The following is a 72089-nucleotide window of genomic DNA, read 5'->3' on the forward strand; positions in this document are numbered from 1 at the left end:
TGGAAACATACACCAACTCTCAACCAGATTTACACACATAGTACACGCATGACCTATATACTTTCATTATCATTGTGCCTAGCATATTTAACCTTAGCAAAGAAGCTCAAAATATGCCAAAAATGTCTTCATAGTGAAAGCAAATATAACATCCTACAAGATATTGTAGAAGTGTTGGAACAATGTGACTGAAATTAAATGACTATTGCCTCTAGTGAAAAGAGTATAATAAGGGTTCAAAATAAGTACAAAGTAACTGTAGAGGTAGAAATCCTAAGGAAGGTCAGAGAGACTATTAACTTCATAAAGAATGACTGAGGTTAAGGCTATTTGACAGGATGTTATAGTTTCTTTGGGGGGGGGGCAGGGATACATAAACAAATGTTCACTTACCACATAAAATACACTGATGGCAGGCCAAAAGAAAAATGCCTTCTAAGTCCAAGTTCTGCATTGCAAAATAGTTCCACTTCAGGAGAGGGGATTGGTCTTCCAAAGCAGCTTGGATGGAATTTTCCCGTCAATGAACCTTTTTACTTTCTATAGAGCAACTTCCAAGGCCTGGAAGCTGGAGAAGAATTACATGCATCACATATGTGGGATGTGGAGGTCCACTTTCTGAAGAAAAATGAATTGAGATTGCACTGCCACAGGCTTCTGCAACTCCTCAAAGAGTACTGATCATTTGTACACTGGCATTAGATCAAAGATGGCTCCTGTAACCAAGGCCAGGGAGGTGGCTGCTTCCCTCACCTTGGAGTTGCAACAGGTGATGATGTCCATTCCTCCTCTCCTTTTGAGTATCCTCATCAGGCAGGGCTTTAATTGGGGCACTGTGACAGTGTGGCAAGATACAAATGGCCAAGGATTTAGAGGCTTGGGATTGGCCCACAAACTGTATTTAAGTTCTGTTGAACAACAAACACAGATCTGCTCCCTGATTCTGGTCTCTGAGTCTGATTTTCCTATAACTACTGTTACCATCATTTTCTAGAAAGACTCTCAGGACTTATCATATAGTTAGGCTGTAGTTATTTTATACAACACTATAAAAGCATGACATTTATACAGAAAAAAATGTGCAAGAGATGGCCACAGGAAGAAACAATTTACAATCTTCTGCGAGCCTTCCCTATGAAATCATGAGAAATGCATTGAATTCCCCAAATACTGACATTATAGAATCTGTGCTTAGGTTGTTTAAATTAAATTTGTTTAAAGACTCTACACTAAAGTCTTTAATTGACAGGTTATAGTGTAAAACACCTGACTTAACACATCCCCAAGTATCCCAAAGGAAAGCATGTATAAATGACCCTCCTTGTATGACAAGTCTATAGACAGCTACAGTCCTTTTGTTATGGAATGGGGAGAACTCAGTTGTCCCAGATCTCATCTAAGGTTCAGTCAGTTATTATGAACTGCAATATACAGCCCGTGTGACATTAACTTCCCAGTGACATAATTCTCTCTACATAACAGACTTTAATGTCAACATTAAGGTGTGTTCTCAAAGGCACAGATCCATACATAATTAATCATACCCCTCCTACAAGTTGGAGCCAACCTTTAAGCAAAAGTTAATTTTTCATGGAAACTATGGCTACATTAAAATTTGAAATTGTTGTCTTATACATCAAATTTAGAAAAAAAACCTCTATTAGTTAGCAGAGGTATAAATAAATACTTTCCATCTCAGGATACCATTTATTCTCTTTCAGGTGTAAGGATACTCACAGACTTACCAAGAAGGAAGCTGAAGTGTTACACTCAATATTTCACATTTGGCATGATATTTACACTAAAATGTAATCACTTCTTATTATTATCTTCACACTATCTCTCTATATATAATTATCAAACTGTTGCACAGAAGATAAGTGTGAACTCAAAGTTTAAGAAATAGGTCTCCTATTGCTCAGTTAAATAGTCCCTGACCAGAAATGGATTGTAAAAGTATAATCCAGTAAGCACAGTGGATTCTAACCTCTCACTTTAATTTCTGAAAACCTCTAGACCTTGTTCTGCAAATAAAATAGTATTTGCCCATACAGATTGCCCTTTGGTTCCCGTTCCAGGAAGAGTCTCATTGAGGTGAGGATCAAAGAGAACTTTCATGTGATGGCTGAGGTTATGGGTTTGCCTCACCCACACAAATTCACCATATGCAGTACATATCCAACTCAGGACACTTGTCTAATTAGCCCTTCTATTTTATATTTTCTGGCATGTGTACTTTTTAAGAGTTTTTATCCTTCATAGAATTGCCATTGTTTGCATGGTTACCTTGAGCGAAGATTAGGTTGAAAATTAAAACTTGGTGTCAGAATTTCACTGAACTTTTCTGGTTAATTTTAACTGTTAACTTGGTGCTAACTAGAATTGCCTGGAAAGAGAACCTTAATGAGGAGGTATCTAGACTCGGTAGCTTGTAGGCATGTCAGAAGGGAAATTGTCAACTTGATAACTGAAATAAAAATATCCACTGAATGTGGGTAGCACCATTTTATGAGTTTGGACAGGAATAGAAAGCAATAAGGTTAAGAAACTTAGCTGAGTATTAGCATAAAAAATAGGCAGCACATGAAAAAAAAATTTTTCCCTGCTTGGACCTGTTGATTAATATGAATATCTGTTAGGGTTTCTGTCTTGGCTGCCCTTCTTGAGAGACTGATAAGTGGGATTGTAAGATAGAAAAATTCCTGTTCTCCCTCAGTTGATTTTGATCACCATATTTATCACAGCAGCAGCAATGGAATCAGAAAATGAATGTTAGCTGCATCCCCATGTAAATGACATATCCCTTTCTTCACGGATAAGATGAGACAGCAGAACTAGGTGATTTAACCCTTCATATTAGTTGTACTTTACTTTGTATTTTCTTGCACACATGTTTTTCAACAGTCAGCTATTCAACCACTTTGCATTTATCTTACGTCAAGTATCTTTTCGCCTCCTGCCTCTATAGAGAGTTAAATGTCTTTTCATCTAAAATAGGTATTTTTCTTTAACAATAATAAACATTTTAAGTTAAATAAAATAACTTTGGCCCTTGCAGAGACTCCACATAAACCTCATTTGCATAGGCTATTGTTCTAATATTAGAAATATTTCCCTGGCACATCAAGCCCAGTAATGTTAGTATGTTCTTGTATAGTTCTCTTATATCAACACTGGTATCTCTCAGGCTTTAGAGGTTTACAGATGCTCCTTGGCTATAGGAGTAGGATGCATTGTTTTCTGAACAGTTACTGTCTTTTCTGTCATCTCTGAATTTCTTAACTCTCCTGGAAACTCACCTCATCTTTACCACACCACGTCACACAATTTAAAGATAATTTCCAATTTTGTGAACAGAGCTTTCATATTTAATCTTAGATCAGGAACACACAATCCACTCTGGAAAATTCAGCAGGAAAATTGGACTGCCAGCCAGGGAAATATCAAAACATGAAAACTAATTTTTCCATGTTCAAATTCAAGCAGCCTAGCATTCACAAAACAGTGTGGACACTCAAACATTTTATCAATCCTTTAATTCTTTTGTATTCTGGAAACTCACCTTCTGACATGTTTGCTGAAATATCTTCTTATAAACTGTTTGTCTTTTTTATTAAATATTATCATGCTAAAGAATTCCTTTTCCACATGTTCAAACTCTCCCTGTCTCTCTCTCTCATTCTCTCTCTCTCTCTCTCTCTCTCTCTCTCTCTCTCTCTCTCTCTCTTTTGGTTGTTAATTGTTGCTAATGTTTCCTTTGTGGAACACATCAACACTCTGTTCCAATATCCAGTCTTTGTCTTTCCTTTCCAGTTCTGTGTTTTTCTTCAAGAGTTAATCAAAATATAGCCACTGTTTCAAAATAGACATTACAATATTCCATCTACCAGGTCATGTCTGTTCTCATTCTGATTTACTACATAAAGATTTATTTATTGGTTGTTTTATTTACATTTCTTTTTTTACTTTTCTTTTATTAGATATTTTCTTTATTTACATTTCAAATGCTATTCTGAAAGTTCCCTATACCCTCACCCTACCCTGCTCCCCTACCCACCTACTTTCACTTCTTGGCCCCATCGTTCCCCTGTACTGGGGCATATAAAGTTTGCAATACCATGGGGTCTCGCTTCCCAATGATGGCCGACTAGGCCATCTTCTGCTACATATGCAGCTAGAGTCAAGAGCTCTGGAGTACTGGTTAGTTTATATCGTTGTTCCACCTACAGGGTTGCAGACCCCTTCAGCTTTGGGTGCTTTCTCTAGCTTCTCCATTTGGGGCCATGTGTTCCATCCTATAGATGACTGTGAGCATCCACTTCAGTATTTGCCAGTCACTGCATAACCTCAAACAAGACAGCTATATCAGGGAAATGCAAATCAAAACAACCTTGAGATTCCACCTCACATCAGTCAGAATGGCTAAGATCAAAAGTTCAGGTGACAGCAGATGCTGGCAAGGATGTGGATAAAGAGCAACACTCCTCCATTGCTGGTGGGATAACAAGCTTGTACAACCACTCTGGAAGTCAGTCTGGTGATTCCTCAGAAAATTGGACATAGTACTAATGGAAGATCCAATAATAGCTCTCCTGGGCATATACCCAGAAGATGTTCCAACTGGTAATAAGAACACATGCTCCACTATGTTCATAGCAGCCTTTTATTATAATAGCCAGAAGCTGGAAAGAACCCAGATGTCCCTCAACAGAGGAATGGATACAGAAAATGTGGTACATTTACACAATGGAGTACTACTCAGCTATTAAAAACAATGGATTTATGAAATTCTTGGGCAAATGGATGTATCTGTAGGATATCATCCTAAGTGAGGTAACCCACATACAAAAGAAGTCATTAGATATGCACTCACTGATAAGTGGATATTAGCCCAGAAACTTAGAATACCCAAGATACAATTTGCAAAACACAAGAAAATCAAGAAGAAAGAAGACCAATGTGTGGATACTTCATTCCTCCTTAGAATAGGGAACAAAGTACCCATGAAATAAGTTACAGAGACAAAGTTCGGAGCTAAGATGAAAGGATGGACTATCCAGAGACTACCTGACCTGTGGATCCGTCCCATAATCAGCCACCAAACCCAGACATTGTTTACATTTTAAATGCTATCCTCCTTGCTTTCTCCTCTACAAACCACTATCCCACCCCCTCATCCCTGTTTCTATGAGGATGCTCCACCATCCATCAACCCACTCCCTCCTCACTGCTTTGGTATTCCCATATGCTGGGGCATCAAGACTTCACAGGACCAAGGAGCTTCACTCTCATTAATGCCAGATAAAGCCATCCTCTGCCACATATGCAGCTGGAGCCATGGGTCCCTCCATGCATATTCTTTGGTTGGTGGTTTAGTCACTGGGAGCTCAGAAGAGGGTGGGGATTTGGTGTGTTTATATTGTTATTCTACCTATGGTGTTGCAAACCCTTTCAGCTCCTTCTGTCCTCTTGCAATCATCCACATTTGTATTTGTCAGGCTCTGGCAGAGTCTCTTAGGAGAAATCTCTATCAGGCTCTTTTCAGTAAGCACTTGTTTGCAATTGTGTCTGGGTTTGGTGCCTACATACAATATGGATCCTCAGGTGGGACAGTCTCTGGATGGCCATTCCTTCAGTCTCTGCTCCATTTGTATTAGCTTTAGACAAGAGCAATTCTGGGTTAAAAATCTGAGAATAGTGGGTGGCCCTACCCCTCAACTCTGGTCAGTGACTAAACTCTCTATATGGTCTCTACAAGATCTCTCTCTACTTTTTGGGTTTCTCAGCTAATGTCATCTCCATTGGGTCTTGCGAGCCTCTTGTTTTCCTTGCATCTGGGACTTTCTGTTGGCTAATTCCAGCTCCGCATCCCCCATTGCTATACACCTCTGTTCAATTCCCTGATCCATTATACATCTCCTCCATCTCCCACACCTGATCCTGCCCTTCTTTTTCCTCCCCCTTCTTTCTTCCTTCCAAGTCCCTGCTACCCTCTATCTTCCATGATTATACTTTGGGGTTCCTTCTTCTCGAGTTTCATAACGTCTATAAGTTGTACCATGCGTATTCTGAATTTTTTGCCCAATATCCACTTACCCGTAAGGACATACCATGTATATTCTTTTGTGACTTAGTTACCTCACTCAGGATGATATTTTCTAGTTCCATCCATTTGGGTACAAATTTCATGAAGTCACTGTTTTTAATAGCTGAGTAGTACTTTATTGGGAAAATGTACCACATTTTCTGTATCCATTCCTCTGTTGAGGGCAATCTGGTTTCTTTCCAGGTTCTGGCTATTATGAGCAAGGCTGCTATGAACATAGTGGAACATGTGTCCTTGTTATATATTTTTTCTTTTTTTTCCCATTTTTATTAGGTATTTAGCTCATTTACATTTCTAATGCTATACCAAAAGTCCCCATACCCCCCCCCCACTCCCCTACCCACCCACTCCCCCTTTTTGGCCCTGGCATTCCCCTGCACTGGGGCATATAAAGTTTGCAAGTCCAATGGGCCTCTCTTTGCAGTGATGGCCGACTAGGCCATCTTTTGATACATATGCAGCTAGAGAAAAGAGCTCCGGGGTACTGCTTAGTTCATATTGTTGTTCCACCTATAGGGTTGCAGTTCCCTTTAGTTCCTTGGGTGCTTTCTCTAGTTCCTCCATTGGGGGCCCTGTGGTACATTCAATAGATGACTGTGAGCATCCACTTCTGTGTTTGCTAGGCCCTGGCATACTCTCACAAGAGACAGCTATATCTGGGTCCTTACAGCAAAATCTTGCTAGTGTATGCAATGGTGTCAGCGGTTGGAAGCTGATCATGGGATAGATCTCTGGATATGGCAATCACTAGATGGTCCATCCTTTCGTCACACTTCCAAATTTTGTCTCTGTAACTCCTTCCATGGGTGTTTTGTTTCCTATTCTAAGAAGGGGCAAAGTGTCCACACTTTGATCTTCGTTCTCTTGAGTTTAATGTTTTTAGCAAATTATATCTTATATCTTGGGTATCCTAAGTTTCTGGGCTAATATCCACTTATCAGTGAGTATATTGTGTGAGTTCCTTTGTGATTGGGTTACCTCACTCAGGATGATGCCCTCCAGGTCCATCCATTTGGCTAGGAATTTCATATATTCATTCTTTTTAATAGCTGAGTAGTATTCCATTGTGTAAATGTACCACATTTTTTTGTATCCATTCCTCTGTTGAGGGGCATCTGGGTTCTTTCCAGCTTCTGGCTATTATAAATAAGGCTGATATGAACATAGTGGAGCATGTGTCCTTCTTATCGTTTGGGGCATCTTCTGGATATATGCCCAGAAGAGGTATTGCTGGATCTTCCGGTATTACTATGTCCAATTGTCTGAGGAACTGCCAGACTGATTTCCAGAGTGGTTGTACAAGCTTGCAATCCCACCAACAATGGAGGAGTGTTCCTCTTTCTCCACATCCTCGCCAGCATCTGCTTTCACCTGAATTTTTCATCTTAGCCATTCTGACTGGTGTAAGGTGGAATCTCAGGGTTGTTTTGATTTGCATTTCCGTGATGATTAAAGATGTTGAACATTTTTTCAGGTGCTTCTCTGCCATTCGGTATTCCTCGGGTGAGAAATCTTTGTTCAGTTCTGAGCCCCATTTTTTAATGGGGTTATTTGATTTTATGGAGTCTACCTTCTTGAGTTCTTTATATATATTGGATATTAGTCCCCTGTCTGATTTGGGATAGGTAAAGATCCTTTCCCAATCTGTTGGTGGTCTTTTTGTCTTATTGACAGTGTCTTTTGCCTTGCAGAAGCTTTGCAATTTTATGAGGTCCCATTTATCGATTCTCGATCTTATAGCACAAGCCATTGCTGTTCTATTCAGGAATTTTTCCCCTGTACCCATATCTTCGAGGCTTTTCCCTACTTTCTCCTCTATAAGTTTCAGTGTCTCTGGTTTTATGTGGAGATCCTTAATCCACTTAGATTTGACCTTAGTACAAGGAGATAGGAATGGATCGATTCGAAATCTTCTACATGATAACAGCCAGTTGTGCCAGCACCATTTGTTGAAAATGCTGTCTTTTTTCCACTGGATGGTTTTAGCTCCCTTGTCAAAGATCAAGTGACGACAGGTGTGTGGGTTCATCTCTGGGTCTTCAATTCTGTTCCATTGGTCTACTTGTCTGTTACTATACCAGTACCATGCAGTTTTTATCACAATTGCTCTGTAGTACATCTTTAGGTCGGGCATGGTGATTCCACCACAGGTTCCTTTATCCTTGAGAAGAGTTTTTGCTATCCTAGTTTTTTTGTTATTCCAGATGAATCTGCCGATTGTCCTTCCTAATTCATTGAAGAATTGAGTTGGAATTTTGATGGGGATTGCATTGAATCTGTAGATTGTTTTTGGCAAGATAGCAATTTTTACTATGTTGATCCTGCCGATCCATGAGCATGGGAGATATTTCCATCTTCTGAGATCTTCTTTAATTTCTTTCTTCAGAGACTTGAAGTTCTTGTCATAGAGATCTTTCACTTCCTTAGTTAGAGTCACGCCAAGGTATTTTATATTATTTGTGGCTATTGAGAAGGGTGTTGTTTCCCTAATTTCTTTCTCAGCCTGTTTGTCCTTTGTGTAGAGAAAGGCCATTGACTTGTTTGAGTTAATTTTATATCCAGCTACTTCACTGAAGCTGTTTATCAGGCTTAGGAGTTCTCTGGTGGAATTTTTAGGGTCACTTATATATACTATCATATCATCTGCAAAAAGTGATAATTTGACTTCTTCCTTTCCAATTTGTGTCCCCTTGATCTCCTTTTGTTGTCTAATTGCTCTGGCTAGGACTTCAAGTACAATGTTGAATAGGTAGGGAGAGAGTGGACAGCCTTGTCTAGTCCCTGAATTTAGTGGGATTGCTTCAAGCTTCTCACCATTTACTTTGATGCTGGCTACTGGTTTGCTGTAGATTGCTTTTATCATGTTTAGGTATGGGCCTTGAATTCCTGATCTTTCCAAGACTTTTATCATGAATGGGTGTTGGATTTTGTCAAATGCTTTCTCTGCATCTAACGAGATGATCATGTGGTTTTTGTCTTTGAGTTTGTTTATATACTGGATTACGTTGATGGATTTGTAACATCTTTTGGGTATGTGTTCAAGAGTGATACAGCTGGGTCCTCAGGTAGTACTATGTCCTATTTTCTGAGGAACCTCCAGACTGATTTTCAGAGTGGTTGTACCAGCTTGCAATCCCACCAGCAATGGAGGAGTGTTCCTCATTCTTCACATCCTCCCTAGCATCTGCTATAACCTGAGTTTTTTATCTTAGCCATTCTGATTAGTGTGAGGTGGGATCTCAGTGTTATTTTGATTTGCCTTTCTCTTATGACTAAATATATTGAACATTTCCTTAGGTGTTTATCAGCCATTTGAGATTCCTAAGTTAAGAATTCTTTCTTTAGCTCTTTACTCAAATTTTAATAGGATTGTTTGGTTCTCTGGAGACTAACTCTTGAGTTCTTTATACATTTTTGGTATTGGCACTTATTTTTAATAGCCAGAAGCTGAGAAGAATTTAGATGTCCTTCAGCAGAGGAATGGATATAGAAAATGTGTTACATTTACACAATGAAGTATTACTCCGCTAGTAAAAACAATCAATTAATGAAATTCAGAGGAAAATGGATGGAGCTAGAAAATGCCATGCTAAGTGAGGAAACTCAGTAACAAAAGAACACATATGGTGTGCACTCACTGATAAGCAGATATTAACCCAAAAGATCAGTATACAGAGGATAAAATTCACAGATCACATGAAGCTTTATTAGAAGGGAGAACAAAGTATGGGTGCTCCAGTCCTTCTTTGAAGGGGCAAGAAAATACTCATGGGAGGAAATATGGAGACAAAGTGTAGAGGAGAGACTAAAGAAAAGGCCATCCAGAGACTGCCCCATGTAGGAATCCACCCCACATACTGTCACCAAAACCAGACACTATTGTGGATGCCAAGAAGTGCATGCTGACAGGAGTGTGATATAGCTGTTTCTTGAGATGCTCTGTCAGAGCCTGACAAATACAGTGGTGGGTGCTTGAAGCCAACCATTGGACTGAGCACTGGGTCCCCAATGGAAGAGTTAGAGAAAAGACTGAAGGAGCTGAAGGGGTTTGCAACCTCATAGGAAAAACAACAATATCAAACAACCAGCTCTCCCAGAGATTCCAGGGACTAAACCACCAACCAAGAAGTACAGGTGGAGAAACCCATGTCTCTAGATTCATATGTAGCAAAGGATTTCTTTGTTGGGCATAAATAGTAGGAGAGGCACTTGTCCTGTGAAGGCTCAATGCCGCAATGTAAGGGAATGTGAGGGTAGGGAGGCAGGAGTGGGTGGGAACTTGGGGAAACACTCTCATAGCAGCAGGGGAAGGGGGATGATATAGAGGGTTTCTAGGGTGGGGAGACTGGGAAAGGGGATAACACTTGAAGTGCAAACAAAGAAAATGTCCATTAAAAAAAGAAGAAAATATACCCACGGGGAATAGATGGAAGGAAATAATCTAACAGAGCTGAAATCAACCAAGTAGAAACAAAAAGAACTATACAAAGAATCAACAAAACCAGGAGCTGGTTCCTTGGGAAAATCGACAGGATAGATAAATCCTTAGCCAGATGAATATAAGGACACAGAGGCAATATCCAAATTAACAAAATCAGGAGTGAAAAGACAGACATATCAACAGAAACTGAGGAAATTAAAAAAAAAATCAGATCTTATTACAAAAGCCTATACTCAACAAAACTGGAAAATCTGGATAACCTAGAAAATTTTCTAGACAGATACCAAATATTAAATAAAATCATGACCAGATAAACCATTTAAACAGTCCCATATCCCCTAAAGAAACATAAGCAGTTGTTAAAAGTCTTCCAACCAAAAAGAGCTCAGGACAAGATGAGTTTAGTTCAGAATTCTATCAGACTTTCAAAGAAGACCTAATACCAATACTCTTCAAACTATTCCACAAAGTAGAAACAGAAGGAACACTACCCAATTCATTCTATCAATCCACAATTAAGCTTTTTACCAAAACCACACAAAGACATATCACAAAAGAGATCTTCAGACTAATTTCCTTTATCAATATTGATGTAAAAATACTCATTAAAATACTCATAAACCACATCCAAGAACATATCAAAATGATCATTCACCATGATTAAGTAGCTTTCATCTCAGGGATGCAGGGATGGTTCAATATTCAGAAAACTAATAATGTAACCCACTAAACTAAGAAACTCAAACTAAAAAAAACATGATTATTTCATTAGATGCTGAAAAAACATTTGAAAAAAAAATCTGTTTCTTCATGTTAAAAGTCTTAGAAAGATCAAAAAATCAAGGCTCATAGGTTAGCATAGTGAAAGCAATAAACCACAAACCAGTAGCCAACATCAAACTAAATGGAGAAAAGCTTGAAGCAATCCAACTAAAATCAGGGAGTAGAGAAAGCTGCCTACTCTCTACCTATCTATTCAACATAGTTCTAGCTATAGCAGTTAGAAAACAAAAGGTTGTCAAAGGAAAACAAAATGGAAAGGAAGGAGTCAAAATATCACTATCTGAAGATGATATGATAGCATATTTAAGTGACCCCAAAAATTCCACCAGAGAACTTCTACAGCTGATTAACAACTTCAGCAAAGTAGCCGGATATAAAAGTAACTCAAATAAATCAGTAGCTTTCCTATACTCAAAGGATAAGCAAGATGAGAATGAAATTTGGGAAACAACACCCTTCACAATATTCACAAACAATATAAAATTTGTGACACAAACCAAACAAGTGAAAGATCTGTATGACAAGAATTTCAAGTCTCTGAAGAAAGAAATTGAAGAAGACCTCAGAAGATGGCAAGATCTCCAATGCTCATGGACTGGCAGGATTAATATAGTAAAAATGTCCATCTCATCAAAAAGAATTCTCAAGGTTTAATACAATCCCCATCAAAATTCCAACTCAATTTTTCACTGAGTTTGAAAGACCAATTCTCAAATCAATTTGGAATAACAAAAAACCTGAGTAGTGAAAACTATTCTCAACAATAAAATAACTTCTTTGGGAATCACCATCACTGACTTCAAGCTGTAGTACAGAGCAATGCTGATAAAAACTACATAGTATTGGTACATTGACAGCCAGGTATATCGATGGAATAATATTGAAGACCCAGAAATGAACTCACACACCTATGGTCACTTGATTTTTGACAAAGGAGCTAAAACTATCCAGTGGGAAAATGACAGGATTTTCAACAAATGGTTCTGGTTCAACTGGCAGTCAACATGTAGAAGAATGCCAATTGATTCAGTCTTATCTCCCTGTACAAAGCTCAAATCTAAGTGGATCAAGAACGCCCACATAAAACCAGGTACACTGAATCTAATAGAAGAGAAATTGGAGAAGATTCTTGAACACATGGGCACAGGGGGAAAGTTTCTTAACAGAATACCAATGGCTTACACACTAAGATCAACAATCTACAAATGGGACTTCATTAAACTTTCAAAGCTTCTCTAAGGCAAAGAACTCTGTCAATAGGAGAAAACAGCAACCAACATATTGGGGAAAGATCTGTACCAATCCCACATCAGATAGAGGGCTAATATCCAATGCATACAAAGAACTCAGGAAGTTAGAATCCAGAAAACCAAATAACCCCATTTAAAAATGGGGAACAGAACTAATCAGAGAATTCTAAACTGAGAAAACTCAAATGGCTAAGAAACACCTAAAGAAATATTTAACATCTTTAGTCGTCAGGGAAATGCAAATCAAAATAATCCTGAGATTCCACCTTTCCTCAGTCAGAATGTCTAAGATCAAAAATTCAGGTGACAGCAGATGCTGGGGAGGATGTGGAGAAAGAAGAGCACTCCTCCATTGCTGGTGAGATTGCAAGCTGGTACAACCACTCTGAAAATCAGGCTGGCAGTTCCTCAGAAAACTGTATATAGGACTACCTGAGGATCCAGCTATACCACTCCTGGGCATATACCCAGAAGATGCTCCAATATGTAATAAAGAAACATCCTCCACTATGTTCATAGCAACCATATTTATAATATCCAAAAGCTAGAAACAACCCAGATGTCCCTCAACAGACAAATTGATTCAGAAAATGTGGTACATTTACACAATGGAATACTACTCAGCTATTAAAAACAATGACTTCATGTAAAAACCCAGGAAAGTGGATGGTACTTGAAAAATCATCCTGAGTGAGATAACTAAGTCACAAAAGAACACACATGATATGCACTCACTGATAATGGATATTAGCCCAAAAGTCTGGAATACACAAGATTCAATTCATAGACCATATGAAGCTCATGAAGAAGGAAGATAAAAATTTTGATATTTCAGTGCTTCCTGTAAGGGGTAACAAAATATTCACAGGAGGAAATACGGAGACAAAGTATGGAACAGAGACTGCCTCACCTGGAGATCCATCCCCTTTGCAGTCACTAAACCTGGATGTTATTGTGGAGGTCAGGAAGTACTTGCTGATGAGAGCCTGATATGTATGTTTCCTGAGAGGCTATGCCAGAGCCTGACAAATACAGAGGCAGATGCAGCCAACCACTGGCCTGAGCAGGGGTTTGGGGGACCCAACTGAGGGGTTGGAGAAGGGACTGAAGGAGCTGAGGTGGTTTGCACCCTCATGGAGGGAATCAATATTGTGAAATGGCCAGACCCCCAGAGCTTCTGAAGACTGGTCCACCAAACAAAGAGTATACATGAAAGGACTCATGGCTCTGGCCACATATGTGGGAGAGGATGGCCTTGTTGGATATCTGTGTGTGTTCAATGCCCCAGTGTAGGGGAATGCCAGGGCTGGAAGACAGGTGTGGGTGGATGGGTGGAAACACCACCGTAGAGGAAGGGATAGGGGGTTTCCAAAGGAGATTCCTGGTAAGGAAAAACATTTGAAAGGCAAAAAGAGAAAATAGCCAATAAAAAATAAATGTAAAAAAATTAATAATAAATAAAAATACTTATAAATACTATCTTTAAAAAAGACATTAAAAGAAAGTAGTCTGCACAGGTAGGAGTGTGGAGTACAGAAGCTAACTGCTTCTGGGAGAGGCAAGAGCCACAGAGCTTCTGAGGCAGCGCCATTATCGGGCTCAAGACATCCGGCCACCTTCCCGGCCAGAGGACAGGTGTCCACCTGGCCCAAGTGGCTTTTGCCTCAGGATCTCCGGGAGCCATCTTGGTTCTGGGACTCCGCAGAAAGTAGTCTGCACAGGTGAGAATCAGGACTACAGAAGCTATCAGCTTCTGTGACAGGCCAAAGCAACACAGCTTCTGGGAAAGGTCCTGTTTTGGGCCTTCATCTTTGGCTATGAGGAGGTCCAAACGCCAGATATCTGTGCACCTTCCCTGTAAGAGGAGAGCTTGACAGCAGAGACTGCTCTGACCACTGAAACTCAGAGGAGAGAGCTAGTCTCCCAGGTCTGCTGATAGAAGGTAAGAGAATCACCAGAAGAAAAATCTCTAAACATAGACAACTATAACAACTAACTCCAGAGATTACCAGATGGCGAAAGGTAAACGTAAGAATCTGACTAACAGAAACCAAGACCACTCACCATCATCAGAACGCAACACTCCCACTTCACGAAGTCCAGGGCCCCCCAACACACCCGAAAAGCTAGACCCAGATTTAAAAGCATATCTCATGATGATGGTAAAGGACTTCAAGAAGGACTTAAAGAAATACAGGAGCACACTGCTAAACAGGTAGAAGATATTAAAGGGAAAACACAAAAATACCTTAAAGAATTGCAGGAAAACACAACCAAACAGGTGATGGAATTGAATAAAACCATCCAACACCTAAAAAGGGAAGTAGACACAATAAAGAAAACACAAAGTGAGGCAACGCTGGAGATAGAAACCCTAGGAAAGAAATCTGGAACCATATTTGAGCATCAACAACAGAATACAAGAGATGGAAGAGAGAATCTCAGTGCAGAAGATTCCAGAGAGAACATTGGCACAACAATCAAAGAAAATGGAAAATGCAAAAAGATCCCAACTCAAAACAACCAGGAAATTCAGGACACAATGAGAAGACCAAACCTACGGATAATAGGAGTAGATGAGAATGAAGATTTTTCAACTCAAAGGGCGGGCAAATATCTTCAACAAAATTATAGAAGAAAACTTCCCAAATCTAAAGAAAGAGATGCCCATGAACATACAAGAAGCCTACAGAACTCCAAATAGACTGGACCAGAAAAGAAATTCCTCCCGACACATCATAATCAGAACAACAAATGCACTAAATAAAGATAAAATACTAAAAGCAGTAAAAGAAAAAGGTCAAGTAACATATAATGGCAAGCCTATCAGATTTAAACCAGATTTTTCACCAGAGACTATGAAAGCCAGAAGAGCCTGGACAGATGTTATACAGACACTAAGAGAACACAAATGCCAGCCCAGGCTACTATACCCAGCCAAACTCTCAATTACCATAGATGGAGAAACCAAAGTATTTCACGACAAAACCAAATTCACACATTATCTTTCCATGAATTCAGCCCTTCAAATGATAATTAAAAAAAAAAAAAAACAATACAAGGATACAAGGACAGAAACCATGCCCTAGAAAAAGCAAGAAGGTAATCTATCAACAAACCTAAAAGAAGACATCCACAAGAACAGAATGCCAACTTTAACAACAAAAATAACAGGAAGCAACAATTACTTTTCCTTAATATCTCTTAATATCAATGGATTCAACACCCAATAAAAAGACATAGACTAACAAACTGGCTACACAAACAAGATCCAACATTTTGCTGCTTACAGGAAACTCATCTCAGAGAAAAAGATAGACACTACCTCAGAATAAAAGGCTGGAAAACAATTGTCCAAGCAAATCTATGAAGAAACAAGCTGGAGTAGCCATTCTAATATCTAATAAAATCTACTTCCAACCCAAAGTCATCAAAAAAGACAAGGAGGGGCACTACATACTCATCAAAGGTAAAATCCTTCAATAAGAACTATCAATTCTGAATATCTATGCTCCAAATACAAGGGCAGCCACATTCATTAAAGAAACTTTAGTAAAGCTCAAAACACACATTGCACATCACACAATAATAGTGGGAGACATCAACACACCACTTTCACCAATGGACAGATCATGGGAACAGAAACTAAACAGGGACACAGTGAAACTAACAGAAGTGATGAAACAAATGGATCTGACAGATATCTACAGAACATTTTATCCTAAAACAAAAGGATATACCTTCTTCTCAGCACCTCATGGTACCTTCTCCAAAACTGACTACATAATTGGTCACAAAACAAGCCTCAACATATACAAAAATATTGAAATTGTCCCATGCATCCTATCAGATCACCATGGACTAAGGCTGATCTTCAATAACAAAATAAATAATAGAAAGCCAAAATTCACGTGGAAACTGAACAACACTCTTCTCAATGAACCTTGATCAAGGAAGAAATAAAGAAAGAAATTAAAGACTTTTTGGAGTTTAATGATAATGAAGCCACAACATACCCAAACTTATGGGACACAATGAAAGCATTTCTAAGAGGAAAACTCATAGCTCTGAGTGCCTCCAAAAGGAAACTAGAGGGAGTACACATTAGCAGTTTGACAACACACCTAAAATCTCTAGAACAAATGGAAGCAAAATCATCCAAGAGGAGTAGACAGCAGGAAATAATCAAACTCAGGGGTGAAATCAACCAAGTGGAAACAAGAAGAACATTCAAAGAATCAACCAATCAAGGAGCTGGTTCTTTGAGAAAATCAACAAGATAGATAAACCCTTAGCCAGACTCACTAGAGGGCGCAGGGAAAGCATCCTAATTGACAAAATCAGAAATGAAAAGGGAGACATAACAAGAGATCCTGAAGAAATCCAAAACACCATCAGATCCTTCTACAAAAGGCTATGCTCAACAAAACTGGAGAACCTGAATGAAATGGACAAGTTTCTAGACAGATACCAGGTACCAAATTTAAATCAAGATCAGGTTAATGATCTAAACAGTCCTATATCCCCTAAAGAAATAGAAGCAGTCATTAATATTCTCCCAACCAAAAAAGCCCCGGAACAGATGGGTTTAGTCCAGAGTCTATCAGACCTTCAAAGATTTCTAATCCCAGTTCTTCACAAACTATTCCACAAAATAGAAACAAAAGGTACTCTACCCAACTCATTCTATGAAGCCACAATTACTCTGATACCTAAACCACAAAAAGACCCAACAAAGATAGAGAACTTCAGACCAATCTCCCTTATGAATATCGATGCAAAAATCCTCAATAAAATTCTCCCTAACCGAATCCAAGAACACATCAAAACAATCATCCATCCGGACCAAGTAGGTTTCATCCCAGGGATGCAGGGAAGGTTCACTATATGGAAATCCAACAACGTAATCCAGTATATAAACAAACTCAAAGACAATAACCACATGATCATCTTGTTAGATGAGGAGAAAGCATTTGACAAAATCCAACACCCATTCATGATAAAAGTCTTGGAAAGATCAGGAATTCAAGGCCCATACCTAAACACGATAAAAGCAATCTACAGCAAACCAGTATCCAACATCAAAGTAAATGGTGAGAAGCTGGAAGCAATCCCACTAAAATCAGGGACTAGACAAGGCTGTCTACTCTCTCCCTACCTATTCAACATTATACTTGAAGTCCTAGCCAGAGCAATTAGACAACAAAAGGAGATCAAGGGGACACAAATTGGAAAGGAAGAAGTCAAAATATCACTTTTTGCAGATGATATGATAGTATGTACAAGTGACCCTAAAACTTCCACCAGAGAACTCCTAAGCCTGATAAACAACTTCAGTGAAATAGCTGGATATAAAATTTAACTCAAAGAAGTCAATGGCCTTTCTCTACACAAAGGATAAACAGGCTGAAAAAGAAATTAGGGAAACAACACCCTTCTCAATAGCCACAAATAATATAAAATACCTTGGCGTGACTCTAACTAAGGAAGTGAAAGATCTGTATGATAAGAACTTCAAGTCTCTGAAAAAAGAAAATAAAGAAGATCTCAGAAGATGGAAAGATCTCCCAAGCTCATGGATTGGCAGGATCAATATAGTAAAAATGGCTATCTTGCCAAAAGCAATCTACAGATTCAATGCAATCCCCATCAAAATTCCAACTCAATTCTTCAACGAATTAGAAAGGGCAATTGGCAGATTCATCTGGAATAACAAAAAACCTAGGATAGCAAATCCTCTTCTCCAGGATAAAAGAACCTCTGATGGAATCACCATGCCCAACCTAAAGCTGTACTACAGAGCAATTGCGATGAAAAACTGCATGGTATTGGTATAGTGACAGACAAGTAGACCAATGGAACAGAATTGATGACCCAGAGATGAACCCACATACCTATGGTCACTTGATCTTTGACAAGGGAGCTAAAACCATACAGTGGAAAAAAGACAGCATTTTTAACAAATGGTGCTGGCATAACTGGCGGTTATCATATAGAAGAATGCGAATTGATCCATTCCCATCTCCTTGTACTAAGGTCAAGTCTAAGTGGATCAAGGAACTCCACATAAAACCAGAGACACTGAAACTTATAGAGGAGAAAGTAGGGAAAAGCCTTGACGATCTGGGTACAGGGGAAAAATTCCTGAATAGAACAGCAATGGCTTGTGCTGTAAGATTGAGAATTGATAAATTGGACCTCATACAGTTTCAAAGCTTCTGCAAGGCAAAAGACACTGTCAATAAGACAAAAAGACCACCAAGAGATTGGGAAAGGATCTTTACCTATCCCAAATCGGATAGGGGACTAATATCAAATATATATAAAGAACTCAAGAAGGTGGACTCCAGAAAATCAAATAACCCCATTAAAATATGGGGCTTAGAGCTGAACAAAAATTCTCACCTGAGGAATATCGAATGGCAGAGAAGCACCTGAAAAAATGTTCAACATCTTTAATCATCAGGGAAATGCAAATCAAAACAACCCTGAGATTCCACCTCACACCAGTCAGAATGGCTAAGATCAAAAATTCAGGTGAAAGCAGATGCTGGCGAGGATGTGGAGAAAGAGGAACACTCCTCCATTGTTGGTGGGATTGCAAGATAGTACAACCACTCTGGAAATCAGTCTGGCAGTTCCTCAGAAAATTGGACATAATACTACCGGAGAATCCCGCAATACCTCTCCTGGGCATATATCCAGAAGATGTCCCAACCAGTAAAAAGCACACATGCTCCACTATGTTCATAGCAGCCTTATTTATAATATCCAGAAGCTGGAAAGAACCTAGATGCCCCTCAACAGAGGAATGGATACAGAAAATGTGGTACTTTTACACAATGGAGTAGTACTCAGCTATTAAAAAGAATGAATTTATGAAATTCCTAGGCAAATGGATGGACCTAGAGGGCATCATCCTGAATGAGGTAACCCAATCACAAAAGAACTTGCACAATATGTACTCACTGATAAGTGGATATTAACCCAGAAACTTAGGATACCCAAGATATAAGATACAATTTGCTAAACGCATGAAACTCAAGAAGAACGAAGATCAAAGTGTGGACACTTTGCCCCTTCTTAGAATTGGGAACAAAACACCCATGGAAGGAGTTACAGAGACAAAATTTGGTGCTGTGACGAAAGCATGGACCATCTAGTGATTGCCATATGCGGGGATGCATCCCATTATCAGCTTCCAAATGCTGACACCATTGCATACACTAGCAAGATTTTGCTGAAAGGACCCTGATATAGCTGTCTCTTGTGAGACTATGCCAGGGCCTAGCAAACACAGAAGTGGATGCTCACAGTCAGCTATTTGATGGCACAGAGCGCCCCCAATGGAGGAGCTAGAGAAAGTACCCAAGGAGCTAAAGGGATCTGCAACCCTATAGGTTGAACAACAATATGAACTAACCAGTACCCCGGAGCTCTTTACTCTAGCTGCATATGTATCAAAAGATGGCCTAGTCAGCCATCACTGGAAAGAGAGGCCCATTGGATTTGCAAACTTTATATGCCCCAGTACAGGGGAATGCCAGGGCCAAATAGGGGGAGTGGGTGGGTAAGGGAGTGGTGGGGTGGGTATGCGGGACTTTTGGGATAGCATTTGAAATGTAAATGAGGAAATACCTAATAAAATTTTTTTAAAATAATAAATAAATAAATAAAGACATTAAAGAGTTTAAATAAGGGTCTTTATTTATGAACAATGTATCGCTCTTCCTGGGCACATTCTGATCTCTAAAACCGATGCACCTCCTAAGAAGAGACATGCTTGGCATGCATCTCCCAAATTTCCCTTCTTCAGAATCTTCATGTGTTTTGAAGTTTGGTTTCCCGTAAACTGTCAACCCTCTCTCAAGGATACTTCAGTCTGAGTTCCTGGAGAAACATTAGTACTCAAGGTTTCCTTTTGCGTGTTTGGGACACTTTCTAGACTATACAAGATATGATTTCTAATTCTTGAAATACCAGAGAAAAAACTATTAATGCCCCAGTACAGGGGAACGCCAGGGCCAAAATGGGGGAGTGGGTGGGTAGGGAAGTGGGGGGGGGGGGCGGTAAGGGGGACTTTTGGTATAGCATTGGAAATGTAAATGAGCTAAATATCTAATAAAAATGGAAAAGAAAAATACCTAATTAAAAAATAAATTAAAAAAACTATTAATAAATACTTGCTAATACTGCTTCCCAGAGAATGATAATTATCTTCACCATTATATCAGATATGTTAGTAAAATGTCTTTTATTAGTTCAATCACTACACACATATTTCTAGGTAAATCCTTCCAGGATGCAAATGGATCAGGATAAATTAAAATACATAAATAATATAAGCTGGCAAACATAAATGCTAAAGAAAAATGATTCTTTTATTTCTTAGAAAGGGGGAAATATATATAGTTTTTGCTTTCTTGCTTAAGATTATAGACTCAGCAGAGCCAGAATTGCTCAGAAGTTAGGATGAGGGTGATATGCAATCATCACATTTTGAGAGTATCCTTTCTATACAGTCTTCCCATGTAGTGACTTCTGGCACAAGGCATGACAGGGACCTCCATGTTAGTATTCATCCAAAAATGGAAAATCAGGATGGTCCTCAGAACTAGAAAGATAAGTAAATCATATTTGTTTTGAGTTACTACCTTGAAATTTTTATTAGTGTGAAAATAAACAAAATTATTTTCTGGTAATGCAGACCATATACCTTAAACATTATTGTATAAACAGTTGAACAAAAACTAAATTCTTATCATGCACCTTTTCATGGGTCTTACACAGAAAATAGACACTCAAATACACATCTATCCAAAAAAGGTAGTCAGGTCTCTTAATTACAATTTCTTAATAAAAATAGAAACTAATCATCTTGTTTTGAAAAGAAGCCAATATACATAGTCATTACTGAGACACACTTCAGGGAGATACAGACGGATAGTATCATTTTCATTTCCTTTTACTAATTTATCAATTACTTGCTAACTGTTTTCTATATCCACTATACTATTTGTGATTCAGACATAGGAATAAATGGACTGGTGACATGTTTGAGTGGAAAAAATGCTTTTGTTATAAATATGTGATATGATTTTGGATCCTCGTTACCTACATAAAGTTGGGCATGGTAGCCTTTGAATAAGATCTCCATGGTGGAATGGGAAATGGAGACAAGCATTTTATTGAAAACCCACAGGCAGCATGAAATATACAATGGAAACAAAATGTTCTGCCCTAAACAAGATGGAAGATGAAGACAACCAATGTTGACCCCTGATCATCAGATGTATACAATGTTTCACTCATATGATCTCATTCACTCATACACATACATACATGAAATATCATATAAGGCAATACACAGAAAATAACTGGATGATGAGTATATAATATGAAAGTGTGTATCCAAGGAGATAACTATAGAAGATCAACATTGACTTATAATCATTCAAGATAAAAAGCAATACAATTTTGATAATTTTTCACAATTATTATATCAGCGAGTACTTGATGCTTGTTCTGAATATTAACATGTTTTATCACTTTCTTCATAATAATAAAAGTATTAATAATGGTATCATTTGACAGAATTTTTTTTTGTTTTTTTCAAGACAGGATTTCTCTATATAGCCTTGGCTGTCCTGGAACTCACTTTGTAGACCAGGCTGGCCATGAACTCAGAAATCCATCTGCCTCTGTCTCCCAAGTGCTGGGATTAAAGGTGTGCGCCACCACCGTCTGGTTTAGAAATTTATAATATATATTATTATTTATTAAGCTTGTCAACAGATATAAATTCTCATATTTATATACTTTTAGAAGTAGTTTTCCAATAGAACAAGAAAAATATATTACGTTCTTTCTTCATTGATATTACATATATATATATATATACATATATACATACATACATATATATGTATAATATTATATAGAAAGTGTTATACATATAACTATAACATACATATAATTTTTCTACCTCAAATTTATAAAATATATGGAGTGTCAAGGAAGAGTAAAATTTCTTGTTGTCTACAAGTTCTTCATCATGTGGGTTTGGCTTCCACATGATATAGTGATGGCTATAATCTTATTCTCTATAACTTCTGAATATTCAACATTGAGGTATTGATATTCTAGAAAAACAATACCAAATGAGCTATAGAATTCATTAAGCCAGTTATTGGTGTCATAAGCACAATGTTTAGTCCTGGGGGTGCAATATAAACAAACTAGAACATTCATTCCATTGCAACATTAAATTGTCTGAATTAAATGAACAATTTCATTAAGAGGAAATATCATAGACCACAAGAAGGATGGTCACACATTTGATTAAGCAGGTGGCAGGACACATGACATGATGTTGAATTGAAAATGTTTCAATAGACTTATTGAATTGCCTCAAGTGTAAATCCCAGGACATACCAATTCAGAGCCTAAATGAAGGATACAGATCCTTCACCACTGATGACCCAAAACTTTCCATAAAACAGGAGGAGAACAGTAAGTTCAGGAGGTCTGCCTGAGCCAGGCTCCACACCTCCTGCTCAGGCCACAGGACAGAATTCACAGGAGGCTGGAAATAGTTGTTAAAGCTTTTGTCTTTTTCCTGATTAATGTTGTCTCTGGACTTCTTTTTTGAATTAAGGAAACTACTAATATTTATGTTATACTCAGCTCAGGAAAAAAATTGGAGTAAAATATGTTTATTAAGGGCTAGGAGAATGAATAGGAATATGTAGCTGCTGGAGCTGGGGTTGAGGGGGAACCTCAAGAAAATCCCAGAGCCCTGGCATGGGAAACCCTCCAAGGCTCAATGTACATGACCTTAGCGTAAAATGTCAAACAGTGGGGATATAGAACCTGAAGTGACCACCTCCAGTCATCAGACAGGACACCATTGGAGAGATGGGGATATAAACCTACCTATAAATTTTTTGACCTAAATTTGTTCCATCTAAAAGAAATGCAGGGACAAAAGTGGAGCAGAGATTGGATGAATGGGCTACCAATGACCAGCCCATCTTGAGACCCATCCCATGGACAAACACCAAACCCTAACACTATTACTGATGCTATGTTTTGCTTGAAAATAGGAGACTAACATGGGAGTCCTTTGAGAAGTTCTATCCAGGGGCTGATGGAGATAGATGCAGATACTCCCAGTGAGGTATTGGATTAAGGTTGGGATCCCAGTGCAGGAGTTTGGGGAATGATTGAAGGGACTGAAGGGGTTGTCCACCCCATAGCAAGACCACCAGTGAAAAATAACCTAGACCCCTGGGAAGTCCTGGGGACTACGTTACCAACAAAAGAACATATACTGGCTGATTCAAGCCCCCTGTACTATGTAGCAGAGGACTGCCTCAGTTTGAGAGGATGTGCCTAATTCTCCTATAGAGACTTGATGTCTCAGAGTGGAAGTATGTTGGGGGACTTTCTCAGAGGCTACGAGAGGCAAGTGGGGAGGAAGAACTCCTCAAGCAAGGACCAGTAAGGGGCAACATTTGGGATGTAAATAAATAAAATATTTAATTATTAAAATTAATTTTAAAAGGAAATTACTTACATAGAACTACCTATGTATCGGATATTTTTATTCAGGCCATCAAGAACTTTCATGTCCACCGAAGTCAACTGAAATTCAAAAACCTATCATACAAAAGGAACTTGATTATTATATTTATACTGCATACTTTCCAGTCTGCCCATTACAAATGTACCACACTAAATGTTGCAGATAAACTACTTAATATATTCAAGAAAGAAAGCACATATTCATTAAATCATTAAGTGATGAATATCACATATGAAAGTAGCCTTCCTCTATACAGAGGATAAACAGGTTGAGAAAGAAATTAGGCAAACAACATTCTTCACAATAGTCACAGATACTATAAAATAATTTGGTGTAGCTTTAATCAAGCAAGTGAAATATCTGTATGACAAGAATTTCAAGTCCCTGAATAAAGAAATCAAAGAAGATCTCAGAAGAAGGAAAGATCTTCCATGGTTATGCATCAGTAGGATTAACAGTGAAAATGACCATCTTACCAATGGCAATCTACAGATTCAATGCAATTCCCATCAAAATTCCAACTAAATTCTTTTCTTTCAACTTCATATGGAAAACCAAAACACCCAGTATAGCATAAATAATTCTCAACAATGAAAGAACGTCTGAGGTAATCACCATCCCTAACCTCAAGCTGCACTATAGACCAATAGTGACAATAATCACATCGTTTTTTCACAGCCTGTTGTTCATGAGTCCTGCCAGGAGAGAGCTGGTCTCCCAGGAGTGCTTGCACTCCCGGGCCAAGAAGTGAGATCTCTACTTTCTTTAAAATAACTGTCTGGAGCAGGGCCAGCTGGGGGCACACAGGACATAGGAACAGTGGAACAGCTAGGACAGGATCCTTCCAGTTGCTATCTGCATCCAGAACTTGGGCTGTTCCAGAGCTCTCTGTACACAAGTTCTGCCACAAGAGAGCTGGTCTCCCAGGAGTGCTGACACAGGCTTACAGGCTACAGGATTGACAAGTTCCAGCCAGAAATAGCAAGACAAACTGACACCAGATATAACCAGATGGAGAAAGGCAAGTGTAAGAACATTACCAACAGAAACCCAGGCTACTTGGAATCATCAGAACTCAGTTTTCCTAACACAGCAAGACATGGATACCCCAACTCATTGGAAAAACAAGATTTGGATTTAAAAATCACATCTCATGATGCTGATAGAGGATTTTAAGAAGGAAAGAAATAACTCCCTTAAAGAAAAATAAGAGAACACCGGTAAAGAAAGAACACAAAAATCCCTTAAACAATTGTAGGAAAACACATCCAAACATGTGAAGGAATTGAACAAAATCATCCAGGATGGATGGAAGTAGAAATAATAAAGAAAGCACAAATGGAGACAACTCTGGAGATAGAAAATCTAGGAAAGAGATAGGGGTCATACATGTAAGCATCACCAACAGAACACAAGAAATAGAAGAGAAATATCAGGTGCAGAAGATGCCATAGAAAATATTGACACAATAGTCAAAGAAAATGCAAAACGCAAAATGTTCCTAACACACACACACACACACACACACACACACAATCCAGGAAATCCAGAAGACAATGAAAGACCAAACCAAGGATAGTAGGTATAAAAGAGAGCAAAGATTCACAAATTAAAGGGCCAGTAGATATCTTCAACAAAACTATACAAGAAAACTTCCCTAACGTAAAGAAAGAGATGCACATGAACAAAAAAGAAGCCTACAGAATACCAAATTTATTGGACCAGAAAAGAAATTCCTCCCGTCTCATAACAATCAAAACACCAAATGCACAAAACAAAGAAAGAATATTAAAATCAGTAAGGGAAAATATCAAGTAACATATAAATGTAGACTTATCAGAAGTACACCAGACTTCTTGCCAGAGACTATAAAAGCTAGAAGATCCTGGGCACACATCATAGAGACCCTAAGAGAACAAAAATACCAGCCCAGGCTACTATTCCCAGGAAAACTCTCAATTATCACAGATGAAGAAACTAAGATATTCCATAAACAAAAACAAATTCACAGAATATCTTTCCACACTTACAGCTTTTCAAAGGATAATAAATGGAAAACACCAATACAAGGTGGGAAGTTACACCCTAGAAAAAGCATGAAAATAATCTTTTAACAATCCAAAAGGAAGATAGCCACATAAACATAACTCCACCTCTAAGAACATAAAGAAACATTCATTTGCCCTTAATATCAATGGACTCAATTCCTTAATAAAAAGACATAGACTAACAGACTGGATATGGAAACGGGACCCAACATATGGGAAAATCACCTCAGTTACAAAGACTGACACTACATCAGAGGAAATGGCTGGAAAACAATTCTCCAAGCAAATGGTCCCAGGAAGCAAGGTGGAGTAGCCATTCTAATAATGAATAAAATCAACTTTCAACCAAAAGATATTTAAAAGGAAGGATACTTCATACTCATCAAAGGAAAAATATACCAGGATGAATGATCAATTCTGAACATGTATACTCTAAATGCAAGGGAACCCACAGTCATAAAAGAAACTTTACTAAATTTCAAAGCACACATTGTACCTCACAAAATAATAGTGGGAGACTTCAACACCCTACTCTCATCAATGGACAGATCATGGAAATAGAAACTAAACAGAGACACAGTTGAACTAACAGAAGTTATGAAACAAATGGTTTTAATAGATATCTATAGGCCATTTCATCCTAAAACAAAAGATTATACCTTCTTCTCAGGACCTCATGGTACCTTCTCCAAAATTGACCATATAATCAGTCAAAAAAACAGGTCTCAACAGATACAAAAATATTGAAATAATCCCATGCACCCTATCAGAACAGCACAGACTAAGGCTGGTCTTCATAATAATATAAACAATAGAAAGCCCACACACATGTGGAAGCTGAACAACACTACTCAATGATAACTTGGCCAAGGAAGAAATAAAGAAAGAAATTAAAGACTTTTAAGAGTTTAATGAAAATGAAGCCACAATATATGCAAACTTTTTGGACACAATGAAAGCAGCCCTGAGAGGAAAACTCATAGCTCTGAGTTCCTCCAAAAAGAAACTGGAGAGAGCATACACTAAGAGCTTGACAGCACATCTAACAGCTTTAAAAAGAAATGAAGCAAATTCACCCAAGAGGAGTAGATGTCAGGAAATAATCAAAGTCAGGGCTGAAATCAACCAGAAACAAAAAGAACTATGCAAAGAATCAAACAAACTAGGAATTGGGTCTTTGAGAAAATCAACAACATAGATAAATCCATATCCAGACTAATCAGAGTGCATAGAGTCAGTATCCAAAAAATAATTTCAGAAATGGCAAAGGGGACATAACAACAGAATCTAAGAAAATCTAAAAAATCATCAGATCCTACTACAAAAGCCTATACTCATCAAAACTGGAAAATCTGAATGAAATGGACAATTTTCTAGAAAGAGACAAGGTACCAAAGTTTAATCAGGATCAGATAAATATCTAAAGATCTAAAGAGCCCCATAACCCCTAAATAAATAGAAACAGTCATTAATAGTCTCCCAGCTAAAAAAAAAAAAAAAAAAAAAAAAAAAAAAAAGTCCAGGACCAGATGGGTCGAAGAAGACCTAAGAACAATACTCTTCAAACTATTCCACAAAATAGAAACAGAATGAAGACTATTCAATTCAACCTTAATAAAATTCTTACTGACTGAATCCAATAACACATCAAAATGATCATTTATTATGATCAATTAGACTTTATCTCAGGGATGCAAGGGTGGTTCAATATACAGAAATCCATCAATGAAATCCATTATATAAACAAACACAAAGAAAATAACCATATGGTCCTCTGATTAGATGCTGAGAAAGCATTTGACAAAATCCAAAAACCATTCATGATAAAAGTCATGGAAGGGGGATCAGTTCTGGTCGGGACCAGCCCTTCCATCTTCCGTCTGAACCCAGCGGAGGCCATTAAGGGCTCCAGAGTACTCTCCACATCTCAGAACCTCGGGATCAACTTGGAATCACGGGTGAGTGGAACACAATATCAGCTCCAAAGAATCATGGAGGGCCTTGTGCCAGCAGGAACAGGGACAAAGGAACCCTGCCTGACCAGAGGCTGGGATTCATTCAGGTCGGGCCAGCCTCTCCATCTTCTGTGTGAACCCAGCAGAGGGCATCTAGGGCCCCAGAGGACTCTCCACAACGCAGGACCCCTAGCATACCCAGGACCTCATGATCACCTAAGAGCACTGGGCAACAGAAGCAACAGAGCTTCTTGGACAGGGTCCCCTTGTGCCTTCATCCTCAGCCAAGAGGCAGAGCTGAGACCCAGACCCCTGGGCACCTTCCTTGCCAGAGGAGAGTCTACAGGGAGGGCTCTGACCCTAGGACTCAGGAGGTGGATCAGAGCTCCAGACTTCTGGACACCTACCCTGCAAGAGGAGAGCTAGCCTGCAGAGAGTTCTCTGACCACTAGAACTCAGGTGAGAGTTGGACTCCCAGGAGTGCTGACAGAAGCTAACAGAATCACACGAGGATCAAGCTCCAGTCAGAAGCAGTGTGAAAGTTAACACCAGAGATTACCAGATGATGAAAGGCAAACGTAAGAATCTTACTAACAGAAACCAAGAACACTGGACATCATCAGAACCCAGAACACCCACCACAGCTAGTCCTGCATACCCCAACGCACATGAAAAGGAAGACATGGATTTAAAATCAAATCTCATGATGGTGGTAGAAGATTTTAAGAAGGGCATTAATACCTCACTAAAAGAAATACAGGAGAGAGCCGGGCATGGTGGCACACACCTTTAGCCTGGTCTACAAAGTGAGTTCCAGGACAGCCAGGGCTATACAGAGAAAGAGAAACCCTGTCTCAAAAAAACAAAACAAAACAAAAAAAAAGAAAGAAAGAAAAGAAAGGAAGAAAGAAAGAAAGAAAGAAAGAAAGAAAGAAAGAAAGAAAGAAAGAAAAAGAGAGAAAAGAAAAGAAAAGAAAGGAAAAGAAAAGAAAAAAAATACAGGAGAACACTGCTTAACAGGTAGAAGCCCTTATAAAGAAAGCACAAAAATCCCGCAAGGAATTACAGGAGAACACTGCTAAACAGGTAGAAGTCCTTGAAGAACTACAGGCAAACACTGCTAAAGAGGTAGAAGTCCTTAAAGAAGAAACACAAAAATCCCTTAAAGAATTACAGGAAACCACAAACAAGCAGGTGATGGAATTGAACAAAACCATCCAAGATTTAAAAACGGAAGTAGAAACATTGAAAAAAAAAAAAACAAAACAAAGGGAGACAACTCTGGAGATAGAAACCCTAGGAAAGAAATGAGGAATCATAGATGTGAGCATCAGCAACAGAATACAAGAGATGGAAGAGAGAATCTCAGATGCAGAAGATTCCATAGGGAACATGGACACAACAATCAAAGAAAATGTAAAATGCACCTAACTCAAAACATCGAGGAAATCCAAGACACAATGAGAAGATCAAACCTATGGATAATAGGAGTAGATGAGAATGAAGATTTCAACTTAAAGGGCCAGGAAATATCTTCAACAAAATTATAAAAAAAAACTTCCCATACCAAAAGAAAGAGATGCCCATGAACATGCAAGAAGCCTACAGAACTCCAAATAGACTGGACCAGAAAAGAAATTCCTCCTGACACATAATAATCAGAACAACAAATGCACTAAATAAAGACAGAATATTAAAAGCAGTAAGGGGAAAAGGTCAAGTAACATATAAAGGTAGGCCTATTAGAATTACTCCAGATTTCTCACTATAGACTATGAAAGCCAGATCATGGACAGATGTTATACAGACATTAAGAGAACACAAATCCTAGCCCAGGCTACTATACCGAGCAAAACTCTCAATTACCATAGATGGAGAAACCAAGGTATTCCATGACAAAACCAAATTCACACAATATCTTTCCACGAATCCAGTCCTTCAAAGGATAATAAAGGGAAAACACCAACACAAAGATGGAAACTACACCCTAGAAAAAGCAAGAAAATAATCCTTCAAGAAACCTAAAAGAAGACAGCCACAAGAACAGAATCCCAACTTTAACAAGAATGGCAGGAAGCAACAATTACTAGTCTTTGATTTCTCGTAACATCAATGCACACAATTCCCCAATAAAAAGACATAGACTAATAGACTGGCTACAGAAACAGGACCCAACATTTTGCTGCTTACAGGAAACCCACCTCAGGGACAAAAACAGACACTGCCTCAAAGTAAAAGGCTGGAAAACAATTTTCCAAGCAAATGGTCTGAAGAAACAAGCTGGAGTAGCCATTCTAATATAGAATATAATTGACTTCCAAACCAAAGTTATCAAAAAAGAAAAGAGGGGGACACTTCATACTCATCAAAGGTAAAATCTACCAAGATGAACTCTCAATTCTCAATATCTATGCTCCAAATACAAGGGCAGCCACATTCATTAAAGAAACTTTAGTAAAACTCAAAGCACATATTGCACCTCACACAACAATAATGGAAGATTTCAACACCCCACTCTCACCAATGGACAGATCCTGGAAACAGAAACTAAACAGAGACACATGGACATTAAGAGAAGTTGTGAAACAAATGTAATTAACAGGTATCTACAGAATATCTTATCCTAAAACAAAAGGATATACCTTCTTCTCAGGACCTCATGATACCGCCTCCAAAATTGACTGTATAATTGGTCCCAAAACAGGCCTCAACAGATACAAAATTTTTGAAACTATCCTATGCATCCTATCAGATAACCACAGACTAAGGCTGATCTTCAATAACAGCATAAATAATAGAAAGCCAACATTCATGTGGAAATTGAACAACACTCTACTTAAAGATACCTTGGTCAAGGAAGAAATAAAGACAGATATTAAAGACTTTTTAGAGTTTAATGAAAATGAAGTCACAACATACTCAAACATATGGGACACAATGAAAGCAGTCCTAAGAGGAAAACTCATAACCCTGGGTGCCTCCAAAAAGAAACTAGAAAGAACATACACTAGCAGTCTGACAGCACACCTAGAAGCACTAGAACAAAAGGAAACAAATTCACCGAAGAGGAGTAGATGGCAGGAAATAATCAAACTTAGGGCTTAAATCAACCAAGTGGAAACAAAAAGAACTATTCAAAGAATCAACCAAACCAGGAACTGGTTCTTTGAGAAAATCAATATCCAGACTAACTAGAGGGCACAGGGACAGTATCCTAATTAACAAAATCAGAAATGAAAAAGGAGACAGATTAACAGATCCTGAGGAAATCCAAAACATCATCAGATCCTACTACAAAAGGCAATACTCAACAAAACTGGAAAACCTGGATGAAATGGACAACTTCCTAGACAGATACCAGTTACCAAAGTTAAATCAGGATCAGATTAATGATCTTAACAATCCCTTTTACCCTAAGGAAATAGAATCAGTCATTAATAGTCTCCCAAACAAAAAAAGTACAGAACCAGATGGGTTTAGTGCAGAGTTCTATCAGACCTTCAAAGAAGACCTAATTCCAAATCTCCTCAAACTATTCCACAAAATAGAAACAAAAAGTACTCTACAGAATTCATTCTATGAAGCCACAGTTACTCTGATACCTAAACCACAGAAAGATCCAACAAAGAAAGAGAACTTCGGACCAATTTTCCTTATGAATATTGATGAAAAAATACTCAATAAAATCCTCACAAAATGATCATCCATCATGAACAAGTATGCTTCATCCCAGGGATGGAGGGATGATTTAATATATGGAAATCCATTAACATAGTCCACTATATAAACAAAGTCAAAGACAAAAACCACATGATCATCTTGTTAGATGTTGAGAAAGCATTTGAGAAAATCCAAGACCCCTTCACGATAAAAGTCATGGAAAGATCAGGAATTCAAGGCCCATAACTAATCATAACAAAAGCAATCTATAGCAAACCAGTAGCCAACATTAAACTAAATGGAGAGAAACTCGAAGCAATCCCACTAAAATCAGGGACTAGACAAGGCTGCCTACTTTCTCCCTACCTATTCAATATAGCACTTGAAGTCCTAGCCAGAGCAATTCGACAACAAAAGATCAAGGGGATACAAATTGGAAAGGAAGAAGTCAAAATATCACTATTTGCAGAAGATATGATAGGACCCTAAAACTTCCACCAGAGAACTCCTAAACCTGATAAACAGCTTCAATGCAGTAGCTGGATATAAAATTAACTCAAACAAATAAGTGGCCTTCCTCTACACAAAGGATAAACAGGCTGAGAAAGAAATTATGGAAACAACACCCTTCACAATAGTCACAAATAATATAAAATACCTTTGTGTGACTCTAAGGAAGGGGAAAATTTGTATGACAAGAACTTCAAGTCTCCGAAGAAAGAAATTGAAGAAGATCTCAGAAGATGGAAAGATCTCCCATGCTCATGGATTGGCATGATTAATATAGTAAAACTGGCTATCCTGCTGAAAGCAATCTGTAGATTCAAAGCAATCCCCATCAAAATTCCAACTCAAGTCTTCACTGAGTTAGAAAGGGCAATTTGCAAATTCATCTGAAATAACAAAAAACCTGGGATAGCAAAAACTATTCTCAAACAATAAAAGAACCTTTAGGGGAATCACCATGCCTGATCTCAAGCTATACTACAGAGCAATCATGATAAAAACTGCATGGTGCTGGTACAGCTACAGACAGGTAGATAAATGGAATAGGATTAAAGACCCAGAAATGAACCCACACACCTATGGTTACTTAATCTTTGACAAGGGAGCTAAAACCACTGAGTGGAAAAAAGACAGCATTTTCAACAGATGGTGCTAGCACAACTGGTGGTTATCATGTAGAAGAATGTGAATTTATCCATTCTTATCTCCTTGCACAAAGCTCAAGCCTAAGTTGATCAAAGAACTCCACATAAAACCAGAGACACTGAAATTTATACTGGAAAAAGTGGGGAAAAGCCTGGAAAATATGGTCACAGGGGAAATTTTTTTTAAACAGAACAGCAATGGCCTGTGCTGTGAGATCAAGAATCGATAAATGGGACCACATAAAATTGCAAAGCTTCTGTAGGGCAAATGATACTCTCAATAAAACAAAAAGGCCACCAAAAGATTGGGAAAGAATTTTTTACCAATCCTAAATCTGATAGGGGACTAATATCCAATATATACAAAGATCTTAAGTAGCTGAATTCCAGAAATTCAAATAACCCCATTTAAAAATGAGGCAAAGAGCCAAAGAATTCTCAACTGAGGAATGCCGAAGGGCTGACAAGCAGTTGAAAAAAATGTTCAACATCCTTATTCATCAGGAAAATGCAAATCAAAAAAAAAAAAAAAAAAAAACCTGAGATTCCACCTCACACCAGTCAGAATGGCTAAGATCAAAAATTCAGGTGACAGCAGATGCTGGTGAGGATGTGGAGAAAGAGGAACACTCCTCCACTGCTGGTGGGATTGCAAGCTGGTACAACCACTCTGGAAGTCAGTGTGGAGGTTCCTCAGAAAATTGGACATAATACTACCGGAAGATCCAGCAATACCTCTCCTGGGCATATACCCAGAAGTAGTTCCAACTGGTATAAGAACACCTGCTCCACTATGTTCATAGCAGCCTTATTTATAACAGCCAGATGCTAGAAAGAACCCAGATGTCCCTCAACAGAAGAATGGATACAGAATATGTGGTACATTTACACAATGGAGTACTACTCAGCTATTAAAAACAATGAATTTATGAAATTCTGAGGCAAGTGGATATATATGGAGGATATTATCCTGAGTTAGGTAACCCAGTCACAAAAGAAGTCACTTGATATGCACTCACTGATAAGTGGATATTAGCCCAGAAACCTACAATACCCAAGATACAATTTTCAAAACACAAAAGAAATCAAGAAGGAAGACCAACACGTGGATACTTCTTTCCTCCCTAAAATAGGGAATAAAATACCGATGGAAGGAGTTACAGAGACAAAGGTTGAAGCCTAGATGAAAGGATGGGCCATCCAGAGATTGCCCCACCTGTGGGTCCATCCCATAATCAGCCACCAAACGCAGACAGTATTGCATATGCCAGAACACTGAGGTTATCATAGTTCCTTGACTTGTCCCAAAGCAGGAAACCTTTCATTACCTTGTGCCTGCTTCCTGGCAACTTTATATTTGCCTCTATTTTATCCGAGGTCCTTCCCAAACTCCTGGGGTCATAAGTTTCACTTACTGTGAACTTACTCTGCCAGCAAACACTGACTGCTGAAAGTTCTGAACTCGGTGGGGGAGTCGGTTCCCCGTACGGGCCACCAATTGTCGCGTCCGCTCTCGACCAGCAAGAACGACAAGACCACCAGTCCTTCTAACAGCAGTTTATTCAGTCTTCATCTTTCTTCTTTCTCTTTATCAATACCGTTCCCCAGCTGAAGAGTTCTGAATCCATGCCAGATCCTTCTCAACAGTCTGTTTTACAGGAACCTTTATTAACCACTCCTTCCCCGTGATGCAGTTCTGAATCCTCCCTGTAGCAGGGGGTCTTCGCTCGTGCCTGAAGATGATTCTTTTCCCGGGTTTCGGCACCACTTCTTGCACACGTTTATTGAGAGGACATTGATTGCATAGGCGAAAGAAGAGCTGGTGTGGTGGCAGTCCCAAAGGCGCCAGGGACTGCAGCTAAATCGTATGACTTGCACCTGACTTCCTCATAGACACATGTTCCACTATGTTCTTAGCAGCCTTAATTATAATAGCAAGAAGCTAGATAGAACCCAGATGTCTCTCAACAGAGGAATGGGTATAGAAAATGTGGTACATTTACACAATGGAGTACTACTCAGCTATTAAAAACACTGAATTTATGAAAAATTTAAGCAAATGGATGGAACTGGAAAATATCTTTGTGAGTGAGGTAACCTAATCACAAAAGAGCCCACATGGTTTACACTCACTGATTAGTGGATATTAGCCCAGAAGCTCAGACACCCAAGATACAATTCACAGACCACATTAAACTCAAGAAGAAGCAAGACCAAAGTGTGGATACTTCAGTCTTTCTTAGAAGGGGCAACAAAATACCCATGGGAGGAGATACAGAGACAAAGTGTGAAGCAAAATCTGAAGGAAAGGCCATCCAGGGACAGCCAAACCTGTGGATCAATCTCATACACAGTCACAAAACACAGACACTATTTTGTATGCCATCAAGTGCTTGTTGACAGGAGCCTGATATAGCTGTCTCCTGAGAGGCTCTGCCAAAGCCTGACAATTACAGAGGTGGATACTTTCAGTCAACCATTGGACTGAGCAGAGGGTCCCCAATGGAGCATCTAGAGAAAAGACCCAAGGAGCTGAAAAGGTTTGCAGCCCCATAGGAAGAACAACAATATCAACCAACCAGTAACCCCAGGGACTAAACCACCCACAAAAGAATACACATGGAGAGACCCATAGCTCCAGCCACATATGTAGCAGAGAAAGCCCTTGTCAGTCATCAATGGGAGAAGAGGCCCTTGGTCCTGTGAAGGCTCTATACACCAGTATAGGGGAATTCAGGACCAGGAAGAAGGAGTGGGTAGATTGGTGTGCAGGGAGTATGGGGAGGGAATAGAGTTTTTTTTTTTTTTTTTGAATGGGAAACCAGGAATGGAGACAACATTTGAAATGTAAATAAAGAAAATATCTAATTAAAAACCCCATCTTACTGGTGCAGAGACAAACAGGTTGATGAATCAAATAGCTTGAAGACCCAGAATTAAGCTCACCCATCTATGGACTCTTGATCTTTGACAAGGAAAAAACCATACAGTGAAGAAAAGAAAGCATCATCAACAAATGGTGCTGGTCAAACTCAAGGTCTGCTTGTAGAACAATCCAAATTGACCCATACTTATCTCCTTTTACAAAGCTCCGTCCAAGTGGATTAAGGAACTCTACATAAAAGCAGATACACTTAATCTAATAGAAGAGAAAGTGGGAAATAGCCTTAAGCACATTGGCACAGGGAATATTTTTCTGAACAGAATACCAATGTTTCAGACTCTTATGTCAACAATTGTCAAATGGGATCCCAAGAAACTGAAAAGCTTTTGTAAGTCAAAGGAAACTGTCAATAGGATAAAATTACAACCTACAGATTGGGAAAATAATCTTTACAAATCCTACACCTGATAGAGGGCTAATACTCAAAATATACAAAGAGCACATGAAGTTAGCTTCCAGAACACCAAATAACTCAACTTAAAAATGTGCTACAGAGCTAAACATAGAATTCTCAACAGAGAAATCTCCAGTGGCTTATATGCACCTAAAGAAATTTTTAATATCCTTAATCATCAGGGAAATGCAAATCAAAATGACCTTACACAAATCAGAATAGCTAAGTTCAAAACTCAAGTAAAAGCAGACGCTGGTGAAAATGTGGAGAAAGAGGTACACTGCTCCATTGCTGGTGGGTAGGAAAACTGGTATAACCACTCTGGAAATCACTCTGGATGTTCCTCAGGAAAAAAAATGGAAATAATTCTAACTGAAGACCCAGCTACACTATCTTTGGTGCAAAATATGCAAAATATGCCACAGCATATCATAAGGACACTTCCTCATTTATGTTCAGAGTAGCCTTATTTATAATAGCCAGAAGCTGGAAACAATCCAGATGTCCCTCAAATGAAGAATGGATACAGAAAACTCTGGTATATTTACATAGTGGAATACTACTCAGCTACTAAAGATGAGGGCATTATGACTTTTGCAGGCAAATGGATGGAACTAGAAAATATCATTTGGACTGAGGTAACCCAAACTCAAAATTACATACATGGTATGCACTCATTGATAAGTGGACATTAGCCAAAATGTTCAAGGTAACCATGGTACAACTCACAGACCAAATGAAGCTTAACAGGAAGGAAGGCCAAAGTTCTCTATTTAGAAGGGAGAACAAATTCATCAAGGGAGGCAAATGGAGGGAGAAACATGGGTGGGTGAAGTGACTGAGAGAGAAAATAAAAAGGGAGTCAGAATCAGGTAAGTGTGGAGGAAGACAAGAGAGAAACCCAGAGGTTCAGGAGAATGAATGGAAATATGCAGCAGTTTTGGGTGGGAAACTGTAGCGGGAGCCACTAGAAAGTCCCAGACACCAGGCATGTGAAAGGCTCCCAGAATCCAATGGGGATAATATTAGTTGAAATGCCTAAGAGCAGAGAGATAGAACCTGAAGAGACCACCTCTAGTAGATAGAAATGACCCCCAGTATAGGGGTGGGGCCACCCACCCATCTCAAAATTTTTTAACCCAGGATTGTTCCTGTCTAAGGGAAATGCAGAGACAATTGGGGGTGGGGGGACATAGACTGAAGGAAAGGCCATTGAGAGACCATACCAACTTGGTCATCCATAAACACCAAACCCAGACACTATTGCTGATTCCAAGAAGCCCTTGCTGTCAGGAGCTTATTATGACTGTCCTCTGAGAGGCTATGCCAGCCTAACAGAGACAGATGCAGATACTTACAGTCAGTCATTGGACTGAGCCCACAGTCCTCAAAGAAAGAGTTAGAGGAAGGATTGAAGGAGCTGAAAGGGATGATAATCCCATAGAAAGAACAACAATATCAACTAATCTGGATCCCTGGGAGCTCCCAGGGACTAAGCCACCTACCAAAGAGTATTCATGGGTATATCTGTGGCTTCTGATACATTTGTAGCAGATGTCTTATCTGGCATCAGTGGGAGGTAATGTGCTTGGTTCTGTGGAAGCTTGATGCCCCAGAGAGGGGGGATGCTAGAGAGGTGAGGTGGGAATGGGTGGATGGGTGGGAGGCACACTCTTAGAGGTGTAGTGCCTGGGCATGGGAGTGGGGAGCCTATTCGAGGTGAGGCTTGGAAGGGGGACAATATTTGAAATGTAAATAAAAAATAATAATAAAGAAAGGAGAGAGAGAAATCTGAATTAATATGTACAATCTCATACACAAAGGTGTTAATAAGTAAGCTGAACAAGGAGCAAATGCACTATAATTCCAAGCATGGTCTTAATCATGCTTTTTGTAGGTTCAAATAAATTAGCACAGTAGTTTAAATGTTTAACATAATTCAGTAGTTGTCATTCATCAAAATTTTTCTTCATTTTAATTTAAATATTTTCACACAATATTTTGATTACATTTTTCTTCCCCCATGTTTTTCAACTTTCTCTCACCTCCCTACCTACCCAAACTCATCTCTATTAAAAAAAAAAAAAGAACAAAATAATCTAAAATTTAATAAGACAAAAAAAAATACCAAAACAAAATCTGAGTTAAAAACTGGGTTCTTTTTCTGTTAGTCAATTATTCCTGGGTATGGAGCTTGTCCTGGTGTGTAGTTGATATTCCTTGGAGAAAAGAGATTCTCTCCACCAGGTGTCAGTGGCAAATAGCTTCTTATTATTTAGGGGTTGGACTCTGCATCTACTTCCCCATTTTAATTCTGATTTTTTTTACTTGCCTAAATGTGTGCAGACTTTTTTATTCTTTGAAAGTCTCTGTGAATTTGTATGTACTTCAGTCCCCTTGTAGTTGGAATATGGCAATAAAATGACTCCTAATGATATATTTCTATACCCATAGATGAAAGCATTATTCATCCATCATAAGAGAGGCTTCATGAAATTCATGCTCATTAACATGGTGACTCAGAATTGTACAATGTGCAGACAGTGAAACACTTGGGAACACTTAGACCTATTAGAGAGCCTTTTCATTAAACCCCTCCTCTCAGTGCTCAAGAGTCTGTGTGGAAGGCAAGTAGAAAGACTGTAAGAGCAAGAAGCGATGGGTGACTCCAAGTAAATAGTCTCATCAACATAGTTTTATTTTATGCCTAAGACGTTAGCAATCAGAATATAAAAAATGCCATCTTAATGCAATTCAAGGTAAGACTCCTGTAAATATTAGTAACTAATCTTCAAAGAGCAAAGAAGTACCATCAAGAAAATTGCCTTTTATAAAACGTGGTCAATTTAGTCAATATGATGGTTTCCTATTGTTAACAAATGGAAGCAAATGGGCTCATGAAACCAAAGTTCTCTGAATGCTAACACTGAGAAAAAGATGATTAGAATGCCTTAAGATCATTCATATTAAGTAACAGGCTCTTCTTTCAAAAATTTATTTAATCTTTTTGCACATTTGGCCGTCAATGAAACACCAGAAAGCTATCAGTAAAAATTATGTTTTCTCTGACTCAATATTAAAGAACAGAATAAGTACAAATTCATTGGTTTGAATCTTAAGGAAGTTAGCAATTCATACATAAAACTACTTGAATAAAAGGAAAAATCTATAATTAAGATGATGATGATTGATTGATTGATTGATTGAACCTCTGAATACTGTCAAACAGCCACCGTCTCTACAATAATAAAAATGTTCAATGCAATATCAACTCTGTCAAACAAATACTTAAATCCTACAAGGGGAAACTGGCCAATTGATTGAAAATTCCTATAAGAGATTAATTCATATAGAATAACCACGACCTATATACGTTCGTGTAAAAGTGAGAGTTAAGTCATCTGGGAGGTGGACACATCTCTAAAAGGAAATACTTTAATCAATGTTACAAATGAGTTTAGAAATAGGCTCATTGTCAACAAACTATTTGTCCGTTTTTAAATTTTAAGTGTGTTTTCGTCAATATGTGAAATGATAAACAGCAATTCTGATCAAACTTAAGAATAATCTGGAATGGATAGAGAATGATGATTTTTAAGGTAATGGGAAAGAGGATGGGTGTGTTTCATGCAGGACAGATTAACACCAGTCAGCCACAAAAAGAAAGGGGGAGAGAGAGAGAGAGAGAGAGAGAGAGAGAGAGAGAGAGAGAGAGAGAGAGAGCGAGCGAGCTAGGGAAAAGAAGTGATTAAGAATCTGAATCTGTAGATAAAGAACCCCTATGCATGATAAATTCTAATTTAAAGTAATGGGGAAATGGTACATTTTGGACTGAAGTATTTCAGCAAAACCAAAATCTAAGAGCAGTGAACTTACAGAATGAAAAAATGAAACAGATAGACTACAAGAACATCTCCTCTTATTTGTGTCTTCCAGGGTTCACTCTGTAATTAATGAATGTAGCACTGTCTACATTAGGATGTGGAATAATCGTGGTCACATGTCTTGAGTCTCTGTTGCATAATGAGAAGGAATGGTATATCTGACAAAAGTTTACACATGAAAACATTGTATAAGATTCACTACTTGGTGATGGTGTAATGTGAGGACACTGGCCAGCAGGATGATAACAGTACAGAGAGGAAAGACTTGTTCTAGTAAGCTCGCTGGAGCACACACCCCACAGCTCATCACATGTGTGAGCCTTTTCACTGCAGAACAAGGGAGAGCCTGGCCAAGATTAGAATAGCCTGACTGGGATCAGACCATCCCACACAAATCTCTAACCATAAACCAATAAGCTACATTAGTGACTTTTTATAATGATTCAATACATAGTTGTGGATTGATGTTAGCACTAATTGTGTTGAGGGAATACTTGATTCCCTGTTTTCAATGAGCAGACAATTACTCTCAAGGAGTCAAGACGTAATAAAAAAGTTGATATAGACTGCATTCAAAGTGATTAAAGACCTGAATATTAAATAAAATATGAGTCTGTACAGGAAAATATAAAAATATACCACATATAATTTTAAAAATGTAAGTCACCTTGTAGTGACCTCATTTCAAAAAACGAAGAAGAAAACATGACTGTGTGGGAAATATTAAAAGATGAACTGGCACGTTCCTGCAGTAGTGCCGGAAACCAGAGGGCTAAAGGGCTCTTGCCATGCCATTTCACTCAGAGGTCCCTTTGACTGCCATTTCTCTGGAGCCCCTCCCCCGAGTTCCTCTAGCTCCCATGCACCCCACAGTCAGCAATCACATCACCTAATTCCCCAATATAATTAAAACTCTTAAAGCTTAATTAACCAATCAGATTTATGTATCAACAATATCACAATTTGCAAGATGCCAATACAATAATTTCAGAGCTAATTAATAATGATAAAACTTTATTTCAATTTATCTAACCTCATTATACCACAACTACTTGTGGCTGGTAAACGTCACATGGGTTCATATCCATAGCCATCTTCTTTCTCCTCTCCTCCTCCCACTCTTCTGAGATGCTCTGTCTCTGCAACTCTTAGCTTTGCCTAACTTTCCCTGTCCAATCACAGGCCTACTCTGCACTAATGTAATGGGACATAGAAAATCCTGCAACACATGCCACACACTTAAGGTTAAATTTCCAATATAATGCTAAGATAGAATGTTACTGTAATTAGTGGTCTTTCTGTAAAACAAGATTTAAGGTTCCTGGAGATGTCCTTAAAGCCCAGATGCACAGGAAACGTAAAAAGATTCACTAGGGTTATAGGACTATCAACAATGTATTTCGGGCAATTCTGTGTAGGTGCCTAATACCCAAAGCAACTCATCACCTGCATATTCTCTTTTATCCTCTTCTCAATGAAACTCTTGGCTAGGACCACAACCCCACGTTGCACCTGGTAGCGAAGGGCAATCAGCGCAGGCGTTCGATTGTACTTTTTTGCCATTGAGCCAAGAACTGGATCATCCAAAAGAACAGGAAAGCTCTTGTCCACCCTGGAAGAGAGGTAGAAATGTTAAATTCTGATACATTAAAATTTTGACCTATACAAAAACCAAACCAAACAACAACAAAATGTTAAATTCCTGTTCCAACACAGATTTCTTAGAAGACTTCCAATATATAGGAAGGTTGATATATATGCCAGGATTTTCAGTACATGGAATTATAAAGCCAGCATAGTATTTTTTCTGCCCAAAATGAAATTTCACTATGTTTCTGGTTCATTTCAGAATAAGTTATAAGAAGAGATAAGATAAAAAAAATATGTATTCAACAATGTTTTCCTTCTGTTTGACTCTCATTGTCTGCATTACCATTCTTTATCACGGTTACTTCCCAGAGCACTATGAGCAACCAAAACAATGTCTTTTGACCTGCAGAAATCCAGAAGTTTTCTCTGGTTGAGATAAGGATGACATTCTACCTGTAGATGGAGAAAATAGAAACGTGCCAATTTATAAAAAAATCTACATTCAATATAAAAAATTGTTTAAAATATTATACAGCTGAGTCAATGATGTTTAAAATGAATTTATCACTGTAAGGCCATGTGTGGTGACTCATGCCCATAACCCAACACTTTGTAATGCTGAAGCAGGAAGATTGTAATGAATTTGAGGCTATTCTAGGTTATAATAAATTTCAGATGATCTTGGGCTTCACAGAGAGACTATGACTCATAAGTCAAATAAAGGAGAAAAAATAGAATATGAAGAAGCAAGAGAAGCTGGAGTGCAAAATGGAAAAAAAGAAAATATGAACATCTTCATAGTAAAATATATTTTACATTTATTTATGCATTTTTGTGGAGTGGTAGATGTGGATGTTATTGTGAACATGTGGAGGTCAAAAGACAAGTTTCCTTCTACCATGTGGATCCCAGGAATCAAAATGCTTTCAGACATGACCATTTACCCATTGAGCCCTCTGGGTAGGAACATAATTAGATAATTTAGTTACCTTATATTCATTGTACATATTGAGAAGTTTCAGATCTATTTTTAATAAAGTATGTCACACATTTTGAACATGTTCACCTTCTTGGAGTTCCCACTTATTAATCGCTTCAGGTTTACATATTTAAAATCTTACTTAAGTTGGATGGAACAGTTGAAGAAGTAACAATTCTGAGGTATGTGAGCTCCATATCCTACTTGATAGATAAAACGACCTGGTTTTGGTATGGTGAGTCATGAGTGATTTCAGATGTGAGGCAAGGAACGGACTCACGAATTTTGATTATTAAATGAAAAACTAAAACAAAAATTGATAAAAATGCATAAGGGAAAGCAAAAAAACCAGTTAAGTGGACAACCCACTACTGTCACTTATGTATATCTCAATATTAAAAGGAAAATATTAAATCTATCCAAGTACATGAAAAAATAACAATAAATTATTTCTTACTAAAATTCAGAAAGAACAACAGGCAAATAAGGAATTCTGAGAATAGGAGAAATACCCTTCTCCAATGATGGCATACCAATCAGCTATGTGGTAACAAATGATCATTCCTTATAGCATATACATATAAGTATACGCAGTCTGAGCAGGCTATACTCAAATACTTACATAAAGGTAGACATTTATGTACAAACACACCTACATATTTGTATATAATAGCAATCAATCAAAATAAAGTGTTACAAACTGAATTAGAATGAGAAAAATGGATATATGGGAGGATTTGTAGGGAAGAAAGAATATAAAAGAAATAAGAAAAAAACACACATAAAAGAACACTCAGTCCCAGTCAGTAGTAATCACTACAGTAGCTTTCTTTCTCAAAACAATTATGAAAATTATTAAAGTTTACTCTGTCTTGCAGAAATAATTTTACCAGATTAAAATTTTCAAAGGATATCTCAGGTAAGAAATGTCAATAAAGTTGTTAAAAATGAAATGTTTTCCAAACTTCAGAAATTGACTAACTCAGGCAAAATCATTGATGGATTCTCAAATATGACATGAGAATTGAACATGAAACATATTCCAAATGTATGTATGATTTAGTCACAGTTTGCAATAAAGAAACGTGACTATTTCTCTTAATAATGCTAAAAATAATCTGGGGCAAGGCACTGACAGAATAAATGTGCTTCTGATGGCAGAAATCAGACAAATTCAAAGATGGTAAGGAATGGATCGTCTCAAAACTTTGCTCAGTTCCTAATGTTCTTTTATCCCCCAGATAGCACGTGGCAGCAGCAGAGGAAGAAAGGAAGTAATAAGAAGGGAGGCTGAGGATCCCCACCTGGTTGCACACAGGCTTGTACTTGAGCCCCGGCTTACTCAGGATCTTCTCCAGCTGCCTGCGGTTAAAGTTGCACACCCCGATGGACTTGGCCAATCCTGCATCCTTGCATTTCTCCATGGCCTAGAAAGGAAATTATGCCGAAATATAAACTAGGTTAAATGAAAAACTGAAGGCTGAAGAGATGTCCCAGCCACAAAGACCACTGGGTTCTCTTCCAGAGGACCCAGGTTTAATTCCCAGCACCCACATGGTGGTCTGTAATTACATTTTCATGGGATATAACACCTTCAAACAGATGTACCATACAGAGGCATAATGGCAAACCCTAATGCACATTGAAATAATTAAATTATTAAATGAAAACTCAAAATGATAGAAATAATACTGTAGATAAAAAATGAGACCTCTTGGCAATATTTTAGGAAAAATAAAACATCAAGTATAATGATACTATCAATTATTAAGAGGACCATGAACTATCCCTAGTCAATTAGATTCTTTATTACCATTGTAGGTAAACATCCCCTTTATTTCTGCTACAGCACAGTGACACATGGTCCCCACATCTAAAGTAAACCAGCCCTCAAAAGGAGTATTGGTTTTTTTTTAATTAGGTATTTTCTTCATTTACATTTCAAATGCTATCCCAAAAGTCCCCCAGACCCTACCCCCACCGACTCTCCTACCCACCCACTCCCACTTCTTGGCCCTGGCATTCCCCTGTACTGAGGCATATAAAGTTTGCAAGACCAAGGGGCCTCTCTTCCCTATGATGGCCGACTAGGCCATCTTCTAATACATATGCAGCTAGAGACACGAGCTCCAGGGTACTGGTTAGTTCATATTGTTGTTCTACCTATAGGGTTGCAGACCCCTTTAGCTCCTTGGTTACTTTCTCTAGCTCCTCCATTGGGGGCCCTGTGTTCCATCCAATAGCTGACTGTGAGCATCCACTTCTGTGTTTGCCGGGCCCCGGCATAGCTTCACAAGAGACAGCCATTGGTTTTTATAACAGCATATATACCTCATTCTCTCACGTTCTGACTCTCCATTCCCTTGCTATATTCCTGCATGCTTTTTATCCCCAGTACTCACTTCCCAGGTGTCACAGATATCCACTGCATCATATATGAATTTTCCATTCTCATCTTTTGGGAAATAATTCTCTCCTGGCTGGAACAGAGTCAAATGTCAAGTAAACTCTCAACAAATGCATTTACCCACAATATCAAAGCTGGTCTAAAGAGAGGGCTATGGCTTGAACTCTCAGCAGGTTGGTGATAATATTTCATGTAGTGCTTGTCACATGTTCTGAATGTAGAGTTGTAAAGAATGTTCTTGAGAACCGTGGTGCTTTCTTTTTAACATAATTTGGTTGGAATAAAGAAATTATATCTGTGTTCTTAGACTATCTTGCTTGACTTATGTTTCTGTTCAATGCCACATTCACTTAGAAATTTGGCAATATTGTGGCAGTAAATTTTGACCTACAATAAATTCCACCATTGATCCACAAAAAAAAAAAAAAAAAAAATCAGTCTTTTTCATGCTTATGCATGCTTCAGACCTGGCAAATAGACAAAAGATGAGAAGAGAGGGCTGTTGGGCTTTGTTTTGTTGTTTTCTTTCTATGTTTATTTGTTTATTTGTTTGAGGGTATGTGTATTGTTTATGTGTGTGTGTGTGTGTGTGTGTGTGTGTGTGTGTGTGTATGCACTTGTGTGTATGAGACAACTCTGAAGGTGTTGAAGTGGTCAGAAATGAGGTTCCTTAGCATTGAAGTTACATGCAATTATGAACTTCCTGAAGTGGGAGTTGAAAACTGAATTAAGGTCTTTTGTAAGACCAGCAAGTACTCTTAAACACTGAGCCATCTCTCCAGCATTAAAGTGGTATACATAGATATTGTTTGATGATGTAACATACAGAGAATCCAACAGATTTCAAAGAACTAGAGCTTCAAAATACCTCACAGCTAAACTTGTCACCAGTGGAAATTGCTGGAATAAAAACTAAGCAAATATGGAGCTGGATTACTCAATAATTAAAAGCAATTCCCGATCTTTCAGAGGGTATGGGTTCAATTTCTAGCATCCTTGAGGCAGTACATAGCTGTTTATCACTCTTAGCCCAGGGGATTCAATATCATCTTCTGGACTCACTGGGTACAGATATGGTACAAGACATACATGAGCACAAAACATACACATAAAATAAAATAAAAAGCATTTTTAAATCCATAGCAATTTTATAGTAATACATGAATTGAAAAGCAGAGACATTTTAAATACTACTTAGAATGTCAAACTATTAATGACTGAGACTCTTCAGTTACATAACCTTATCAACTCCTTGCATAAAACATTTGGAATGATTCCTAAAATTAACCAAGCTGTTTTTATACTTTATAAAGTACAACTAATCAGAAAACTTCTAAGTTAGAGCTGAAATTTGTTGGCTATCCAAACTTAATACCTTCATGGCTATTGGGAAATGAATGAGGTACAGGTCCACATAATCTAACTGGAGTTGCTTCAATGATTGTTCCAAGCATACCTGCACCAGTTCTGGACGATGAAATGTTTGCCAAACCTGCAAAAGTTGAAGAATGGATCTGACATTAAATTACTGAATTTCCAGAGTTTCCTTAGTTACTTTACCTAACACAGGGATTGGTGTGACACTGACACCATGGGAGAAAATATCCGTAGACTTCTGGATATTTTTCCATCTGAACAAGCCAAAACCTCTCTTCAATATTCATCTATTATGAGTTAATCTAGAATAATACTCAAGTCCCCAAAGTTTTCAGTATCTAGACTATTTATAAATGTAGTATCACATTCACAATTATATATAGTACATAATAATAAAATGACTTTAGCTGCTAGTGACTTATGAATGAACTTTTTTTCTTTTTTCCTCATTTTTATTAGATATTTTCTTTATTTACATTTAAAACACTATCCTGAAAGTTACCTATACCCTCCTGCCCCCACTCCCCTACCCACCCACTCCCACTTCTTGGCCCTGGCATTCCCCTGTACTGGGGCATATAAAGTTTGCAATACCAACTGGCCTTTCTTCCCAATGATGGCCAACTAAGCCATCTTCTGCTACATATGCAGCTAGAGACACGAGCTCTGGGGGTACTGGTTAGTTCACATTGTTGTTCCACCCATAGGGTTGCAGACCCCTTCAGCTCCTTGGGTACTTTCTCTAGCTCCTCCATTTGGGAGCCCTGTGTTCCATCCAATAGGTGACTGTGAGCATCCACTTCTGTATTTGTCAGGCACTGGCATAGCCTCAGAAGAGACAGCTATATTAGGGTCATTTCAGCAAAATCTTGCTGTCATATGCAATAGTGTCTGAGTTTGGTGGCTGATTATGGGATGGATCCCTGGGTGGGAACTTTTTATATACACACTTTTTCTAGTATTTTTGTTCTAATTATAAAAACAAATTTTTATTGATGAAAATAGGAGTCTAATGTGAAAAATCAATAAAAATGGGAAGAATTCATGTCTCATTTATACATCTGTCTGGAAAATATATTGAACATCCAATTTTTCCCTAGATATAAAAGAAGGAACATTAGTTACTTGTATATCTTTTATTAATTATTCTATTTCTTTACATCTCAAATGATATCCCACTTCTGGGTTAATCCTCTACAAATTCCCCCTCCCACATTTGCATTCTCCCCACTCCCCTATGCATCTATGAGAGTGCTTCCCCACATACCATCCGTCTCTGATGGTGAAAGGACTGGAGGAATAGATGGGGATTGTAACCCCACAAAAAGAATAATTACTTATATCTTGTTTAACACAGAAAGTGTTTTCTTATCTTATTGATGAAAGAGAGAAATTGTTTTCAGAGCAAATTTTTGTAATTATTCAAGCAGTCAAAAAAAGCCAGTTTTATTCTCCATTCTAAAACATACACTGGTGAACTAAGTCTCAGAGAAGGTAGTTAATATTACATTGATGAATTTAAAGATGAGAAAACTCATTTTTAAGCTCATTGATGAATTTAAAGATGAGAAAGCTCACAACTTTGTCTATGTTTAGTTCCCCAAACTTCACCGACTTAATCATATAAAGATTATTTCAATGCATCATTCACTTGTATACCATATTTTCAATACCTTTGATGTGCAAAATATATCTTCCCTCTTCACAGTGCCATCTACAATCTTGCTTCTGATGGCTAATCCTACCTCCTTTTCATTTTGATACACAGCAGCACAATCAATATGGCGGAAACCAGCATCTATAGCTATTTTGGTGGCTTCTGTAGCCTTACTCCTAGGTACCTAAAAAGGCACAAAAAGCAGCATTTTGAATTTTTAAGGCACAAGAACAAAAGAAACATCTTCTTCAGCATGAAGTTTCCCCATGTCTTCAGTGAGGTGTTCATTTGCAGTGAAGAATGCAATCAAGTTTGTCTGGATCTTTCCCTCTGAGTCACAAGAGTAAAGCACCCCAGAAATCACTTTAGTTCAGCCAAGTATAGATAAGTCATTGGCATTAGGGGTTCCCACTTTTAGTCCAGGAACTGATACATGTTATAAGAATGCCTAAGTACATGTAGCAATGATGTTTATATAAGAAAAAACAGGACATGATACCACATAAAGAAGAAACACTATAGAATCCTCTATGAGCCTTAGCCCAGGAAAGTCAAAGAGACTGTATCAAAGTCTCTAACACTGAATTTGCAAAAATGCAGGTTTTTAAATAGAAACATTTTGCAGTCTTCATTTCTAGGATGTTCATTTATTCATTCTTACACAACCACCCCTGGCTTATTTCATCCTAGATAAAAGCATGTACACATTATCCCTACTGTTTGCACAGGCAGTTCATGGAAAACTTCCATCCTTCTGTTATGAAATAAGGTGATAGGTCCCAGTCAGGAGTGCACAGGCCTCAGAAGCAGCAGGGCAGCTGGGACAGACAGTTACCGCCTTATATCTGCACCAAAGAGATGAGGCCGATCTTTAACCCTCTGTGCAAACTTCCCTCCCAGAGAAAGCTTGCCTCCAGAAAGAGTAGGACCCTGGGACTCAGGTGAGATTGCTATTTTCTCTTCAGTGCCTCTCAAAGGCCAGTCCACTCAGGAGCACACAGGCCACAGAAGCAACAGAGCATCTTGGGCAGGCTGAGAAAGAAATTAGGGAAGCAACACCCTTCTCAACAGTCACAAATAATATAAAATACCTTGGTGTGACTCTAACTAATCGAGTGAAAGATCTCTATGATTAAAACTCCAAGTCTTTTTAGTAAGAAATTGAAGAAGATCTTGGAAGATGGAAATATCTTCCATGGTCATGGATTGGCAGGATTAATATAGTAAAAATGGCTATCTTGCTGAAAGCTATCTACAGATTCAATGCAATCCCCATCAAAATTCCAACTCAATTCTTCACAGAGTTAGAAAGAGCAATTTGCAAATTCATCTAGAATAACAAAAAAACCTGAGAAAGTGAAAACTATTCTCAACAATAAAAGAACTTCTGGGGGAATCACCATCCCTGATATAGGACATCAAGCTCTACTACAGATTAATTGTGATAAAAACAGCATGGAAATGGTACAGTGACAGACAGGAGATCAATGGAATACAATTGAAGACCCAGATATGAACCCACACACCTATGGTCACTTGATCGTTGACAAAGGAGCTAAAACTATCCTGTGGAAAAAAAGACAACATTTTCAACAAATGGTGCTGGGTCAACTGTCAGTTAGTATGTAGAAGAATACAAATTGATCCATTCTTATCTCCTTGTGCAATGCTCAATTCTAAGTGTATCAAGGAGGTCCACTGAAACCCAGGGACAGCGAAACTTATAGCAGAATAAGTGGGGAAGAGCCTCGAAGATATGGGCATGGGGGAAATTTTTCTGAACAGAACTCCAATGACATGTACTGTAAGATCAAGAATTAACAAATGGGAGCTCATAAAATTGCAAAGCTTCTGTAAGGTAATGGACACTGTCAATAAAACAAAAAGGCAACCAACAGATTGGGAAAAGACCTTTACCAATCATAAATGTGATAGAGGGCTAATATCCAATATATACAAAGAACTCAAGAGGCTAGACTTCAGAGAACCAAATAACCCTATTAAAAATGGGGTCCAGGGCTAAACAAAGAATTCTCAACTAAGGAATATTGAATGGCTGAGAAGCACCTAAAGAAAATATTCAACATCCGTAGTCATCAGGGAAATGCAAATCAAAACAACCCTGGGATGCTACCTCACATCAGTCAGAATGAGTAAGATCAAAAACTCAGGTGACAGCAGATGCTAGCTAATTATTGGAGAAAGAGGAACACTCCTTCAGTGCTGGTGGGATTGCAAGTTGGTACAACCACTCTGAAAATCAGTTTGGTGGTGTTTTGGAAAATTGAATATAGTACTACTGTAGGATCCAGAAATACCACTCCTGTTCATATACCCAGTAGATGCTACAACATGTAATAAGAACACATGTTCCATTATGTTCACAGCAGCCTTATATACAATAGCCTGAAGCTGAAAAGAACCTAGATGTCCCTCAACAGAGGAATGGACACAGAAAATGTGGTACAATTACACAATGGAGTACTACTCAGCTATTAAAACACTGAATTTATACATTTTTTTAGACAAATCTGGAGGATCTGGAGGATACCATCCTAAGTGATGTAACACAGTCACAAAAGAACACACATGATATGCATTCACTGATAAGTGGATATTATGCCAGAAGCTCAGAATACCCAAGATACAATTTTCAAAATACTAGAAACTCAAGAATGAAGACCAAAGTGTAGCTACTTCAATCTTTCTTAGAAGGGGGAACAAAATACCCATGGAATAAGTTATAGAGAAAAAGTTTGAAGCAGATACTGAAGGAATGATGATCCAGGGACTGCCCCATCTGGAGATCCATCCCATAAACAACCACCAAACTCAGACACTATTATGGATGCCAACAAGATTTTGCTGACAGGAGCCTGATATAGCTGTCTCCTGAGAAGCTCTGCCAGTGCCTGACAAATACAGAAGTGGATGCTCACAGTCATCCATTGGACATAGCAAAGGGTCCCCTATGAAGGACCTAGAGAAAGTACCCTAAGGAGCTGAGAGTCTGCAGCCCCATAGGAGTTACAATAATATGAATTAACCAGTACTTCCAGAGCTCCCTGTGACTAAACCACCATGGAAAGAAAACACATGATGGGACTCATGGCACTAGCTGCATATGTAGCAGAGGATGGCCTAGTTGGTCATCAATGGGAGAAGAGGCCCTTGGTCCTGTGCAGGTTATATGTCCCAGGATAGGGGAATGCCAGGACCAGGAAGCAGGAATAGGCACGTTGTTCAGCAGGAGAAGTGGGAACTAGGAAAGCCGGTAACATTGAAAATGTAATTAAAAAAAAAAATCTAATAAAAAAGGAAAAGAAAAATTTTAAAGGAGGGCTTCATAAGTTTTTCAGGCAAATGAATCGAACTAGAAATTATCATTCTGATTGAAGTAACACAAATCCAAAAGTATATGCTTTAAATCTATTCACTAATAAGTGGATATTAGCCAAAAATTGTACAGAATTCCCAGGGTACAATTCATAAAACTCAAGAAGGCTAACAAGCTGAAGTGCCCAAGTGATGATGTCTCAATCCCACATGGGAGGGAGAAGAAAGCAATCACCGGAGGTGTGGAAGGAGGGACCTGTGTAGGAAAGGTGACAAGGAGTGGAAGAGGGGGATATTATCAGGCATGTGGGGAGTGGGGGACCAGGACTGAAGCCCTGAGGGCCAGCAGAAATAATGGAAACAAACAATCTCTGAAGGTAGGATGGGGGGGGGGCAGAATTTTTAGATGTACTAGAGACCTAGGATGTGAAAGAGACTCTCAGGACTCAATAGGAGAGATCTTATATGAAATGCCCTATAGTGGGGAGACAGAACTTGTAGACTCCACCTCCAGTAGAAAGACAGGCCATCAAGTGGAGGGATAGGGTTGCCATCCCATAGTCAAAAACTCTGATTCAAAATTGTTCCTGTTTGAAAGAATGGCAGGAACAAAAATGGAGAAGAGCCTGAGGAAAAGAAGGTCCAGTGACAGGCCCAAATTGGGGTCCAGCTCAGAGGAGGTCCCAAAGCCTGACACTATTACTTAGGCTATGGTGTGCTCACAAACAGGGGCATATCTTTATTGCCCTTCAAAAGGCACAACAAGCAGCTGAAAGAGTCAAATGCAGATATTTGTACCCAACCAATGGACAGAAGCTACTGACCCTTGTGGTTTAATTACAGAAAAGCTGGAATAAGCTGAGGAAGAGGATGACTTTATAAGAAGACCAGAAGTCTCACCTAACCTGGGACTCAGGATCTCTCAGACACTGAGATACCAACCAGGCAGCATATACCATCTGATATGAGGCCCTGACACATATACAGAAGTGAATTGCTGTGTCTGGACTCAGTCAGAGAAGAAGCTCCTAACCTTTGAGAAACTTGAGGCCCCAGGGAGAGGGAAGGTCTGGTGAGGCAGGTTTGGCTATAGGGGCATGCTCTTGGAGACCAGGGGAGGAGGTCTGAGATGTGGACCAGTCGGGGGCAAGTGGGCTGGGAAGGAGGTAATGTCTGGGCTGTAAAATAAGATTAAAGAATAAATAAAAAATAAAAATAAAAACAAACAAAAAAAGAAATAAGATATCAACAATATAACAAAATAATGTTATGAAATTAAAAGATGCCTAGGGATCATCTAAAGTTGTTTGTCAAAAAATAAATAAACTTGAGGAGATAGTGTTATGCTATGAAGTATTTTACACAGCCATTTATCTGCATAACAAATATTTAAATATCAGCAAGATGTATATTCAAGACCTTGGGCACTGGCTTCACATACAGTCCCACAACACCCAGAGGAAGCTCGACTCCAAGGTCCTCTAAATGTCCAGGATCATAGGAGCTCTAACAGGCCCAGAATCACAGGATCTCAGGAACATGGTCACACCAGGATTTCATTATCCCAGAGGCAGCTTGACTCCCTGGAGCACTGACACACCCAGGACCTCAAGATCATAGAATCCCAGAATGACAGGATCACAGAAACAGCTAGTCTCTGAGGAGTTCTGACACAACCAGGATTACAGGAGACACAGGCTTTTGTCAGAGACAGCAAGGGCAAGTAGCACTAGAGATAACCAGATGGTGAGAAGCAAGCACAAGAACATAAGCAACAGAAACACAGGTTACTTGGCATCATCAGATCTCAGTTCTCCCACCATAGCATGTCCTGAACAACAACATTGGCAAAGCAAGATATGGATTTAAAATCCCTACTTATAATGATGATATAGTACTTTAAGAACAACATAAATAACTCCCTTGTAGAAACACAGGAAATCACAGGTAAAGAAGTAAAATCCCTTAAAGTATTGTAGGAAAATACAACCAAACAGGTAAAGGAATTGAACAAAATCATTCAGGATCTAAAATGGAAATAGGAACAATAAAGATATAATAGAGGGGGACAACCCTGGGGATAGAAAACCTAGAAAAGTGATCAGAAGACATAGATGCAAGCATTATCAGCAGAATACAAGAGATAGAAGAGAGAATCTCAAGTGCAGAAGATATCACAGAAAATATTGACACAACTATCAAAAAAAAAATGCAAAACACAAAACTTTCTAACCCAATATGTCCAGTAAATCTAGGACACAATGAAAGAAGTGAATAAAGATTCCCAACTTAAAGGGCCAGTAGATTTTTTTCAAAAAAATTATTGAAGAAAACTTCCTTAACCAAAGAAAGAGATACCCATGAACATACAACAAGCTTACAGATCTCTAAGTAGACTGGGCCAGAAAAGAAATCCTCCCTGTCACATAATAATCAAAACACCAAATGTACAAAGCAAAGAAAGAATATTAAAAGCAGTAAGGGGAAAAGGTCAAGTAACATATAACAGCATGTCTATTAGATAACACAACATTTCTCACCAGAGACTATGAAACCCAGAAGATCCTGCTAAGATGTCATACAGATTCTTAGAGAACTCAAATGCCAGCCCAGGCTACTATATCCAGAAAAACTCTCAATTACCATAGATGGAGAAACCAAAATACTCCATGACAAAACCAAATTTACAAAATATCTTTCCACAAGTCCAACCCTAAAAAGGGCAATAGATGGAAAACTCAAACACCAGGAGGGAAACTACACCTTAGAAAAAGCAAGAAAGTAATATTTTTTTTTCAACAAACCCCAAAGAAGATAGCCACTCGAACAGAATTGCACCTCTAACAACAAAAATATCAGGAAGCAACAATCACTTTTCCTTATTATCTCTCAACATTGTTGGACTCAATTCCCCAGTAAAAAGACATAGACTAACAGGATGGTTACATAAACAGGACCCAGAATTTTGATGCATACAAAAAACACACCTCAGTGAGGTGACCAAAACAGACACTACCTCAGAGTAAAAGGCTGAAAAACAATTTACCAAGCAAATGGTTCCCAAAAAACAAGCTGGAGTAGCCATTATAATAGTGAATAAAATTGATTTTCAACCAAAAGTTATAAAAAAAAAAAAAGGAAGGACACTTCATACTCACACAGGAAAAATCTACCATTGTGAACTCTCAATTCTGAACATCTATGTGCCTAATGCAACGGCACCCACATTAATAAAAGTAACTTTACTAAAGTTTAACATACACATTTTACCTCATACAATAATAGTGGGACACTTCAACATGACACTCTCAGCAATGGACAGATTATGGAAACAGAAATTAAACAGAGACACAGTGAAACTAACAGAAGTTATGAACCAAATGGTTTTAAGGGATATGTATAGAACATTTCATCCTAAAACAAAGACTATACTTTCTTCTCAACACCTCATGGTAACTTCTCCAAAACTGACCACATAGTTGGTCACAAAACATGCTTCACCAAATAGAAGAAGATTGAAATAATCGCATGCATCCTGTCAGATCACCATGGAATACGGCTGGTCTTTAATGACAACAAAAACAACAGAAAACCCACAAAACCACATTGTTCAGCATATACATTGGGGAGCTAAACAATGCTCTACTTAATAACTTGTACAAGGAAGAAAGAAAGAAAGAAATTAAAGACTTTTTAAGAATTTAATGAAAATGAAGGTACAACATACCCAAACTAATAGGACAAAATGAAACCAGTGCTAAGAGGAAAATACATAGCTCTGAGTGTCTCCAGTGAAGTTGGGGAAAGCATACACTAGCAGCATGACAGCCTACCTGAAAATTCTAGAACAAAAAGAAGCAAATACACCCAAGGCAAGTAGACAGCAGAAAATAATCAAACTCAGGGCTAAAATCAACCAAGTAGAAACAAAAGGAACTATACAAAGAATCAACCAAACCAAAAGCTGGTTCTTTGAGAAAATCAACAAGATAGATAAAATCTTCACCAGACTAACTAGAGGGCAAACAGACAGTATCCAAATTAACAAAATCAGAAATCAAAAGGGAGACATAACTACAGAAACTAAGGAAATTTAAACATCATCAGATCCTACTACAAAAGACTATATTCAACAAAACTGAAAAATCTGGATGAAATAGACAATTTTCTAGACAGATATCAAATGTGAAAATCAAATCAGGACCAGGTCAACTAACTAAACAGTTCCATAATCCCTAAAGAAAGAGCAACAGTCATTAAAAGTCTCTCAACCAAAAAAAGCCCAGGACCAGATGGACTTGGTGCAGAATTCTACCGGATGTTCATAGAAGACCTAATGCCAATATTCTTCAATCTATTCCACAAAACAGAAACACAAGGAACCCTCCCCAATTTGTTCTATGAAGCCACAATTATGATTATACCTAAACCAAACAAAGAAAACAAAGAGAACTTCAAACTACTTTCCCTTATGAATATTGATATAAAAACACTCAATAAAATTCTCATACACCGAATCCAAGAACACATCAAATGTTTCAACCATCATGATCAAGTAGACATCATCCCAAGAATGCAGTGATGGTTCAATATACGGAAATCCATCAACATAATCCACTATGTAAATAAACCCAAGGAAAAAATTTACATGATCATCACATTAGATGCTGAAAAAGTTTCTATTCTTGTGATAAAATACCATGACCAAAAGCGATTCATAGAAAAAAGGGTTCATCTTACAACACTCATGTCACATTTCATCACTCAGGGAAGTAAAGGCAGAAACTCAAGAAACTCCTGTTGGAGGAAGGAGTTATTGCAAAAGTAATGGAAAGTGCTGCTTACCAGTTTCCTCTTTTTGGCTTGCTCAGTGTGCTTTCTTATGGAACTCAGTACCACCAGCCCAGTGATGGTTACCACCCACAATAGACTGTTCTGGAGCAAAAGACCCTTACTTTCCATTAACTTAGAAAATTCCCTGCAACCTGATATTATGTAGTTATTCTCTTAATGGATATATCTGCCTTCCAAATGACTTTAGCTTGTGTCAACTTGAGGTAAAACTACTCAACACATGAAAAAAACAAACAAACAAACAAACAAACAAACACAGTTTTAAAGCAGGTGAAGTATTTTCAAAAATATACTCAGTATCAAATTTCATCAGGCAGTGTTCTTGCTAGCTTGATTTCTTTCCTTCCTTCCTTCCTTCCTTCCTTCCTTCCTTCCTTCCTTCCTTCCTTCCTTCCTTCCTTTCTTCTTTCTTTCTCTCTTTCTGTCTGTCTGTCTCTCTTTCTTTCTTTTTCTCTCTTTCTCTCTCTCTCTCTCTCTCTGTTTCTTTCTTTCTTTCTTTCTTTCTTTCTTTCTTTCTTTCTTTCTTTCTTTCTTTCTTTCTTTCTTTCTTTCTTTCTTCCTAATTGGGATGGAGAGAAATGGAAGGGAAAACTGGTACCCGCAATAATCTCGAGCTAGGCTCTTGGATCAGTCCATCATGCTTAATGTCACATCTGCCTTTTACTTGCAAAAGGACTAACTCTAGACTGCTAAAAAGAGAACCAGGTTAGCGCTGAAGAACCATATCAGATTCAATGACTGCACCTACCCAAACTCTCTATATGTTTTAACCCTCAACCACAACTGCTATCATTACCTCTTGAGGTGCAGAGGTACCAAACCCGAGTATAGGGATGAAGTGACCATCATTTAGAAGAACTGTCTGCTGCTTGGAATTCATGGCTTCTCAGTCCTCTGACTGAGAAGATACTGAGCTGGCTTCTTTCACAGGACAGAAAATAAATAAATGCTTGGCCTTGTCCTAGATGTCCTTGTAATGAGTAACCAAGGCAGTTTGACAGAAGAAATGAAAGCAGCTTTGCACACATGAAGAGGAAACTGGAACAAATTGGTTTAAACTTTTGTGATTTATTTTTTGTTATTTTATGTTTGTAGGTTTTATGTCATATATTACATGCATGACTGATGATAATGGAGGTCAGAAAAGGGCATACAATCCTCTGAAACTGGAGATACTGATAGTTATTAGCTGCTCTGTGGGTGTTGATGTTTAAAGCCAGGACCTCTGGAGTACTAGCCAACATTCTTAATCTCTGAGTCATCACTCTCAAGCCCCAACTTTTCAAGAATGAGAAATTCTTAAGATAATTAAAAAGCTGGGATGCAGCGCAGTATAAAAAACTTTGCCTATCTTGTGTCTATAATGCTAGTTTCATTTCAGACATCATAGAGAAACCAGAAGAGAAAGGAAAGGGAGCAGAAAGCAAGGGAGAAAGAGAACAGAAGGGTGAGGCTACTGATGATTCCAAACCACTAATTTTTTATAATACAGCCTTATTAGAAGCAACCATGTGTTCTTTTAAATTATTAAAAATGAATGAACTATGCTGATTATATCTCAGGCTACGGAATGGCTCATACCTATTTCTTTATTAGCTTTGTTGTAGTGTTATTTGTTATAAAGATTCTTCTTATTAAAGCAATTACATATCATATAAAACACTTGTTTCATACATATATACAAAGAATTGAAATTCTATTAAACATTAAAATAAACTGTCCTCAAGTGTTAGAGCTGAAAAAATTAGAGAACTGAACACATGCACATTTGTGAAGTACATCCTATATCTTCCTTCTGTGTATCTCATTAGAATAACCTGTGACACAGGTGCAGTTCTTAAAAATACGTTGTGCAAATCATCACATTACTAAGATATGAAAGCTGTGTCCAAAGTACTTTTTAACAAGGAAAATTTGCAACATACACAAAAGAATCATAAAGCTATTAATGATATTTTTGAAACTCACAAAATACATTTGAGTGCTTATGGCTTCGTTGTGACATATATTGGAAGGATTTCCAGCTTGTTAACTTCTGGAAAATATTAGGAAAGGAATCTGCTGTCTAACAGAGTTGGCCTAAGTCTCCAAGTTACCAATTCATATCTACTTCACATCTATTGCCCCAAATTTATTGTTTCATAGAGATCTACCTTATCTACTTGCCTATAACAGTCAGTCCTAACTTTTAGGATAGTATCATGCTAGACAAAGACATGGACCCTTCCTGGAGATCTTAACATCAGAAAGGGAACGGAGAATAAAAGGAAATATACAGTTTTGCCTAAAGTTGACTGAGACTTGAAGAATAAAGGATGATTCACTTTAACTTTGTCAAGAGAAATGAGTTTCCATGATGAAAAAAAAAATCCCATTTAAAGAGTTTCCTGAATATATTTTTATGTAAGTGCAGAATAGCATTACTACCAAAACAAAATAATTAAGATAAATACTTCAACTGTACTGAAGTTTCAGTGTATTGATCTTTTCTTGTTTGATCATAGGCCTTTGAATTTGGTCATAAAGTTGTGGATACAACTGTAACAAGAAAATTACAAAGCGCACAATTAAAAACTTCCTTGTGAAGTTTGAGGATAATTTATTTTAATGTTTAGTACTATTTAAATTCTTTGTATATATACATATATACAAGTGTGCTTCATAAAATAGGTGATTGCTTTAATAAGAAGAAACATAATTAACAACACCACCATGAATCTAATAATGACACAGGTATATGGCATTTTATAGTCTAAGATATCATAAGCATAGTTCATTCGTTTCTAATAATTTTAAAAATACATGGGGGATTCTAACAAGGATGTATTATAAAAAATTAGTGGATTGGAATCATCAGTAGCCTCCTTCCTTCCATTCTCTCTCTCCTCACTCTATGCTCCCCTTCCTTTCTCTTCTGTTTTCTCTATGGTGTTCAGAGTTTGCCCAGCATGATACACACAATAGGTAAGGTTCTTGCTTGTGAGCTGCATTCCAGATTTATAATTATCTTAACAATTTCCCATTCATGAAAATGTGGAGCTGGAGAGATGGCTCATAGATTAAGAGTGTTAGCTGCTATTCCAGAAGTCCTGGGTTTGATCATCAAACCAACATGACAGCTAACAACTATCAGTAACTCCAGTTTCACAGGTTTGCATGCAATTCTCTGACCTCCATCAGCATCAGTCATGCATGTAGTGCTTGACATAGACGTAGAAACATACCTTTAAATATAAAATAACAATAAATCATAGAAATTTATAACAGAATTTGTATCAGTTTCCTCTTTATGTGTGCAAAGCTGCTTTCATTTATTCCTCAAACAGCATTTGTTACTCATTACATGAACAGTGGGGACAAGTCCAAGCATTTATTTGTTGTCCTGAGAATGAAGCCAGAGCCATATCTTCTCAGTCAGTTAGAGGAATGCGAAGGCATGAATTCTTTTTTTTTTTAAAATTGGGTATTTATTTCACTTACATTTCCAATGCTATCCTAAAAGTCCCCCACACGCTCCCCAACCCACTCCCCCACCCACCCACTTCCACTTCTTGGCCCTGGCGTTCCCCTGTACTGAGGCATATAAAGTTTGCACGACCAATGGGCCTCTCTTTCCACTGATGGCCAAGGCATGAATTCTAAGCAGCAGACAGTGTGACTAAGTCATGCTCACTTCATCCCTATACTGGAGTTTGGTACCTCTACACCTCAAGAGGTAATGACAGGAGTTGGGGTTGAGGGTTAAAATGAATACAGAGCTTGAGTAGGTCCAGTTATTGAATTCTTATATGATTCTTCAGGGTTAACCTGGTTCTCTGTTTTAGCAGGTTTTAATTATCCCTTGTGCAAGTAAAAGGCAGATGGCATTCAGCATGATGGACTGTTCTATGAGCCTAGCCCTAGATTATTGTGGGTACTAGTTTTCCCTTTCATTTCTCTCCATCACAATTAGGTAGAAAAAATGAAATCAAGCCAGCAAGAGCATTGCCTGATCAACATTGATAGTGAGTATATTTTTTTAAAGTGTTTAACCTTCTTCAAAACTGTTCTGTTCTTACTCATGGGCTGGGTAGTTTTATATCAACTTGACAAAAGCTAAAGTCATTTGAGAGGAGGATATGTTAATTAAGAAAATACCTCCCTAAGATCAGGCAGTAGGAAAATTCTTTTCTCTTCTATTATTATATTTTACATTTTTATTAAAACAGTGCTTGTATATAAATTCACACAAAGTTGCTGGAGAGCATATAAGTTCTAAAACTGTCCTGGGTCTGTGGTACATTCAGTTTTCTAAGGGTACACTCAGGTCAGTGTAACAGGCAAACACGATGTGGTATCTCACTCTCCTTGGTAAAACTATTCTTGTTACTTACTCCTCACATTATCACTCTGATATCCACTTTGTGCAGGATCTGTGCTTCCTGGAATGTCAGACATTAATGCTGGATCTACAAGAGGCAAGGACTGCCCACAGTGTTGAGAGCCACTGGGACCTCACCACCAGTTTAGAATGACCCAGTGACCTCTAACGAGGGGTCTCCAGGTCCTCTGATCAGGTAGGAAGCAATTGCTGGGGGGGGGGGGATAGTAGAAACTGAAGCAATCCCAACAAGAACCCAAATGGCCACATTGTGGTATGGTCAGGCCAAATCCAGTCCCCACTAAGTAGATCCCATTGTTCAGTTGGTGATTGCTGCTGATATGAACCCTTTATCCCATAACTTTTAAGGCAAGGATGGTTTGGGTTCAACACTGAAGGAAAAGGGCAGCGAGCACTAACATTGCTAGACAATGAATCCCTGACAATCAAAGAGACTTGGCCACATGAACTAAAGCAGGATTTAAACACTGTACGTTCAACGATATCTTCAGCCATTCTTTAACAGCTTACTAACAGAGAAAACGAAGACCACTACCACCTATTGTGACATACTATTTTAGTGAATTTCAGAATGCCAGGGCTAATCTTTAGTCCTCTGGATACAAGGTAAAAATAACGTAGAACACAAACAAAGAATTTTGAAAGCAGATGCTAACAGATTTCATGGTTCCTCTTCCTGCTTCTATGAAGGTGTTCTCAAACCCACCCACCAACTCCAGTCTTCCTACCCTCGAATTCACTTACACTGGAACATTGAGCCTTAACAGGATGAAGGGCCTCTCCTCCATCGATGCCTGGCAAGGCCATCCTATGCTACACATGCAGTTGGAGTCATGGGTCCCTCTTTGTAGTCCTTAGTTGGTGGTTTTTGTCCTTGGGAACTCTGCAGGCTTCTGGTTGGTTGACATTGTTGTTCTTCCTATGGGTTTGCTAACCCCTTCTCCCCCTTGGGTACTTTCTCTAACTCTACCATTGGGGAACCTGTGCTTAGTTCACTGGTTTGCTACAGCATCAGGCTTGCATTTGTCAGGATCTGGCAGATTATCTCAGGAAACAGCTATCAATCAGGCTCCTGTCTGCAGGTATTTCTTGGCATCCACAAAGTGTCTGGGTTTGGTGACTGTATATGGGATGGATCCACAGGTGGGGCAGTCTGTAGATGGCCTTTCCTTTTGGTTGAAAGTTGATTTTATTTTCTATTAGAATGGCTACTCCAACTTGTTTCTTGGGACCATGTGCTTGGAGAATTGTTTTCCAGCCCTCTCCTCTGAGGTCATGTCTGATTTGAAGTTGAGGTGTGTTTTCTGTATGTAGCAAAATGCTAGGTCCTGTATACATTCATTCTGTTAGTCTATGTCTTTTTATTGGGGATTTGAGGCCATTGATGTTAAGAAATATTAAGTAACAGTGATTGCTTCTTCCTGTTACTTTTGTTGTTAGAACTGAAATTATGTATTTGTCTCTTCTTTTGAGTTCATTGAAAGATTACTTTCTTGCTTTTTCCCCTTTATGCCAGTGTTTTCCATGTACTATCCTTTGTAGGGCTGAATTTATGGGAAAATATTGTATAAATTTGGTCTTATCATGGAGTATTTTGGTTTCTCCATCTTTGGTAATTGAGAGTTTTGCCTGGGCTGGCATTTGTGTTCTCTTAAGGTCTTTATGAGATCTGCTCGGGATTTTCTGGATTTTATAGTCTCTGGTGAGAAGTCTGGTGTAATTCTGATAATTCTGCCTTTTTAATGTTACTTGATCTTTTTCCCTTACTGCTTTTACTCTTCTTTCTTCATTTTGTATATTTGGTATTTTGACTATTATGTGATGGAAGGAATTTCTTTTCTAGTCTAGTCTATTTGGAGTCTGTAGGTTTCTGGTATGTATATGGACATCTCTTCTTTTAGCTTAGAGCTGTTTTCTTCTCTAAATTTGTTGAAGATATTTACTGGCTCTTTAAGTTGGGAATTTTCACTATCTTCTGTACTTATTATCCTTAGTTTTGGACTTCTCATTGTGTTCTGTATTTCCTGAATGTTTTGGGTTAGGAGCTTTTTGTATTTTGTATTTTCTTTGATTGTTGTGTCAGTGTTTTCTATGGTATCTTTTCCACCTGAGATTCTCTCTTCTATCTCTTGTATTCTGTTGGTGATGCTTGAGTCTATGTCTCCTAGTCAGTTTACTAGGTTTTCTATCTTTTGGGGTTGTCTCCCTTTTTGATTCCTTTATTGATTCTATTTCCATTTTTAGATCCTGGATGGCTTAGTTCAATTCCTTCACCTCGTTGCTTGTGTTTTCCTGTAAGTCTTTAAGGGATATTTTTGTTTCCTCTTTACGAGATTCTACCTGTTTACCTGTGTTTTCCAGTATTTCTTTAAGGAACTCATTTATTTCCTTCTTAAAGTCCTCTATCATCGTCATGAGTTGTGGTGTTAAATTGCTTTTCTGATGTGTTGGGGTATATAAGGTTCTCTGTGGTAGAAAAACCGGGTTCTGATGATGCCAAATAGCCTTGGTATCTCTTGCTTATGTTGTTGCCCTTGTCTCTTGCCATCTGGATATGTCTAGTGTTTACTGGTCTTTCTGTCTGTGACTTTGGCTTGTCTCTCCTGCAAGCGTGTGTGTAAGTACTCCGGGCAGACAAGTTCCCTCTGGGATGAATTTGTGTATGGAGAGCTATGGCACAGGGCCTGCTCCAGGGTGCAGATGGAAACCTGTAGGATCCTGTCCTAGTCTGTTCCTTGTTCTTGTGTCCTGATGACTCTGTGCTAGTCTCTCTTGGGCCAGGCATCTGAGCAGAAGATGTGGTTAACACACATCTGTGTGTTAACATGTGTGCTTACATGTGTGCCAGCACTCCTGGGAGACCAGCTCTTTCCTGGCTGTATTTGGGTATGGAACACTGTGGCTCAGAATCTGCTCCAGGTACTATGGCACAGGATTAGCTCTGGGTGCAGGTGGAAACCAGAAGGCTCCTGTCCCCAGGTGCTCCTCCATTCCTTTGCCCTGAGCTCTCCAGGCAGGTCCCATGGAGCAGAATTTGTGGTCTTACCTGTGCTCACAGGTGTACCAACACTCCTCAGAGAGTAGCTCTCTACCTACTGGGTATTTGGGTATGGAATTCTGTGGTGCCATCCACATTCAGTGGATCCTTCTACATCAATTAACAGTTAGATAAATATCCCTCTGATATGCCTACTGGCTACCAATCCTCGATAACTCCTCATTAAATTTTTCTTTCTAGACAATTCTAGTTTGGGTTACTTTATAGTTAAAATTAACATTTTAGTGTAAATATCATTGCAAATATGTAAAGATTGAGGGTTACATTTCAGACTCCTTCTCGGTAAGTCTGTGAGTGTCCTTACATCAGAAAGAGGAGTGGTATCTTGACATGGAAAGTGATTATGTATTTTACCTCCACTAAATAATGGAGTTTCTTTTTTTCAAAATTACATGTTATGTAGAAAGAATGATGTCACTGGGAAGTTGGCATCATACAGGCTGTCTATTGTAGTTTAAAATAACAGGATGAACCTTAGATGGTACCTGGGACTGTTGTGTTCTCCACATTCTATGACATAAGGACTGCAGCTGTCTATAGGTTTGCCATACTGTGAGGGTCATTTGTGCATGTTTTCTTTTAGGAGACTTGTGGATGTGTTAAGTCAGGTGTTTAGTGCAATAACCAGCCAACTAAAGACTTTGGTGCAGAGGTTTTAAACAAATTTAATTTAAACAACCTCAACACAGATTCTATAGAGTCTGTGTTTGGAGAATTCAGTGCATTTCTCATGATATCACTGGAAAGGCTCACAGAAGATTGTACATTGATTCATCTTGTGACCATCTCTTGAAATTTTTTTCTATATAAATATCACACTTTCATATTGTCATATAAAATAACTATAGAATAACTATATGATAAGTCCTTTTAGTCCTTCTAGAGAATGATGGCAACAGGTATTTTAGGAAAATCAAACTTCAGAGACCAGCACCAGAGTGTAGATTTGAGTTTATTGAGAAACAAAGCTTAAATACAGTGTTTGGGCCAATCCCAAGACCCTAAATCCATGGACATTTCTAACTTGCCACACTGGCATTGTGCCCCCATGAAGCCCTGCCTGATCAGGTTACTCAGAAGGAGGTGGGGGGCATTGTCACCTGTTACAACTTCCAAGGTGAGGGAAGCAGCCACCTCCCTGGCCTTGGTTATTGTAGACATCTTTGATCTAATGTCTCTATACAAAAGATCAGTACTCATTGAAGAATTGCAGAAGCTTGTGGGGTCTCATTCTCCGCTCCCATTTTTCCTTTAGAAAGTTGACCTCTACATTCCCCATACATAATTCATGTAATGCTTTTTCTGACTCCTGGCCTTGGAATTTGCTCTATAGGAAGTAAAATGTTAACTTAAGGGACGATTCCATCCAAACTGCTTTTGAAAACCACCTCCTCTCCTGAGATGGGATTATCTTGCAATTCACAACTTGGATTTGGAATACTTTGGGGGGGAGCTTCCATCAGTGTAGTTTATATGCTAAGTGAACATTGTTTATGTACCCCCTCCCCCCCCAAAAAAAAAAACAAGAAAGAAACTACAACATCTTGTTAAATAATCAGTCTTTTTCCCTCATCCAATACTAGATCAGGTTCCTCTCTTCCCCTCCAAACCCCTGCCCATATCTTTTCCTCCCTAGTCCCTATCTCTCTCCCACTTGTGATTGCTTTCTTCTCCCTCCAAGGAGGAATGAGGCATCCTCACATGTGCCCTTCAACTTCCTGAATTTTTGAGTTCTGTGGACTGTATCTTGGGTATTCTGTACTTTTTTTTTGGTGGGGGGGGGTAATATTCACTTAATAGTGAGTATATACCATGCATATCCTTTTGGGTTTGAGTTAACTCAGTCAAGATGATATTTTCTAGTTCCATCCATTTTCCCGCAAGACTCAGGATGTCCTCCTTCTTAATAGCTGAGTAGTATTCCATTGTGTAAATGAACCACATTTTCTGTATCTATTTTACTGTCCTGGGGCATCTGGGTTGTTTCCATCTTCTGGCTATCACAAACAAGGCCACTATGCACATAGTGGAACATGAGACCCTTTGGCATTATGGGACATTTTTGTGTATACCCAAGAGTGGTATATCTGGGTCTTCAGATAGATCTATTTCCTGTTTTCTAAGGAACTGCTAGACTGATTTCCAGAGTGGTTGTACAAGCTTGCAATCCCAACAGTGGAGGAGTGTTCTTCTTTCACCTCATCCCCACAAGTATCTATGTCACTGGAGTTTTTGACCTTAGCCATTCTGACTGGTGTGAGGTGGGAACTTAGGGATGTTTTGATTTGCATTTCCCTGATGAATAAGGATATTGAACATTTCTTTAGGTGCTTCTTGGCTATTTGATATTCATCAGTTGAGAATTCTTTTTTTAGCTCTGTATGGCATTTTTAAATAGGGTTATTTCATTCTCTAGAGTCTAATTTCTTGAGTTCTTTGAATCCTTTGGCTATCAGCCCTCTATGGTATGTAGGATTGATAATGATCTTTTCTCAATTTGTTGGTTCCTGTTTTGACCCATTGACAGTATCCTCTGCCTTACAGAAGCTTTGTAATTTTTTGAGGTCCCATTTTTCTATTGTTGATTGTAGAGTATAAGGCTTTGGGGTTCTGTTCAGGAACTTGTTCCCTGTACTCATGTGTTCTAGGCCTTCCCCACTTAATCTTTTCTTCATTTAAGTGTATCTGGTTTTATGTAGAGGTCCTTGATCCACTTGGACTTGGGCTTTGAACAAGGAGATAAGAGTGTTTCAATCTGCATTCTTCTACATGCCGACCACCAGTTGAAACAGCACCATTTGTTGAAAATTCTATCTTTTTTTCCACTGGATGGTTTTAGATCCTTTGTCAAAGATCAAGTGACCTTCGGTGTATAGATTCATTTTGGGGTCCTCAGTTCTAATCCACTGATCTACCACCTGTGTCTGTATGAATACCACACAACTTTTATCACAATTTCTCTGTAGTACAGCTTAAGGTCAGGCATGGTGATTCCCCCAGAAGCTCTTTTATTGTTGAGAATAGGTTTTGCTATCCTGTGTTTTTTGTTATTCCAAATGAATTTGCAGATTGCTTTTTCTAACTCCATGAAGAATTGAGTTGGAAATTTGTTGGGGATTGCAGTGTATCTGTAGAATGCTTTTGAAAAGGTGGCCATTTTGACTCTATTAATCCTGCCAGTCCATGAGCATGGGAGATCTTTCCCTCTTCTGAGATCTTCTTCAATTTCTTTCTTCAGTGACTTGATGTTCTTGTCATACTGATCTTTCCCTTGCTTGGATAGAGTCACACCAAGGTATTTTATATTATTTGTGACTATTGTGAAGTAAGTCATTCACCTAATTTCTTTCTCAGCCTATTTATCCTTTTAGTAGAAGAAGGCTACTTAGTTGTTTGACTGAATTTAATACTAAGCCCCTTTGCAGAAGATATTTATCAGCTGTAGGAGTTCTCTGGTGGAATTATTAGGGGTCACTTAAATATACTAACATATCATTTGCAAATAGTGATACTTTGAATTCTTCCTTTTCAATTTGTATCATTTTTACCTTCTTTTATTATCTCATTACACTGGCTACAACTTAGAGCACTATATTGAATAGGTAGAAAGAGATTGGACATCCTTGTCCAGATTGTGATTTTTGTGAGATTGCTTTATGTTTATCTCCATTTATTTTGATGTTGACTACTGGTTTGATATATATTGCTTTTACCATATTTAGGTATGACCTTGAATTCCTGATCTGTTCAGAATTTTACATGAATGGGTGTTGAATTTTGTCAAATGCTTTCTCGGCATCCAATAAGATGATTATGTGGGGTTTTTTTTTCTTTGATTTTTTTTATATAGTGGATTATGTTGATGGATTTCCATATATTGCACCATTCCTGCATCTCTGGGATGAAGTTTACTTGATCTTGATGGATGATTGTTTTGATGCGTTCTTGGATTTAGTTTGTGATAATTTTTAGTATTTTGCAGCGATATTCATAAGGCAAATTGTTCTGAGGTAATCTTCCTTTGTTGGGTCTTTGTGAGGTTTAAGCATAAGCATAATTGTTGCTTCATAGTATGAGTTGGGTAATGCTCCTTCTGTTTGAATTTGGAGAAAAGTATGAAGAATATTGGTATTAGGTCTTCTTTGAAGGTTTGATAGAATTCTGCACTAAACCCTGGTCTTGGGCTGTTTCTGGTTGAGAGAGTTTTAATAACTGCTGCTATTTCTTTATGGGTTACAAAATTGTTTTGATTGTTTATTGTAGGGCAGTGGGCGTCAGGGAATAAAGGCAGTGGGAGAAAACCTGAGTCCCGCCAGAAATCCTCTGTGTATGCCCACCCAGAGAAACTCTGGGTGGGCATACACAGAGGAGTGCTTCATTCTTTCCATGAGGCTTCTGGTGGTGTCTGGCTGTGGGTAGCCACAGATCCCAGCATGTGGGGAGTGGACAAGGGGCAGTCTGAGGTCTCTGGGCCTCATGGAGGCCAGAGATAACAGGTTCTCAGTCTCAGACATTCCAGATGCTGCTGGATACCACAGAAGGGCTGAGAACAAAGTGGGGGCCCCACAGGCAGTTTGGTCATCCCTGGGGCAGGGAGAGAGGGTAAGCTGGGTGGTCCCTCATGGGTGAGAGTCCTTGGTCCAGTTTTTGGTTGGAACACAGAAAGGCCTTCCAGCAGGAAGTTAGATGCAGCTCTTCAGGGGAAAGCCTTTGGTTTTAGAGCTTTATTGTAGAAAGACAGAGAAAGAAAGAAGGTAAAATAAAGAGAAAGGCTGGCCATGGCCATGTGGAAAGAAGAGGGAAGGGAGGAGGAGAAGGAGAGCTAAAGATGAGAGAAAGAAAGGTGAGAGCTTAAGAGAGAGAGGAGGTCCCAAGCAACCCCTTTTATAGTGGGCTGGGCTATCTTGTTGCCAGGTAACTGTAGGGAGGATCATACCTGGCTATTGTCAGTTAACTCTGAGGTAGAAGTCTAGCCAGAATGCCAGGAGCTTGGGGCTTTGTCTGAATGACTGATAGTCAAAGAATTATGGGGTTGAGGGCAAAGAATTATGGGGTTGAGGGCTCTCTGGTGTCAGGCACCTGTCTTTGGGAATGTGCCTAACTGTTCCAAACTTTGTAGAGTTTTCTATTGTGTCTATGAAGCAAGTCTCATTCAACCAAAACAGGCTGCCTTTCAAGCCCCACAGTTTATCAGATCCATATTTACCTTTGGTACCTGGTATTTGTCTAGAAAATTGTCCATTTCATCCAGATATTCCAGTTTTGATGAATATAGACTTTTGTATTAGGATTCAATGATTTTTTTAAAATTTCCTCAGAGTGATCTTATGTCCCCCTTTTCATATCTGATTTTGCTAATCTAGATACTGTCTCTGTGCCCTCTAGTAGTCTGGCTAAGGGTTTACCTATCTTGTTGATTTCTCAAAGAACCAGCTCCTGGTTTTCTTGATTTGATGTATAGTTCTTTTTGTTTCTATTTGGTTGATTTCAGTCCTGATTTGATTATTTCCTGCAGTCTACTCCTCTTGGATGTAATACAAATTGATACATTCTTATATCCTTCTACAAAGCTCATGTTTATGTGGATCAAAGAACTCCACATAAAACCAGATACACTAAAAACTAAAGAAGAGAAAGTGGGAAGGACCTAGAACACATGGGCACAGGGGACAAGTTTCTGAACAGAACACGAAAGGTTTGTACTCTAAGATCAGCAATAGACAAATGGGACCTCATCAAATTTCATAGCTTCTGTAAGGCAAAGGGCACTCTCAGTAGGACAAAATGGCAGCCAACAGATTAGAAAAAGATCTTTACCAATCCAATATAGGGCTAATTCTAATAATTATAAAAAACTCAAGAAATTAGGTTCCAGAAGATCAAACAACCCTATTGAAAATGCAGCACAGAGTGAAACAAAAATTCTTGACTGAGGAATACCAAATTGTTCATAGTACCTAAAGAAATGTTCAACATCCTTAGTCATCAGAGAAATGCAAATGGGACAGTTTAATTTGTAAAAAATAGTGTTGTTTTGCCTTCTATTACAAGAGTAAAATGTAAGCATGTTCTTGCAAGCTGCAGTAAAAATTTAGAAAAAATATTTCAACAGCTTTCCCTATAGACTACAATTTCCATATGCCTTTAAGCCCTCTGGATGGAGACATTAGTGTGTCCTCTGTGTCTTTCTTGGATAGGACTTTTGGAACCATTTAGTTTCACTTTATATTTTTATTTTCCTTTTTTAAAAAGTTGATATTATAATTACAATAATTCTCCTTTCCTTTTCTTCTTTTGAACCAATGACCGTCAGCCTCCTTAATCTTGTGACTCTTTAATAGTGGTCTCTAATTTGTAGTTACCATCAACCATAGTAATATTATTGTTGCTACTTCATAGCCATAATTTTGCTGACATCATGTAAATATTTATGTTTTCCCAGGGTTTTAGAAACCCCTGTGAACGGGTCATTTGATCCACAATGATATTACTCACAGGTTGAGAACAGCTGCTCTAAACCCTTCAATTTACCCATTCCAACTCTCCTTTAAATTCATGTCTTCACTATAAACTAATTGCTATTGCATGTATATATGCATATACACATATATTCCTAAAGATAATGCTACATGGATACAGGTGGATATACAGATTTTCATTGGACAACTAATTGGTGTGTTCTTTGCTAGGAAATACCAACTGTTGCTCTCCCAGCTTTACTAAGTTGCCTCTTTTCTTACCGTTGAGGCCTCATGAAGCTTTTTCCTCTCCAATTAGGCATGCCTGTTGCTGATATCCTCAACTCATTTTTAGGAAGATTTGTTGGTGACACTTTATAGATGGAGATTGTGACATTACTAGGAAACACAACCTCAGAGTAAACTACCTGCTCCTCTGGCTCTTAAAATATTTTTCTCCCTCATCAATTGCAATGTTCACCGACCCTTGAGTGCAGGTGTGTCTTGTAGATATAGCCATTGAGACTTGCATCAATTATTCTTGGTTCTGGTCAGAGTTTTCTGTTATGGTTTCCATCTGTTTCAAAAAGAATCTTCTTTGAGGAGGAGATCAAAGACAGACACAAGGGACAATAAAATTTCTATTGAGGGCATATCCCTTCTGCTGAAGACATAAGTTACCATTTAACATGAACAAATCAAGCTGGTGCCCAACTAGAAACTTCACCCCTATTGACTAGGAGTCCCAGAATTGGAAAGTAGTTTGTATGTTACTAGATAGGAAAAGTAATCATTAACATCATGCAGATGCAAACCAGTGACCTACATTAGTAAGCTGCCTGAATAATATGAAACACAGTTTAATTACATTTCAGAAGTTGGATTTAAGGCCTATTCCATTAAGTGGAGGACACACCTGACTTTATGAAAGTGGGCAAGAACCCATGACTCAATAGGTCATAGGCACTAGAGGGAAATTTACTCTTATTCTGAGAAACAGTAATAAAAAGACTAATGGAGGTTCCTTCTAGTTGACGCAACAGCAGGCCACCTTAGGTATGAACTCCATGTAGTCCCATGGTCTCCAGAGGACTTTAGATAACCCAGGCACTCTAGCATATCCAGGATCTTAGGATCCCAGGTGCATGGAACACAGCATCTCTTCCAACAGAACCGGGAGTGTCTGGGGCCAGCTGGAGAATGGGCACAGGACACCTGCCCAACCAGTGGCTCGGGTTCTTTATATTCCAAGCAGGTCTTCCTTGGTTTAGAATTCAGAGGACAGCAGATACCCCAGAGGTATCACTTCCAGACGCTGTAACAGGCCCAGGATCTTTGGATCCCAGAATCCCAGGATCCCAGTAACTTGGTCAAACCAGGATCTCAGGGTCTCAAAGGAAGCTTGACTACCAAGAACTCTGACACACCCAGAATCTCAGCATCACAGGATTCCAGAATCACGAGATCAGAAAGAAAGTGGGACTTTGAGAAGTTCTGACTCAACTTGGATTACAAGAAGAACAGGTTCCAATCAGCTAAATTGAAAACAGGAAGCATTTGAGATAATCAGATGGGGGGAGGCAAGCATAAGAACAGAAACAAAGAAACCAAGGTTATTTGACATCATCAGAACCCAACTCTTCCACCACAACAAGTTCTGGTTACACCATCACATCAGAAAAGCAAGATAGGGATCTAAAGCCCCTTCTCATGATGATGATGGAGGACTATGAGGACATAATTAACTCCCTTAAAGAAATGCAGGAGAATACAGGTAAACAGGTAGATG

At 38.5% G+C, this 72089-nt stretch overlaps 1 protein-coding gene across 4 annotated transcripts; it reads right to left on the bottom strand.

Annotated features, from left to right (window-relative positions):
* Positions 1–20824: 20824 nt before the first annotated feature.
* On the bottom strand, positions 20825–57323 carry Akr1c20 (aldo-keto reductase family 1, member C20). 4 transcript variants are annotated; one of them, NM_001311132.1, is made up of 9 exons: positions 57200–57313; positions 48230–48397; positions 46555–46671; positions 45175–45252; positions 44077–44199; positions 42137–42246; positions 41650–41815; positions 24159–24241; positions 20825–21194 (listed from the first exon to the last, which is right to left on the bottom strand). In NM_001311132.1, the coding sequence occupies exons 1-9, from the start codon at positions 57281–57283 to the stop codon at positions 21152–21154; spliced, it is 972 nt and encodes a 323-aa protein (NP_001298061.1). In that variant the 5' UTR covers positions 57284–57313; the 3' UTR covers positions 20825–21151. The 4 variants fall into 4 exon arrangements, with proteins under 4 accessions (NP_001298061.1, XP_030102990.1, XP_006516529.1 ...); XM_030247130.1 differs by having other exon boundaries at positions 20941–21194; positions 42197–42246; positions 46636–46671; positions 57200–57323; XM_006516466.1 differs by having other exon boundaries at positions 20941–21194; positions 46636–46671; positions 57200–57323.
* Positions 57324–72089: the final 14766 nt, after the last annotated feature.

The sequence above is a fragment of the Mus musculus genome, chromosome 13 (genome assembly GCF_000001635.26).
Source record: "Mus musculus strain C57BL/6J chromosome 13, GRCm38.p6 C57BL/6J".
Lineage (NCBI taxonomy): Eukaryota > Metazoa > Chordata > Mammalia > Rodentia > Muridae > Mus > Mus musculus.

Bases quoted from the DNA above. Each gene is read 5' to 3' on its own strand.
- Akr1c20 (NM_001311132.1), bottom strand. From the start codon at position 57,283: ATGAATTCCAAGCAGCAGACAGTTCTTCTAAATGATGGTCACTTCATC. The intron at 42,247-44,076 runs GTGGGGATCCTC...CTCCATCTACAG, and splicing joins ACAAGCCTGTGTGCAACCAG to GTAGAATGTCATCCTTATCT. The intron at 24,242-41,649 runs GTGATGAGTTGC...TTTGTATGATAG, and splicing joins GGATAAAAGAGAATATGCAG to GTTTTTGAATTTCAGTTGAC.